This window comes from Cariama cristata, unplaced genomic scaffold (assembly GCF_000690535.1).
Source record: "Cariama cristata isolate BGI_N322 unplaced genomic scaffold, ASM69053v1 scaffold17482, whole genome shotgun sequence".
Lineage (NCBI taxonomy): Eukaryota > Metazoa > Chordata > Aves > Cariamiformes > Cariamidae > Cariama > Cariama cristata.
This window is the reverse complement of record NW_009602356.1, coordinates 1-62,683: the sequence shown is the minus strand read 5'-3', so window position 1 is coordinate 62,683 and position 62,683 is coordinate 1. Positions and strand designations below refer to the sequence as shown.

At 37.4% G+C, this 62,683-nt stretch overlaps 2 protein-coding genes across 2 annotated transcripts in view; one reads left to right on the top strand and one right to left on the bottom strand.

Annotated features, from left to right (window-relative positions):
• The window catches only part of CACNG1 (calcium channel, voltage-dependent, gamma subunit 1), a 9,706-nt gene extending 5,696 nt beyond the window's left edge, over window positions 1-4,010 (top strand). The window contains exons 2-4 of the mRNA XM_009694741.1: window positions 559-633; window positions 2,753-2,890; window positions 3,650-4,010. Of these exons, the coding sequence (XP_009693043.1) occupies window positions 559-633; window positions 2,753-2,890; window positions 3,650-3,876 (440 nt within the window). The 3' untranslated portion in view covers window positions 3,877-4,010. The remainder of the gene's footprint in view (window positions 1-558; window positions 634-2,752; window positions 2,891-3,649) is intronic.
• Window positions 4,011-13,404: 9,394 nt separating this feature from the next.
• Window positions 13,405-58,067, bottom strand: LOC104157425 (probable helicase with zinc finger domain; the record flags this gene model as incomplete). Its single annotated transcript, XM_009694742.1, is given in 20 exon segments — window positions 13,405-14,082; window positions 17,202-17,454; window positions 20,457-20,970; window positions 22,135-22,375; window positions 22,745-22,755; window positions 22,757-23,304; window positions 23,451-23,527; window positions 23,947-24,157; window positions 26,530-26,723; window positions 27,563-27,614; window positions 31,671-31,875; window positions 35,940-36,168; window positions 37,137-37,320; window positions 40,253-40,400; window positions 42,864-43,009; window positions 44,826-44,944; window positions 47,135-47,313; window positions 54,253-54,354; window positions 54,885-55,064; window positions 57,875-58,067. Coding segments are annotated over 20 exon segments (4,118 nt in total), but the record flags the coding sequence as incomplete, so codon positions are not given.
• Between the last annotated feature and the right edge of the window lie 4,616 nt (window positions 58,068-62,683).

Here is a 62,683-nt window from a genome sequence, read left to right as displayed (position 1 = left end):
CCCCCCCCCCACCCACCCGCTGCCACACCGGGGTCTCCGGGCTGGAGGAGGGAAGAGCCAGGAGGCAGAAGGTGGGTGAGGACATTCCATCCTCCTGTTTTGGAGTCCAGGAGTGGTGACCCTCGTATGGCCGGTGGGGTGATGCCACTATGGAGTGGGTTGGCAGTGGGAAGGGGAGGTGAGCTGAGATGCCAGCACAGCTGTGGGCACAGCAGGTCTCATCACCAGGAAATACAGCTACACAGAGAGGCAGAAACGTGTCATGGCCAAAGACAAAATGAGAAAAATTATCTGTAATTCATATTTTAAATAGATGAGCAATCAGCGTGCAAAGCTCTTGGAGGGAGTAGTCCACAAAAGGTATCAGAGGGGGCTTCAGCCTTGTGGCCACTCCTCTGCTCCCAAAAAAACCAGATCCAACTCCAGTTTCTCGGGATCAGCAAGGGTAGAGAACCTTAAAAACATTGCAAGTTTGATACATCAATAAAAAGTTCAGTTTTACCACATTTTATCAGAGATTTCCAAGCACACAAAATTAAATTTGCTTTTCCCTTTCAGAACAGAACTGCTCCTACTTCAAGCACTTCACACCAGGACAGAGCTCGGAGATATTTGAAGTAACCACCCAAAAAGGTAAGAATGATCCTGAAAAATATTTTCCTAACTGAGATGCACACAAGATCTAAGGTAAAGGGGTCCCCAGAATGAGGGTTCAATCCTGGTTCCACTGAAAGCAGCAGAGGAATTTCTATCAGATACCACCGGCTAGGAAAAACGTGAAAGAAATGCTTTGAACAAGGTCAAATGCCAACTTCCTGGAAAGAATAATTTTTATATATGATCACACTCATAAGTGTGATTTTACTCAAAGTTGTCCCACAAATATATAACAATGTCAATACACAGGAAAACTGCAAAAAGTCTTTTCAGCGTCAAAATGACTTTACAACATCGGCACTATCTGTGACACTCTGAGCCTTTGCCATCGAAGGAAGACGACATTAATAAAATCTAAATGAATAAATGATACCCCAAGCAGAGTCTTGACCCTGAAAAGAAGTACAGAGACTCTGTGAAGACCATTAGGAATTTTATGCTTGATACTGATTTTATATGAAAGTCATGTAAAAACCAGAGCGGTCAATGGAAGGAAGGAACAGAGATCCTGCAGAGACACGCACAGTCAGTGCTTACAGAGCATCGCTTTGGACAACAGTCCTTCACAGACAAATTTCACATTTCTGATAAGTCCCTGATAAAGCCAAACATTTTTAGCACTCATCTAAGGTGCTCCTCTCTCTTTCTCGCCCTCTCATTAAGGACAAATTCTTCCTAGTTTCCCACACAACATATTTCACTGTGGAGTAAAGAGCTGATGATTACATTACACATATTAAACAATTTGCTTTGCTTCCAGTGGAAGTGATAATGGTGGAAAACCCTGCAAACAGGTTTTTGAAAAAACCACAGTTTCCTAAGAGAGGAAAGACTGGGAATTTTAAGTGGACAGAAGAGCATATACCTGAGCTACCTGCTTTTGTTCATTTATATACTACCAGATCCAGCTGTCTGATCTTAAAAATGCACCCAATGCCTTTTTAGTCATTTCAGAAAAAATCAGGAAGAACTTAATTTCTTTGAAGCAAAAGAAAAAGCTTAAGTTTGAACAAAAGATTTTACATCAAAATGAAAACTTTCAGGCAGTTCCAGCACATAGTAAAGAGAAACATTAAGGAAATTATAATAAAACAGTGGTATGAAAAGTAATGAGAACAAAGAGTGATCTGCTGTTCCCTTTCACAGAAATAACTACATTTTGATGGTAGCTAATTAGTAACAGGCAAAAAAATTCTTCATGACTTTGCCTGGGAGATATTTTTTTTTTAATGGCTTGAAAGGCAAATATCATCATGCACTATGATGTTCACGCATGGCTACATGTGTTAAATATTAAACTAATCTGAAAATGAATGCAATATGTAAATGAAAGCCTGAATTATTCAATTAGCAATTCTTCCTCTCCACTCAGGCACTGAAGTGTGCTTCAGCTGGGGGAAGTGTCCAGCGCACATCTTAGCTGCCTTAGCAAAAACCAGGACATTTTGTGGAGGGTTTAATCCTATGTCTTCAAAAGGCTGGGTTTTCACAGAGCTGGAAATCATTGTCTTAAAGGAAAAAAAAAAAAAAAAAAAAAAAAAAAAAAAAGGTGCTATGCAAACACTTCACCTCTGGCCTCCTGCGTGCTTTGCCTGCGCAGATTTTGAGCCCTGCGGAGCATCCAGCTGTCTTTCTGCATCGCTACAACATCGGCACCATGCACGGGGGCCTCTGCAATACAGGGATGGAATAAAAATAGCGTAGAGCTGTCTATTTACTCTGAGAGCAGAGGGTGGAGTGATGGAAGAATTGAGAGCTTGGAGCCCAGTAAGGCTTCAACAATAACATCTATGCAGCAGAGTCCAGCCCAGAGCTCCATCGGACCAATACAGGTGCCATCTGCTCTTTCAGTGTTCAGAAAGTGTTTCTCCCTCCTGCTCTGTTTTTATACCCTTTGCATTCAAAAAATACACGGCTAATACTTGCCCCTGCTTTTATTTGAGGGAAATACTCAACTTACCAGAGCCATCTCTCCATAGCAGCAGGAGTATGCGTATTTCTTGGAGGGACCTACTGCAAAGTCACCACAGCTGATGGGAACATGCTCAAAATTTGCATACATTTGCATTTCGGGGTGTTTGTTTTCCTTTGGCAGAATACAGCATTTCAGCTGCAGCCATTGCCATCTTCAGCGTTGGCTTTGCAATCATCGGAACGATCTGCGTCCTCTTATCCTTCGGGAAGAAGAGGGAGTATCTGCTGAAGCCAGCATCCATGTTCTACACCTTCGCAGGTAGGAGGCTTGGTGCTCACATACTTGTACTCAGTTCACAGGACAACACAGAGAAACTTAGATAGATCCTGGGAGGATGGAGACACTTCTAAAAATGCCCTGAAAGTGGCATTTTCTTCCTAGCCACAGTCAGACTACAAGTCCATACGTGGTGCTCCAGCTGAAGAGCTCTGAAAATGTCCTGCTCAGCAAGTATTACCCAGCAGCCCGTCTGTATTTTCTCCAACTACCTTTAAAAGGGACATTTCTAGCACACTCAGTGCTGACCCCAGTCTAAGCCAGGGATATACACTATTTTATCTCATTTATTAAGACTGAAACCAAAGAAACAGCTGATCCAGGCCCAAAATACACAGCTGTCTCCCAAAACCATGAAGACTGCATTTCTACATGAGCTAGTAATACCTTGACATGCCACAATGACCAAAAGACAGAGGTGCAAATTGTCACCTCAATAAAACTCTTACTCAACCTTTGGAAAAGCTCCCCAGGGAATGCAATTACTCCTCCACCACTTTGAATCTCCCATCCAAGCCTGCCTAAGAGATCACACTCAACAAGCCACGGCTGACTTGGACGGCCTGAGTTACAGCAGAGCTCTCAGCAGTGGCGAGCGTTGGTTCCTTCAAACATTGAATTCAATGACTCACCTGTGAATCTCACTGCCATTCCTGTATGCAAAAAGACAGATGAGGTGGTTAATTAAGGATGAAAAATTGACAGCTGGTTACTCAACCCACTACTCCTATCTTCCTTCAGGTCTCTGCATCATCATCTCTGTTGAAGTCATGAGACAATCTGTGAAGAGGATGATCGACAGCAAGGAGACAGTCTGGATTGAGTACAGCTACTCCTGGTCCTTTGCCTGTGCCTGCGCCTCCTTCGTCCTGCTCTTCATCTGCGGCATCACCCTCCTCCTGATCGCGCTGCCTCGCTTCCCCCAGAACCCCTGGGAGACCTGCATGGATGCAGAACCAGAGCACTGATGTTCCCAGCACCCGTGAAAAAAAATCCAGAAAGTGTTTTGAAAATATTTGTATTTTTTAAAATGTCTGGGTCTCACTATACAATGTGCACCCCATTAACTAAGTCATTACTGAACCGAGGCATGTTCAATTATAATTATTGCTTTCTTTCTTTTCTTTTTTTTTCTTTTTTCTTTTTTTTAAGAAAGCAGGAGCATTCAGCACCAGCGTGGGTTGTGGGTGAATGGCACTGCTCTGTGCCAATCTGGCTGATGCAGTTGAGGGAAAAATCTGCGTGTGAGACAGCTCATGCCACAGAGAAGACAGCTTTCTTAGGGAGAAGACGTTTGGTGTAGTTAGGCTTAAAGAGCAGATCCAGGAGGGATATCGAGCTTTTACACCTCACTTGGTCAGAAAGAGATAGGGAGAAATTCTAGGTCCGTGGGGAGTCCGTTTCCCCATTCATGCCATACTCCTCTGCCTCCCCAAGCAGGGTTAGCTCACTGCTCTGAAGTAAGTTGGAGATCTTTATGCTATTCTATTAAACTGTTAACATTTGGGGGGAAAAAAAAAAAAAGTACTTTGCCTAGCATTGGGATAAAAATTTCTCCTACAAATTTACACCCTGCAGTTCCATTCTTTTGGATTAAGCACAAAAAACCCACAAGATACAGTTTTTGTTCTGCTTAAACTTTGATGGCAAAGCCAAGAAGTACTGAACATTAAGAGTGACATTTTCCTTTAATAAAAAGCATAATCTTCCAGTAGCATGATTTTCTGGAAAATTATTTTGATGGATGAATCACTTGGCCCATCAAATTCTGCTAGGTCCAGAATGACAGTGTAATTCTGGATGGTATTTACTGTACGGAGCTCTCATTTGTTTGTCATGAATGGACTTTTTAAGAATACCGTTCTTTGCGCACTGCATACATACATAAAACCACATTTTAGCAAAAATCCTTCAAGGTAGCTGCCAAGAAGGAAAGGATTTAGGCTGAAACACCCAGGAGAGTCAGTCCCAAAAATACTACAAAAGCGCATTGCTGTTTATGCGTGCTTGAAGAAACGTACACCCGCGGCATCGCTGACGGGGGAGGCTGCGGAGGCTGGCTGCCTTGCGGACCCCCGCGCTGCTCTGCCACGGCTGCCTGCAGCACTGGGGGGGACCGGGGGTCCCCCAGCCCCATGCGCTCACCCAGTCCCTCTGCACCATCAAAGCCCCCCAGCACCAAGAGGTGGGTGTCTTTTTTTTTTTTTACAGTTCGAGTTTCAGAACCTGCTCAGCATTCTCCCCCCAGGTAGGAAAAAGGACGTGTTTTACAGTGCAGTTTTTTCACCCGATAATTTAAAAAGCAGGAGAAAAGGAAACTGAAGTGTCCTTCCCTCCACGCTTAGTTGTCCACAATTCTAAAGAAAAATGGAATTCGGAACAGCAAATTTCTGATCAGTTTGAAGAGATCTGAAATCATGACACGCTCAAACATTTCCAGAAGTTACCCAGCAATTCTGTGCTGGTACGGGGGGCTGCCCATGGCCCTGCTGCCGGCCAGACCCCATCCGGGCACGCTGAGCCCCAGCATCCCCCGGCAGACTCAGGCACGTCTCCATTTTCCCATCAGTAGAGTGGCAGCGAGAACAGAAGCCTTTTGTGAAGTCACATTAATATTTTTCAAGCTCTTTGAAGTTGAAAAGCACTACAAATAACATGTATATTATAAAGTTTGGGGATAAAGCATTCATTGGTGCTCAGATCTGAGTATGAGCTGGGGAACTCTGCCTGTCTGTCATCATGAGACAACTGCAAGTCTTCAAGTTGTCACTGAACCCCTGTGAAATGCTAGATGGTTTTGAAATCTTATTTTTGGGTACAGAGCTGACATTCTTAATTTGCATTTTCATTGTTCAGGAAAACAGAGGTTAGTTTCTAGGGAGATCCTTTACATGTGACAACAGAAAGGAAAGGAGTTGGTGTGATCCGTGGGGTGGCTGACCCCAGGTTGGGATATCCAAACATAGGCAACACAGATTAATCTAAGCAAAGCAGCTGGCAGGCACAAAGGCATTCCCAGCACAGCCATCGTCATCAAAATGACCTCACTTTGGACATGCAATGGGTTCTGATAAGTGAAGTTTGGGGATGCGGGTCTTAATTTCATCACCCCACACGGACCGGTGGCATGTCCTCTGCCCGCGGGAAGCCCTTCATCCACACCATCCCTCTCCTGCAATGCTTCTTCTAGGACAAAGTAATTTCTAGGTGGCTTCTTATCCTGATGGGCCAACTTGTTGCCCAGCCAAGGAGCTGCTTACTCCTCTTCGTGATATTCAAGAGCAAGATGTACACATTTCAGATAAACACATCCTGGGAGGTCTCACTCCCCTCATGCATGCTCCCACTTCTCTCAGGGCTGAACCACTTTGTCCAAGGCCCAGTGAGGGCAATGGAAAGACCTCCAGCGAGTGCTGGGGTTTGGCCTGGATCCAGAGGTTTTACAGCCTCTCTGGGCTCACTTTACTCATGAGGCAGAGAAAAAACACAGCTCACAGCAGCGAGGTCCTACACCCACAGACAGCAACTCCGGCAGCTGAGCTAGATGCCTCCCAAAGCTCTTGCTGAGCTTTATTCTTCATCTGCTCTAAGTTGAGGCTTTTTGATCATTCACTACTTCGTACGGTCCCTGCAAGACTGAGAAGCATGCGGATGACTTCATTTTCTTTTTCTAGATATTAAGAAATGCTGATGAGGGACTCATCCATTAAATTGGTCATTGGCATTCACAGTGGGAAAGGCACTGCTCCTACAGCAGGTTTGCTCTGCCATATCTAAATCTGCCAGGGAGCTGATAATGGGTTTTGAGAGAGTTAATAAAAGTAACTGGCCTTCATAAAGGAGAAAGAAGAACATAATGTTGGGGGGGGAGTTGTAACCAGTTTCAGTTTTCATTCTCTCAGCTGAGCAAATAGCAGGCAGCAGCCACCAAAACTTCAGAAATGTAGCATGAAAATGTGACAGAAACGTCCTCGTTAGCAGGGAGTCGTCAAGCGAAAGAGGGATGGGAACCCTGCCCCTACACAACCACCAGCAGCACACATGGGTTTGGGGACATGGCCAGAGAACCGAGTGGGAAACACGCACCAGAGAGGAAGAGGCAAATTAATTCACAGAATAAGTAACTACGACCAGCCACCATGAAATCCCGAGTGTTGGTCCTGCCACTGCCAGACCTATGGACACCTTCAGTCACGGGTCCCTTGGGCACGTGCCATTTGCCACTCCATAAACCAACATCACTGACCGTCCCCTCCCCAGGGCACCCACAGCGAGGTGCCCCGGGGCATCGCGCATGACACGGTATTGTGAGATTTCGGTTGCTAAAGTCTGCCCACCGCACTGCAAAGCCCAAGCGTGAAATCACAGAGTCAATGCAACAGAAGATGTGAAGTTTTTTGTTTATGTAAGAGTAAAATTTGCTGTTAGGCACAAGGCGTGGATCAAATCTGCTTCCCTGATTTTTAAATGCTGCGTTGTGTGAATTTAATGTGCAGAAAAGGTGCCAGACTGACAACCCTGAAGAACAAACTCGCCTGTTTAGCAAGCAGCTCGCTGAGCTCTGGGAACAGCGTTTATCTGCAAAGGGGCACCGCAGCAGCGACAACCCAGCCCCAGCCAGGCGGGGACGAAGAGCTCGCAGGTCAGCCCGGTTTATAGCACACAGATGGGTGCATGCACCGAGGGTTTCATTCGCAAATCTTGGTACCAAATCCTACTCTTCCCTTAGTTGTGCCTGAAAAGGGCCAGCATATGCACGCTGCTTGGCTGTTTGACCACCCTGGCATGCAGTTTAGAAAGGCACAGGTAAACTAACTTACTTCTTTTTTTTCACTGATCCCTTTCCACTCCGTCACTTCCTTGTGGCCATCACCTCTTTTCTTCCTCCTTAGCTGTGGAAATGATTTCCAGAAAGTCCCAAAGATCTGAGAATTTCTCCCCTGCCCCCCCCGCCCAATGAGACCCTTGGCCCCACTGCAAAGGGGCACTTTCTCTCCTAAGTTTGATGGCTCTTGAGGAACATACCCAATACAAGAGGTCATCAATGCCAAGAGACAGCTGTTTGCAGCACTACATCCTGCCAGCCCCAGGGAGGGCCCTGGAGACCAGCACTGAGCCCTTGGGCTCCATCCAGTATGCTACAGGCTGACACCAGCATGCCAGGAAACTGTTTATACAATAAACCTCAGTTTAAACTTCATTTAAAATAAGCTTCCACTTTCCATAGCGGGACAGTTCCGCTTTGAAAGTTGTATTACTTTTGTAACGTCAATAGAATCATAGAACAGTTTGGTTGGAAGGGATCTTGAAGATCATCTAGTACTGGAATGTTTAGGCTGCTCTGTACCATAAGCTACACACACAACAATAGGACTTGCTTTAAGTGCATCCTTTTAAATTATTTCCCCTTTCCATTATCACCAAGGGGCAAGAAAAGAGCGTCACGTCTTTGTTTTGACTGAAGTAGAGGATGAGATTGTTCTTGCTTTGTCATACTTGATTGATGTTCTGGCTCCAGTGAAGCTACGGAACATAAATTCAAGCCATGCAGACATCCCATATGCAGACTCTGCATCTAGACAGACAGTGAGCTGCTTTTCTGTTTTCTACAAAGAAATGCAAAGAAGGGAATAAACTCTGATTTCTGGCCTACTTTCTGTTTAACAGAACCAGCGGCACAAGTCTCTTTTGGCAGGGCTGTATCCCAGGGCTCTGGTTCGGTTTTGTGCCCACAATCACCGTCTCGCTGGGAGCCCCATGATGGCTTTACAGCTGGTCTTGTGAACAAGTATTTGCCCTTCAGGAGGGAGCAAGTCTTAAGGAAAACGGATTGACAAGATCTTCTGACTAGTCTTGGACAATGCAGATCACAGAGCATTTTCTGTAATTTATCAGAAGCATCTATTAATCCTTAAGGAGGTAAAAACTTTTCAACATTTCTCAGCTAAAACTAAAGTTGCCAAAAACCCCACACCAAACTGATATTTCCATCACATTGCTGTAAATGCTTTTACTTTTCTTGAATGAAAGAAAAAAAAAAATTTAGAATGATTCAATCCTTGCTCCCTGACACAACTAACAAAAAGATACTGGCGCAAGTATTGCTATACCAACAGAAATAGCCCATATTTCATGTCAAGAAATATGATGTGCAAATTTTTATAGGCACCATAGCTCATCACCATCTGTCTTGACAAGTTAATTGTCTGAGGTTTTTCTAGGAAAACTAGAAACTTAAAAAGCTAACAAAACAAATGAAATGAGTTGAACAATATGGGCAGAGCATGAAGCATCATGGGCTTATTGCTCTGGAAATGTGCAGATTCTGATATGCTTGAGTTTTCTCTAAAAAGAAACTTTAGAGTGGTCAAACACACTGCTCTCAGTGCTACTGAGAGAGCAGAGATACTACATACATAGCAAAAGAATTGCTTATAGAGCATGATCTCTGGAAAAAAAAGAAAAAAAAAAACACAACACAAAAACACAATACAAAACCACCAGCTGAATTTGACAAATCTGGGAACAAAACATTAATTAATCAAAGTAGGGAATAGCACTCAGTATTTGTAAAGTCAATGGCAGTATTCACATACTGCTAAGGGTCAGTAATGCCAGAGCCCATACAATTGAGTAAAACAGTACAAGCTCTACTAGATGACAACTTCCAGGAGAAAATATGGATGCAAAGGCTTTGGTTCTAACTAGCCAGCTTTTATGCATAACAGCTATTTATTAGCTGTATTGTGGAAGCACTTAAGGCCGCCATTTGAATAGCAGCTAAGCATTATAAAGGGTGAAGATTTATGCTAGACAGAACGGAGAGCAGAATTGTCCCTACGACACGCTCTTGGTTACGAGGAGCTTGACACTGCGGGCAGACCCGAGACCGTATCCCCAGGTGGAACCACTTGCTTAAGTGTCCGGCACAGCAGGGAGAGCGGCACACCACAGAAGAGCCCACGGCCACCAGAGAACTAACACACGGAGACAGGGATGCACCACGAAAGCTCTGCCCGAGACCTTGGCTGCAGTGAAGCTCTTTTCAGAAACAGGCTGATGACCGCAGGCAGGGAAGGCAGCTGTGGACAAGCACGTTCATATTCCAACGCCATAACAAAGTTTACCCAGGACACCAAAGGAAAGAACATTTACACCTTTTGAGGGTATAGTAATTTCAGAAACTATCTCCAAGTTACCTCTGTGCTCACGGAAGACAGCAGCATCTCCTCCAGTTTCTTCTTCTGACTTAAGAAGGCCAAGTTTGAAGCTTGCAGTTTCATAAGAATTCTACACAGGGAAACCCAGCAGCTGCATTCACTAAGGAGTTTTTTTAAAGAGTATGAGCTCTATTTGAAATGCAAAAAAACCTTTAATTTTTTAGAGTCCAAATAATTTTTTTTTTTTAAAAAAAAAATCTTTCTCTCAATTCTTTATTAGCTCTTAACACCACACTGACAACGTCCCATGAGACATCCAGATTTTTCTCATGAAAAACTGGAATTCAATAAACCCAGAATTTATTATTGATACTAAATGCAAGCTTTCCAAATTCAGATCTGGATGACCTTTTAATTTAAGTTTTCCACAGACAACAATGGGGGGGTTATTCCTGGACAAGGAGCATGGGATTTGGCACTAATTGTACTTTTAAGTATTCAAAAAGCCAAGGAGCCGGATACTCCATTGGTGTATATGCCCAAGCCTCCATTCATTTCCTCTGAGTTGAGACAATTTATACAAACCAAACTCATAATTTTGAATTTTCACTGTAACTGCAATAGCTCCATATTTACAGTGCAGTCTGAGCCAGTGGCCCACTGGAGCCATCTGTAAGGCTTAATTTGATTTTAATAACAGTTTGATTAAAGTCCTAGAAGAGTTTACAATACAGTTTTGGGGGTGTTTTTAAACAGCTATGGCTTCAATAAACATTGGATGATTTGCTCTAAAAACAAAAGATCCCACTCAGGGCTATATACATGACATATAATGCCTAGACAAGACATTTAAAAATAAATAATCTTTTGGAAAAAAATTAACTCTAAGAAATGCAACTGATTCATGCTAAGCATTTCCAAAGCTGATAGAAGATCTCTACCATGCCATCCTCAGACTCCTGGGTGAGAGCACTTAATGAAAATTTAGAACCCAAACCAGCGGGGATTTTCATAAAGTTATAGAACTGAAACTTTAAGTCAGAAAGAAAATGCTCCTTAATCCACAACATTTTCAGTGTAGATAAAATGGCAGTGTAAAACAGAACAAAATGTGGCGAGATGCGACCATCGCCCCCTTAACTAATTGACAGATAGCAGTAAATTAACAAGTGATGTTTATTAGTTTAATATTGAAATACGGTGAACAGAATCAAAAGACTGCTCCATATAAATGAGTGATTTTGAAACCCCTGAAATTACAATGCCAACTCGGCGAAGTGAAGTGCATTTGAACCCTACCTCTCCTCTGTCATAGTCTTGCACACCTCATCAAGAACTCTTCACAGACTACAACGTTCAGGCACACAAATTCTTCTTCTCTCAGACCAGTGCCAGGCGCTCCGTTGAGGAGAACTGGCACAGTTCCGCTGAAATAAAAAGACTGAGGCTAACTTACACTGAGCACACGCCTGGCCCTTGCAAATGAATTTCCCATGGACCTATTTCTGCAGCCGTCAGCTCAGCAAAAACCCATTTAACAGTAGTTTTGCTTGATTCAAGGTTACAGAATTTGGCCTCTACTCATTTTTGGGTCCTCTTGATTTGATGCCATATGCTGAAGTGCTAAGCATAATTTGGCAGGTGCTTTCCCCTCCCCCAGCATCTTTTGTTTGGTATAGACATTAGGAATAAATTAACGAGTTATGCGTGCTTTTCTTTACAGCAAAAAGAAGGAAAAAGGTTTTCAGGTAAGTTTCTGATTCATAAACCAGCAAAGATTTACAATAAAAAATTCATATGCAAACCTCCGCAGTGTACTGAGTTTAAATCAACCCCATTACATAAAGACCCTTGCCTTAAAACATGAAGTCAAATGCCAAAAAAAAAAAAACACCAAACCAAAACCTGATTGTAACCAGAGCAAAAATCTGATTGAATACAGCAGCGACCACTGCTCATTAGTAAGGTGTCCCACGGACAGCTGTAAAAATCTGAAATCACCCCCACACAGCTCTAAAATTTTAATTCTTATATGTAATAAGTGGAGGAATACTGCAACTACACTCAAGCTCAGTCCCTGTAAAATATTTCCCAGATTTAAAGTTATTTCAAGTGTAAAAGGAGGACTACTTATCTGGAGAAACTATACAAACAGCCCTCTCTATCTCCCAAGCTGCAAAAGTATGAACAGTGTGTAAGACCAGAAATCTTTATGGACAAAGTTTATCTTCTGAGTTTTCATTCACACTTGTTTCTTTAATTTTTAAATATCCCATAATTTATTTTTTTTTCAGTTTGTATTCCTAAAGGGCCAGGTTTGAGGAGAATTTAGCAGAACTCATATAGATAAATAACCTGGTAATCATTCTTATCCCCGAAAGATTTAGATTAATTTGGATACAGCTTTGACAAACATTAAATCTCTTCTTTAATGATGTTCCTCAAATAAAACAGTTAGCAAAATATCTGAATTTCCTTGTATAATGTCACATTTTAATGTAAACATCAAATAATGTACCAAAAGTTTTACCGGAAAAAAAAAAATTAAAGCGGCACAATTCTTTATACCACTGGAGAAGGGGGGAGGAAAAAGCCAGATTACAAACATTTACACATGCATAGTGGAAAAAAATTAAACAAACAAACAAAAAAGTATTTTACTAAATTCACGCTTTTTTTTTAAAATAGTTATTAAATCTACTAAGCACCAACATACCTAAAAATTTATTTTCAGCTTCATGATTCATTTAAAAAACCTATCAAATTAACTTTTCAAACAAGCTTATATTACTAGCTTGTCCAAAAATAAAATGTAGAGTTTTTGTTTTTGTTGGGTTTTTTGTTGTGGTTTTTTTTTCTTTTTTTTTTTTCTTTTTTTTTCTTTTTTTTTTTTTTTTTTTTTTTCTTTTTTTTTCTTTTTTTTTTTTTTTTAAAGTATACCAATACTTTTAATCTGAATGTTTCCAAACAATGGCATAGGTGTCTGCAAAGAATGCCTTTACTTTACCCTACAGTGGATGGAAAATACAATACCACATCATACAGAATCTAAAACTATAAAAGTCTGAGAATGCAGCATCCCTTCACAAAAAAGCTGATAAAACTGAAAGTATTTAGAAGATGCTGCACCTTTATTAAAAAAAAAAATTAAATGAATTTAAGCAGAAATAACATACATTTTTACATTAACTGGCCATTTCTGGTACAGAAACCCAGCGTAGTATGCTAATGTTATTGAATAAATGTAAATGCTACTTACAATCTTCTTAAATACAATTTAGACAAACTTTTTTTTTCCTTTTGTTCTTTTTTCTTTTTTTTTTTTTTTTTTTTTTTTTTTTAAAGTTGTTTTTTTTTTTTTTTTTTTTCTTTTTTAAAGTTGTACAGGTAACCTCTCAGCTGCTAGTTTAATGCAACATATCATTAACATTACACAAATTAAAAAATAACATGTGTGTTTTCCTACAGAAAAGCTTCCAAAAAACCGACCCACATCAAAAAATGCAAAATAATGGAATATAATTAAAAAAATTAGTTGCAAGTCTAGCAGCAAAGCAATTAAGTGAGGATATATTTACTAATATAAACAAAGGGAATATTTGCAACTACAGGTGAAGCCCCAACTATCTCAGATCTACTGACACAAATAAAAATTAAATTCTCTCTAAAAAAAATAATCTGATTATTTAAAATAGGAGTAAAAGCCATTGCTACCTGATGAACTACCTAGGCTAAGTTCCTGAAACAAAGACAAAGGGTCGCTATTCTTTTTTGTCTGCTCAGGAGGAGGTTTGGGCTTTGGCGGAGCCCGCAGAGCACTTGCGTAGGACATGACAGGCTTGCTCCCACCAGCGTTCTGCTGGCTGTTGCTGTTCGACTCGACGATCTGCTTGTTGGGCATGAGAGGCGGGAACTGGCCAAGATGTTGTAGCACGCTGTAGTTGAAGGAATTGGATAGTTGTATGTTCTCGGCCTTCAGGTGTTCCTCTGGGGGCTTGACCGTCTTCGGTGGAGCTGTGAAAGAAGCATCCAGAGTTTGTCTAAATGAACAGCTCTGACTTAGGAAATCTATCTATAGTAACCCCAAAGCAAGTACTGAAACTACTGCTCCTGATAACCTTCCCCCCTCGCCTCAGTTTTCTGTGTTTAGTCACTCTGGGTCCTGGGAAATTTCTTATTATTAAGTCACCTAGCTTCATTTCCAACTATTGCATCTTGTATTATCCTTGTCAGCAATGCCAAGACGACTGACATTATTAAACGTATTCTCTCCATGTGTGTGTACCTGCAATTCTGCACAGGCAGATTTAGCAGATGCACTGAAAGTAAGTTGCTTTAGAATGGGATATACTCTAATTTAAACACTTTACCCACTGAGACAGCACAAAAAGTATTTTATTCTTCTTGCTTTATAGCTTAATAGGCTAAAATTAAAATTTACAGCACCATATATATTCAATTCTCAAACATCAATTCAGACTCCTGAACGCCAACCAACTAATTATTGATATTTTAGTCTGAATGCATTCCTTTTCTAATTGATACGTTCTTGCTCCACATTTAACAACTCCTGTAACTATCAGAAAAAATGATGCTTTAAACCATAGGTATAACTGCTTTCAAGTGAATTTCCTGAATCCTAATGAGGTATCTACTTTTGTCTAGAGAATTCTGCTATCTTACATAGCTAGAGAAACCCCACACTGAAATGCAGGTATACGTCCTATCTAAAATAGCCCAGGAGTTGGCCAACAGATATATTCTGTAATTATTTCAACCTTTAAATGTATAATGTTATTTTTAAAGAGCACATACAAAAATGTACCATCAAATGAGTACAAAAGTAGAAAACCATAAAGCATACAGTTAAGTTTCTCACTTTAAAAAAATCCAGCTCGTAGAAGAATGAATATGGAAAGAACATGAGCAAACAGTTTTGCTAGGGTTGCTATGATTCAAAAAAAAAAAAAACAAAAAAACAACCCAGAACACAAGTGAAAAAAGTTCCCCAAAATAACCATAGCACTCAAGAGAAGACAAGTAATGACAAGCAGGACCAGAGGTGAAAGCTATGTGTGGTAGAGGTGTCTAACAGAAGAAAAAATATGAAACAAACATCTTGAGTAAGAACTTAAATAATTTTCTTTCTATCAACAGAAAAAGCAATGCAAATCAAGCTCTCAAATTGCAATTTTGGAAAGTCCCTGCATATAACAACATCGAGCAATTCACAGCAGCTCTCCTTGCACTCCATAAATCCACGCTGATATAACTGAATACTTGTGCCGCAGCCATTTCTGATGTGCAGGAAATAAAAGCCCTTGAACGGTCTGGTGTCATGATTGCTCATTGAAGCAATGAATACAGGCACAGGACTAGTTCATAGCACCTCATACTCATGGGGTTTTATTTCATGGATAAAAATCAATAGCAACCAGAAACCCTGAAGTTACTGGTCATTAACCCTTAGCACTATAAGATACATTTGGGCTTTAACTATGACCACCATAGGCAGTGAGCTTTAAATGCAGAAAAGCAGAGCAGCCATAAAAATGAAGATTTGTTTGCATGAACTATTAGATACAGGGCAATATTGCATATACATTTATTTACCAAACAGGAATCATGCTTAACTACAATAAAAATATTTTTGTAGCAAATGTAGATACTAGTCAAAACTTGCCCCTTTCATTCAGGATTTATTATTTGACAGCAAACATACAGATATGGTACTTTTTACATACAGATATTTCCTCTGAGGATTTTACTCACAAACATGTTCTCAATCTTTATGTTAAAGCAAGGAAACATGGTATCAGTTGACCCCAACATAATCTTCCTAGGGTTCCTGAGCTCCTATTACATTACCACAGAGTCTAGAGAGCAACTTCAGAGACAAATGCCATTCTTAATGACACAAATATCATGCATTCAGCTCCTTGATTTTCAGTAAAAATATAAATAGACTGAAGGAAGTGCCCAAGTTGAACCTGAAGCTTTGAACTTAGCACAAAAGATGCTACCATAAATACGGTTTTGTAAAATAACATTTTTATACTTTGGAAATGAAAATGCACATTAGGAACTTAACTCTGGAGTGCTGTCACTGATATAAACGGCTTTTTTTCATTCAGTCTACAATGCATGTTTCTACTTCACAATTACTCCACTATGAAATTAGAAGATGTTTTAGGTTTATAAAATTTGACCAAAAGCAATTAGATCTTTTAAAGGCAATAAAGCCAGCTTATAAATAATTTTTCACATTATTAAGTGTTTTTAATATTCACACTGGAAGATTTTGTTTTGGTTTGGTTTTAATTATCACTGAAGATCCTTAAAGCAAAATTATGGAGAAGAAACTGTACTATTCTGGTAATTTTGTTTTTTCACAAACATTAAAAATATGGAGAACAGAAGAATCGCTGCACTGCTCCAACTCTCTACTTGCAGCTTTTTTTTAATAACTGAAAAGTTAATTTAGTTTACCTCTGCTAAATCAATCAGCATTGCTACTACCATCAGGGAAGCCAGGTTCCAGCATGACTCTTGCATGGTGAGAGTTTAAACTTCATCATTACTTTGATGAAGTACCAGAATTTACTAGGAAATAACACTGAGATTACTAATTCAGTTCATGTTTTTTCTCCCTCAGACCATAGTATCAACAAGAAATATCATTGATTCTGGAAACAAATAATTTATCTTGCAAATAAATCTCACCTTACCTCCTTTTAGCAAAAACTCAGTTGCACTTGAAACCACTGTAAGATAACATGTGGGTTTACTAGAACTTTTGTGAGAAGACTAAGAAGCAGTATTGCTTTTTGTAGACGAAGAATAATCAATAGTATTCTTCTTTAGACATCAGCAATATACCAGAATGCTAACAAGAGAGCAACTGAAAATAGGATTACTCTAAGCAAATCTTTAACTACTAAAACAATGAATACTTCAAAAATCTTTCCTTAAATTAGTTTTGGGATTTGAAGAGATGGCAGAAAACATTTTGTGAAAAGACAAAAAACCACAAAACCAAAACAACCAACCCTTTCATTTAGACTTGCTCACTCCAGTCTAAATAGTCTACTTAATGGAGCAGAGAGAGAAGCAAAGATTAAGTGCGTACCTACCTAACAACTCCCGGGGTGGAACTGCTCTGTTGGCTCCATTGCATGGAATGTTTGGGTATGGGGCAGATGAAGAGGAGTTTACCCACAACTCAGGTGATGAATAGTTGAAAGACGACTGGTTATTGTGGTCCTGAAGCTCTTTACACTGACCAAGACTGTCTTGAGGAGTGCTTAATTCTTCAGAACAAGCCTGGACTGAACTAGAGGAAATTCTTCTTTGGTACAACGGCCTGCCTGGTCCTCTTGGTTCATACTGTGAACAAAAAAAACAAAACAAGGCCTTTTGCTCCTTTTATTCAACTGCATGTATCAAATATCATTTTTCCATCCCATTTTTTTCCCTGCAATGGCTTAGCAAAAAAACAAAACCAGAAAGTCCTTTTCATTTAGGAAAAAAACCAAACCTAATACATTTCAAGTTGTATGTTGTATATTGGAGTCACCGATAATGTATTTTAACCACACAAAACAGACACAGAATTTTAAAGGAAGTGCAAAGAGTTTCAACTGAGATTCCCTAACTCTTATCAACCTTTACATCTCACACTCCTACATGGGAGATGTATCACACAGTGAGGAGGAAGACACCCAGCATTTACAAATGAAGCAAAGGAAGCACAGAAACATACAAGAGCAAAAGAAAATGTTCAAATACAATGTGGAGAGGGAAAAAAAAAGGCTTTTAGTTTCCGAAGGACAAATTAGTGACCTGTATACAGGATTTCAGGAAGCATGATACATCTGTATACTGGATTTTGTGTAGGTACAAAATGTTCAGGTTGGATGGGGCTTTGAGCAACCTGGTCTGGTGGAAGGTGTCCCTGCCCACGGCAGGGGAGTTGGAACTTAGATGGTCTTTAAGGTCCCTTCCAACCAAACCATTCTATGATTCTATGAAAACAAATGGTCTGGAGAAGTGTGTGCCTTCAGCAGAAATAATGCAGAAAATTTTACCTGAAACCACAGAAATTACTTGCTTCTGTAAACCCTGTAGATCATGTAGATGAAAATGGTAGAAGCTCCATTAATTAACCTGCTGGCTTAAAGAGTTCAGATTTAAGAACTCTCTAAACCTTCTCAAGATTCAAACAAGTCTCTTGTATTACGGTCTATTTTTTTAAAATAAACACAGTATTTGCTCCCTTCTGCACTGTACTGACAAGAGCACAAATAACAGAAAAGTCACAGAAGTAAATCTATACTCGGTAAAGAAAAAAAAAAAACATCCTAATGAAATGCCATAAAAAATTAGCTAAATAAACATAAAATAACTTGCTTGCAATGCCTCAATATTGTTATTATACCATCCACAAAAAAGACAGCGATAAAAGAGACCATGAAAGAAAACTGTAATCTCTCATTATAGCTGCCACACTATTATGATATATCAAGGGAAGAGCACTTAGATATCCTGTCACTCTACTCTCTTGAGGGTATTCTTCAACAACAAAAACACAAAATTCAGAAGTTACTGCCTGAATCACACTCAAAAAGTATACTTTTTATTGAGTTTAATGGGCAATTTTGGTAAGCAATCAGGAAGTTATCAAAGTTCCGGACACTTAAAAGTACAGGACTAGACAGAATAACTTATGCAGTTCAAATCTGGTTTGATTAAACACATGCAAAAACTTTCAAGTATCAAGTCAATGAACAGTTTTGTAAGTAGTGATTGAGAAAACAGTTTAGTAAGGATACCAAAAGTCATGACATCTTCCCTGACACCTGCCTTACATGAGGGATCTCTGTTAAAAATTCACCTAAAACTGCATTTTGATTTCTTTGTGTATTCAGTCCTACCTACCAGCTGAACTAGCAGTCCTAGAAACTTTACAAGCAAGTCTCTGTCTTGTAACACTTTTACTGCATTTGGCATTTCTGTCACATATTTTGAAAGGAAGAAGAAATAAGAACTAAAACGAGTTTGCACTAATTACATAAAGGCTCACTCTATTTGTCTTCAGATAGCAGGAGCTGTCACAAACTCTATGGGAATATTTATTAGTTTATTACTGCTGAAAAGCCATTGTTCCTATGTCCTGCTGTACTGACAGCATAAACTGTTGTCACAAAGTATTAGATTTTGATACAAGGTGGTACGGCTTAATGGACCGAGACATAGAATTTCTAAATGTCTATAAAACCAAACCTTACTACAGCTCTGGCTGGGCCTGAGGACTCCATTAACCTCTCCAGATCTGTATACGACAAATTTGTAAAATGCACTGGAATTCAATTTTCATTGTTTTGAGCAGGCACATAAACTAAATATTTTCAGAAGTCGAATGACAATTAAATATGTATTATGTGGGACAGTGATGAGCAGGGATAGCCCCACAGCTTCTGTAAAAACACTGACAGAAATGCATCACAGAGCAAGCCACTTAGCTTTACGTACAAATATTAGATTACATGCAGTCAAGTGCAAGATTATCTGAGAATATTAATTGAGACATTCCTGGAATACAACCTGGCTCCAGCATACTCCATGTCTACATATCATACACTCTTTAGCACTCCGGATTCCAATAGGGATTAAAAACTCCTGTTCAAAACGTGACCTGTCCGAGTTGTATGTCCTTGCATAGTCTGCATCCCATAACACACACCCCTGGAGTGCAGAACAAAAAGAGATCAAGAGGGATAGAGCCAGCCCTGCTGTGGCAGTGTTTCTGCTGGACCCAGATTCATGCAGCACAGCTGGATATCTCTGCACTGATTTCCAACACTCTGAGTCCCCAAAATACACAGGATGGCTTTACACAGAATTAGCTCAGACCAGGTGGGATTTATTAAATCAAATTTTGTACCATGTTGAAACAACTGTACTGCTCTGGTCTCAAGTTCATACGAAAAGTAACCCAACTATATTCACATTTTAATACTGAGCCCACTGGCTGGCTTATTCAAGCTGACTTTCCAGAGAGTCGTTTCATGAGTTTTTACCTGGGGTATGGTTAATTTGCACTCCAGATAAATGACATGCAGATAATAGAGTAATGATTGCAAGAAAACTCTGAGGAACATTGAAAAAGTCAAGACATCCCATATAGCAGAGAAAATGTTATACCTGCAGTGATGATAATCATGAATATGCACAGGATGAAGAGAGAATATGTAGAGAAAACTTTTACCTCACAGAAATTCCCAATGTGAGCCTTTAATATGCGAGGTATTTTGCATTCATGACCACTTCAAAATATAATTTGATATTAAAACAACACGATAATTGCATACGCAGACAAAAATGCCTACCTCTTCTAAGCTGTGGAGCGAAGAAGCAGATACTGCTCGAGATGCGAGTGGATGAAATGGCTCCTGACCAACTGCGTGCTGATGATTCTGTATTTGTATAAAAGGGCTTTGTTGTGACCTGTGGGGCAATGGAGGTATACCATAATGAAAGCCCTGCCCCATAAGGTGATTCTGCTGTAGGTTAGCATAAGTCCACGATCCATCAGGTTGCAGGTATTTCAAGGGAGAAGGGGTTATATGTTCAGATGGCATTGAGAAAGGAGGATTGTATATTTGGGGTAAATGTTGCTGAAATGCTGGGTTACTGGGTATTTCAATGTCTCTGTTGTTTTCAGTGAAGTTAGGGAAGTGACCACTGTGGTTAGAGTTGCAGGAAGGAGATGGGAGTGCTGGTGGGCTTCTGGGCTGAACTTGTCTATATTGCAACAGTCTTGACTGAGGGGGTGGCATTTCAGCTAAGTCCCGACTTTCACTTTGATCACGGTGTGACAGTTCTCTGAGCAAATCCTGGAATCTGTATTGACAGAATAAGTGTATCAAAAAAAAAAAAAAAAAGAAAAAAGAAAAAGTGTTTTGCTGAAATCCCACTCTTTTTGAGGTGGAGAAAACTCAAAGCACAAAACACTGAATTTAAATATACTTATCTTTGCGCTTATTGACCCTAACTTCAAAGGATATGACTATGAGCAATCAGAAATTAGGCACAAGAGGATTAATTGGATGAAATACCTACCTGAATCATCTCAAAGTTTTAATAACTCTTGAGATTTCCTTTTCAGTCAGAAGAATCAATTTTTTGTTATTGCTTAAGAGACAACTAAGGCAAGGATTTCCTGCTTTATTATACAAAGTAAAAAACTTCACATAGTTAAAGAACATTTTAACCCCTTATAAGGCAAAACCTAAAACAATCAGGGATTCCCCTCACTTGCACAATATACTTCCAAACTTCTTCAAAAGGTCAAAAATACTCGATTCAGCACTTCACAGAGTAGATAAGACAGCATTTAGATGCTTTACCATGGCTATAATAAACCAGATGGAAAATAAAGCATAGTGGGAGATGACAGTAAACAGAGGCAATTTAAAAATCCAGCCTTTACAATATATGTGATTAAAGCGGATGACCACTGGAACCATTTTTCTGTTTATGTTCAACAGCTTCCTTTCTTGCCCCCTAATGCTCCATGTCAAATATAAGCATTTTTTTTATCTGCTTTTAAAAGCAAAGGCTTTTTGAAAAAGAAAAAAAGTTTAGGTTTTATTGGGGAGCAGTGTTTGGGGAGGGGTTGGTTTGTTTCTTTTCAAGCACATTAATCTGAGACTGCTCATTCAATTTGAAAAATTTACAACTCAAATAGGCCTTCACTACACTCAGACACCTCTTTTATACACAGAAGGTTGTTACTCTCTATCCATTCCTTATTCCATAAACACAGAACTGAAAAGCTCCATAAAAGTATTTTTTCCACTACAGCTTTACTATCCAATATACTAACAGAATAAAGCATAACACACAATAAAAGCAGTTCTAAGTCAGCCTGCCAACTATTTTAACCTTCATAGTAACAGCAGCAAAAAGCAATACCTTTAAGTGTCTTGCACTTGATCACAGTGTTACAGATAGGTGCCCACTGCTCAATTTTATACAAGCTCTGATGACTCAGTAAACAAATACCTTGAATATGTTGCCTCTGTTTCATCTTCTGTATTACTGGCAAGTTTCCAGTTTGCCCTAACTTGCTGCTGTTGATGCAATCCAATTGGTTGCTGAGGAAGATGTGGTAGATGAGGATGGTGATGGTGTTGATATGGAATAGTGCCTTGACTGAGATAGGCATTATGTTCATTCCATTGCTGTAACCTGGCTTGTTGTTGCTGCCTTATTGTTTCCAAAGCTACATTTCCATGCATACGATCTATAAAAATAGTTTTAAAAAAAAAATTTATCTAATGCCCCTTTTTAAAGATCTTTATGTCAGAAAAAAAAGAATACTATTTTATACAGTATATTCCAGGGCCTATTATATACTAACTGCATTGCAGTGTATAACCTTGTAATTTAAATCATATGGAAAATCATATAAACATGAATCTTCTAATAAAGTGCTGAATATTCAAACATGCCTCAAGCAGCAAATTATGCTCAATGACATTACTTATGGAAACTAACCCAACAATGACCCAATTCAGAGCAATATGCCTGAAAAGGTAAATACCTCCTTCATTTTCACTTCAGTGTAGTTATAATTGCACACTCTGAATTTAAATAAAGAAAAGTCACCTACCTAAAGTGTCCCTTTCCTGATGGATTCTCTTCAATGAAGTTGTTCAAGTGGGTTGGCAGAAGAGGGTTGTGCTGTGCAATAGGCCTCAAAGGATTACTGACTTCTTGTAACATAGGTGGGGGGGGGTGTTCTGAAATCACAGCATCTACAGCAGGAGAATGTGGTCGGTGGGGAATTGGATTATTAAAAAAGGATTGGCTGGGGCCTGCCTGGTAAGCAGGGGAAAGCTGCGAAGGTTGTGGAGGCTGCTGATTCAAATGATTATGCTGCTGAACTACCTGGCTTTGCTGGGGTGGCATTTGGTTTTGTTGCTCAGGCAAATGATTTTGTTGTTGACTTAAAAGGTTTTGCTGCTGTTGCAGAGGATAAGGCTGCCTTGGTATCTGTGGCAGGTGCTGGAAGTGGCGATTGGGAACTGCATACTGTGAGTGGGGTGGGGTTAGATGTAGATTCAGCTGCCTGGGGTTAAGATTATCTTTGCGATGAAATTTTGCATTAGGATAACCAACACTGGAACGTGATTCTGGGCTTCTATTCTGAGAATTCACTTCTAAGTCAACCTAAAAAAAGAGAATTTAAAACTTTGAAAATTCACATTAAAAAAAAAGGAAACAAAAACATGTCAGTAATGAATAAATTCACTGAAAGATAGAATATTAAAAACCAAAACCAAACCAAACCACAAACCCAAACAAGACAAACCCACCTGCTTGGATTCCAGAGGTTTCTTCTCAGGTGTTCGAATTTTACTAATTTCAGGTCCAGCACTGTTTTCATTTTTACCTAAAAACATTTAAGAAATTCATTAGCTTCAATGGAAAAGTGATTATTTATTTAATATAATTTACCCAAATAACACTTTTCCTTTAATCTCTGCACTTTCTTCATCAATCATCACTACATAGTTCTTCCAACTCAATTGCAAATAACTTCAGCAGTAGTTACCTCTGGACTGCAGAAGAGAGACAGACCAATTACACCCTCAACACTCCCCCCCAACTTTGATTATTTCCTCCTCCGAATCTCACAATATCTTAGTTATTTGATTTGTAATAGCAAATCACAAGTTATTTCCCCAACTCTGTAGATCCCGCGACCTCACTTAAGAGAAAGAAAGAAAAAAATCCTTTCCACAATACCCTATTTAAAGTACTAACTCCCTCAAAACAAAACTAATTTGCAATGCAATTCCAACAACTAACCGTTTCTACTTTGTTCATGTTGCTCCTTGTCTTGATGCTGAAGCTGCTGCTGTTGTCCTATGCCAACTGGTGAATGATGTCCTAGGCCATAAGGTATAGGAGACCCACGCCCATGTGCCTGTAACAGGTTCATATTATATGCCATAGCTGCTTGATGAGTAATGATTCGAGGGTCAACTGCAAACCTACCCTGATACCCCGTCCATGGTACCTACATAATTAAAAAAAAAAAAAAAGGCAATCTGTTAAGTTACATTAAAGGAAGTAAAGTAACAAGCCTGCTGATACTAGGTCAGTAACAAGCAGTTTTCCATGCACCAGATGACCTGACACACCAACACACCACTACAGGTGGGGCTAGAAAGGGAGAGCAATAAGGGAAGGTCTAGCAGCAAGAGGCAAAGAGCAGAGATTTTGGAGGACTACCCTGGGCAAAAAAATTTGTATCAAAACCTGTTCTTGTTTCACTGGTTTCAAAATTCAGAGATAAAAGACTGATGGGCAAATTGTATTTTAATAAACTTTGTATTAGTATCTTCTCTAAACAAATAGAAGTGGATGAAGTTCAAGGAAATAAAAAGCCCTTTCTCCTGGTAGTTAAAACAGACATGAAGCTATGTCTCAGGGGGGAAACACAGAGAGAAGCCTCTAACCTGAGGAATTCTTTATGGTCCTTTTACCACCCAGTGTTGTAATCTTGTAACACAGAATGAGCAGGCATACCATACCTCTGCACCCACTACACTACTATCGGTAGAATCAAGAGACTATCTGTATTGTAAGAATGACAGGGCCACTCCAAAGTGTCTATGCTACATGACACATGTATTGCAGATCATCTTCCTAAATATCTGAAGTAAAATCCACCTCCTGAAAGCATGTAAAAAAGTCAGGAATTTTTACAACATTTTAAAGTTTATTCCTAAAAGGAACGCAAAGGAAGACAGCTCTGGATCAAATTAGTTCAATCTCACCCCTCTAGGGAATTTATTAAAAGGAGGAAAATGTATGAATAAGAGGAGAGTGCAGGGAAAGTAATCAACTCTCAGGCTGACAAAGCATCCTTTAATGATGACAGCAGACAACCTCCTCATGTTTTTACCTCGGATATGGAAACTGCCTTAAACAAAGCAAAGACACCATTTTATCTTACATGAATGTAAACACATTTTACTTCACTCCCTACTTGTTTGAAGAGTAAAAACTTCCATGCAATTTTTTTTTAAATCAGTATTTGCCCTTGAAATGTGCACTTTGAACTTTAGCTTTAGGCTACTATTGCATCTGTACAATCTCAAATCATCTCCAACAAGCTTCTTTTTAAAAGTAGCTGTCTCATTATTACCTCAGTCTTCCCACTTGATTATTTAAAAATCCATCCTCAGGGAAGGTGAGTTCAAAATACTTATTTTTAATATATTTCTTTTGATTGGAAATACATAAAAATATATTAACCTTGGAACAATAAGACAGAACTTTTAATTACCTTGGTTTGATATTAATATAATGTGAGTAAGCATGACAAAGATACAGCTGCTGGCCTTCTCACTGCATTTAAATTTATCCATCAAATGCAGATTCCTAGTAAGCTAGGAAAAAAGAAAATTCCTTGGCCTAGCAAAGAAAGCCAATGTATAGCTGTCAGGTGATTTAAGACATACAACTGAAACTAGAGTTCCTACCACAAGTCCCCTATACAGCATCCATAACATAAATTACAATAGAGGACTCATAATTACTAAAAACCAAATTAACTGTATGCCAACATTTAGATTATGAATGGAATTAAACACATCTGCATGTGTGGGTTCCATGTCCTTCCCACAGCCTTCAGGAGTTGTGTACATCACCTACAACATCACTTCCGCAGCCTTTGTTCTTTCCTCCCCATTTTCCTCCTGGAATATGTGACTATGAAGGTTAGATATAAAGCAGAGACTCCTCCTTTAATTTGTGTAAATATTGGTATAGTTTTATTTCTAATGCAAAATTCCATACATAAATATAGCCTAAAAGACCTGATTAGGGATCTTCATTGTATTCTCAAATGCCATTAAGGAAAGGGATTGGAGAGGAAACTGGTTCACTATGAGGTTCCAGAAGGGGAAAATGTCCCATTATGCTTATTCTTCTTATCACTTCACTTCAGACACCTTGCACTGCAGACATCCAAAGCTGGTACTTTAAACTGTATGAAGCCAATAAAAAGAAACAAGCTCCATCTGAACCACCTATGTCTCTCCAATGATTAAGAACTGAATTAGGCAATTAGTTCAGATGCAGGTATCTCAAGTCAGATGACACAGATTCCACTGGTGTGCCTAAACCTAGAGCTGTGAAAATATACCAAATTACATGAACAGGAAATTGCTTTTAGGCTGCCTGGAGTTATTTGTGGAAGCAATGCTTTTAAGTCCTCCTTTCCGGTGGTCCTCCACACAGCCACTCCTAAAGCCAGCTAAGCCCACATATTTGAAGTAAAGTGCTGAAAAAACGTGCAAAATATTCACTAACTGATTTGCCATTCTTTTTTGTACATACAATAATTGAGAAGGGAAAATAAAACAGAAAATTAATTCTTACAGGCAAAGGCACAGACATGACCATATTTCCTCCATAGACAGCAGGTACATATAGAATACTTGTCCCAGTGTGTGGATCTATCCTTTGAACAGGACTTGGAGACTTCCCCAGATTGGGATGAGGTCCCAGAGGAGGAGGGGGAGGAGTATATGCTCGGATAGGATTTCCAATTAGAACAGAAGGATTGGGCTGAACTGAAAAAAAGAGGGAAAAAAAAATATATCCACATACAAAAAAAGAAGATATATACACAAAAGAATATGAAGACTAACTCTTTTTTTTTTTTTAAATCCTAATAGCATCTGCCTTTATAAAGCATGTGTGCAACTCTCTAACAGCATAGGTCTGATACACCAAGAGAAAGCATTAATCGAATCCTGTATCCCATTTCAAAAATTTGAAGAGGCAGAAAATACAAGTTGCAATATAGAGAAACAGGTAGCTGGTAACTGCATTAATGAAAGAATGTCCCAAACCAATTAAATACGCTGACAGCCAGAGCAGCTGTTAAACAGTGCATGAAAAACTAGAATCATCCTCCTTTCTTTAGCAGGGAAGACAAGCTTTAAATTAATGCTTTTCCAAATTCATAACAAAATTATTATGCTGTTGCATGCTACCTTGCAAAAGTAAGATCAGTAATACCTGGATATATAACAGCACAATTTAAGTTTGAAGTACATCATAAAACAGTGCATGCAATGTAATGTCTTAACTCTTTTAGTGCAAATACACTGGTACAGTATTTTACACTATGAATTTCAAACACAGCCATTTTTAAGAGGCCAACAACTATGCTGTGTTGAGGCTCTAAAGTCAGCGTGCACAACACCTATAAAGGGATAGCCTTGGAAATACCTAATGTCCACTTAACAGTCTACAATATGTTTCCCAAATGCACACAAGAAGTAAATGGCTTTTCAAATAGAGAAGAAACCAGATACTCAATATACGTCAAATTACTATCAACTTCACTGAAGCCAAATCAGTGTCAGCTCAGAGAAATTCCTTCAGTAACAGCAGAGATACTTACCAATTCCATCAGGTGGGAAATGGTCATTCTGGTTATGATGATGCACCTTGCCCTTTAAAGGAAAAAACAATAATAGTAATGCTTTGCATTCTTACATAAATCAAAGCTTTTTATTTCAAGTGAACATCATAATTCAATACAAAATAAAGCTTGAAAGAAGTTAGCCCAACATTTTAATCTTACACATTCAACTGTCCAGTTCCATCACCTGACTATGAATTCATGAAGCTGGACATTAAATACCACTAGTTCAATTAACCAGTGGATCACTACCAGTCCCTCTGGGGATACTCTCTCCCAAGGTCTGTTTTCAGATGACAGGAGAGTTACAACAAGCTACTTTGAGTTTCCTTTCTCACCATTTTATTTCCCGCTGTCTCACTTCTTTTACAAGCAGCACACAGTACTAACGTAACCCTCAGTACTCCTCTTCTGTGGCAGCACGATCAATTTTCTTCTCCAGGTTTCAGCTCAAGAACCTTGGAGACAAAGTAGCTGCCACCGGTTTCACTCAACTGCTCACTCAGCTTCATTAGACATTGCCTCCCTACTCCATCTCATGTATCTGCTTGTGAACTTTGGCCCCTTTGAGACTGCTCCCCCAAAAGTACAATACAGCAGAGTCAAGAAACAGAATACTCCGGGGAAACTGTTTTTTCCCTGGTGAACTGTACATTAGAAAGGGATGTTAACAGAACTGAGTTATCCCTCCTACATGCTTAAGAGTTTACAGCATCAACTAGTTAATATTCATGAATTGTGAGAACATACTCAAATGCCGGTATGCTCTTAAGTCTTTTGCAGGATAGGAATATCTAACTTAATCTGGACCTAAGTACATTCACAAATTTAAAATAAATCTAAAACCCCTTTGATGCTGCAAAACTTCTGTTGCCCAGGAAATAAGTCTAGGCAGTTTTCCAGCAGTCTGAGCAAATTACTCAGGGTATAAAGACAGGTTGTTTGACAATGTTGACTCATGCATAAACCAGATTAAAGAACTGGTCTCTGAATTTTCCCCTCATTTTAAAAATGAATTATTAAAAAATAAAATAATAATTGCTTTTCATTGCAGTACTTAAAAGAAACCTGTTTATTCACTAAAGAGAGCAAAATTCAACCTAAAAATGTAGAGGAGCTACATGCCTTAATCACTCATGGTTAGTACAAGGCATTTCTGTATTTGTTACGCTGTCAGTGTCAAGCTGTATGTGCAGAAGTCTAACAAGTCTCTGTTCTACCTACCATACTTGTATTTTATAGGTGCAATATTTTTAAAACTGAAATAGCAAATAATTACATAAATTTGTAAGAATAGCTGTCCTGTTGAAAAGGAGCTTCAGCTAACAGTATCAGATTGGTAAATATAAGTCAACTGGGGCCGTTTGTAAGCTGGGGAAGGGAGGTTCTGGCTTTCTTTTGTCTTTTCCTTTTAATAGTTTTGATGGCTTAATGATTTTATAACAGTCTATTATTAACTTAACCATTATTGTTTCTCAAAGATTTCCACATCAAGGTTCATTTCCCTTCATATCTACAAAATACCTAAACCTACACTTTAACTGCTGGCAATTGAGAGCACTCCAGCACAGATACACTCAATTTCTTCCAAAAACTTGCTCCACCTTCACAGTTTAAAAATCCACATTACATAGAGGACTAGGACCAAGACTTAGTTGACTTCAGGCAGGCATCAGCCTCGTCACTCCTAGGATCCTCCTTTAGTCAAGAGACAGGAGAAGAGAGTATTCTCCAGAGCCTTAATCAGACCTGTGGTCCTTACTGACTGTTTAAAATGTCTAGGACAATGACGCATCCCGATTAAGTGCCTGAATCCAGGTCGAAAAGCTGGAGCACTGGCAGTGAGTGGAAGGTAGGCAGAGTTGTAAAATTCAGCGCCTAATTTACTGTACACTAACTACCCTGCGGGAAGCTCCAAGTTCTGAAAACTTTCCATTTCCACATCATCACCTTTAATAAAGGCTGTGCCTATCCAACTCTGCTGTTCCTTCCACAATTCCACCGTCCCCAGCCAAGCCACACAAACGCAGGTGAAGACAGATGCCCTCACAGACAGGGCTGCCACGAAGAGCAGCAGCCCACAGGTAGCCAGTTCTGTATTAGTTGTTTGCTTCTCAGACAGACAGGACTGAAACTTTTTTTCTTCTTTAGAAAATAAACAGCAAACAGGTTTTGAATGTCCTTACATAAATCCAAGAGCAATTCTGCTGAATAAGAAGGTGCCGTTTTTACAAAATCACTTTTCACTGCATGTGAAAAACAAGCCCTGAACTGTGTGACTGTCCATAAACTCACCACAAAACACTGTATTGGAGGCTGTTCTCATTTTTCACTACAAAATACACCAGCACTAGGTTTTTAATCTTTCATCTTTTAATGTTAAATATTGTATTTAGGAGGTCTAAAATAAGCAAAGTTAACCATCTGCTTTTAAAACTTGAGTAAAAGGAAATGTATCATTTATCACAGCCATTTTCTCTGTGTGTTATCTGCTCACTTTACTTCTGTTCTGCACATGCTAGCTGTCAATTGTATTCAGAGGGAAGAGATTTTATTATAATTATGATACAGGTGGTTTAAAGACTTCAGATCCTAAGCTGAAAATACAGTGCTGGCAGTTCGGAAGTGTTTCTTCTGATTTCTACAGCACAAGCGCTTCGTTTACTAACAAACTGGAAGGAAGAAAAATAAATAAACAGCACTCTATTCACAAGACTCTCACTTCCTCCAACCCTTCCCCCCCTTGTTTTTTTTTTAAATGTACTACACCTGCATTTTGAAATACTTTACTTTTATTTTAGGAAACAAACAAACAAAAAAATTAATAGTAATGTTCTATTATCAAAGAAAACGCATTCAATGCTGAAGGACTCATGAAAAATGAAAGTGCAGCAATGACTTTTTAAAGATAATAATTTTTTAATTTACAGTTTTCTGTAAGCCTGGTGTTTTGACTCATGACTAGACGCTTTAGAAATCTGGTGTTTGTTTCAGAAAGTAATACATCCTGATGAACAAACCAAACATTCTCACTTACAAACTCTCTTTTGGGAAGGACTGCCAAAGGGAAGGCTTTCTTTTTTGTACTGTTAAAAGTCAAAAAAACTGTCATAAAAGTTTCATTTAAATGATACAGCCTGCAACAAAAATGCAAAGCTATGGAAAATACGTATGTTTCTTCCTTCCTGTACAACAGAATTCATCACAAAACTGACAACCTGCATCTTAGTTGCACCTCTAAACACAATTTAATTAAATTATAACTCAAATGATTTTGAAATAAACTACAAAGAACTATTCAAATAGAATTAATTACTAATATATAATCTCCCCCAAAAAAGCTCTAAAATTTATTCTTTATCATCCTAAGGAAGCTATGTATTTTCATAGCTTCTTTACCTGTTTTTATAAAAACAGCTGATAAAATTACTGCTGAGTGGTAATTTCATCTCTCTGCCCTCTTGATGCTAATGAAATTTGGTCTTCTGAAGGATGTTATCAGCGAGTTAATCTAGGCAACATACTGTTTTACAACATACTTTTAGTTAAATCAAACAATTATCTTACATAAGTCCCTGAATTTTAAATGTGATTTTTAGAGCAAACCAAATCACTTTTGGTTTTTAGTTTATTGTTTCCTTGTACTCCTTGCAACTGTCTATTTCACCATGCTGTTTCTTGGGGTACAGTCAGAGCACAAGGTGCTTGGGATAGGGATTGTCTCTTGTTCAGAGGGTTTAATTTGGCTTATCTAAATACTGAGGCCAAGATCCACGGTTGAAGTTCATCAGGGTCATTGCAACACAGTCAATGAACGCAACAGAGTGACCCAAGGGATGCATTTTAGTAAGGAAATAAGGCTTGGACATCCCCAAGCTATATTGCTAAATACTGTATTATAATACAAACGTAGAGCTTTCACTTGAAAATGATGAGGATCCCTCTGGAATTTGCATTCATATCTGATTGCATTGATGGGATTTTAAAACAAACAGCTTGTTCCTTAAACATTTTATATCATTTCTCAAAAGGCATTTCTACATTCACTTTCAGTTTCTGACAAAATTCATCATCAGTAAAACTTTACCTTTGGTGGTGACTGCTGTTGTTTGGTGGTATTTGCTGAATGTTGATGCCGAAGAGCTCGGGGGATAAACTCAGGAGCCAGTGGGTTCAACACATAAGTTTTCTTTAACTCCAAAGCTTCCAATTGAGCTTTGATCTGTTCAAATGTGATACCGTGGAGACTTTCATTCTCGTGACATAGGGCAATAAACCTTTCCCAAAATTTCCTACGGAAACAATTTTTAGAAACAATAAGAAGGAGTAAGACTCGATGGCTGTTATCAAAATTAAAACAGATTTAATATAACTGTGTGACATTTTTATTTTTTTGTGTATGCTCATTTTACACACCAAGCCATCCATCCTGTAATCTGATCGACGCATCTGAACCCCACAGCATAATGCAAAGCTCCCCAGTCATTTAAAATGGACATACAAGTCTGTCCATGCATATCAGATCACAGCACTGGCTGTGTATCACATTTAACATTAAGGTCACGGACAGGTCTAACTTGGAATTTTTTCCTAGAAAACCAAACACAGTGAACACAATCCTTAAAATTCTGGAAAGCATGTGATTTATGGAATTTATTAAAGGTCAAAGAGTCACAGGGATTATATAGATTCTCAGCCCCAAAAGATGCCAAAAAGATTCCATGAATTTAGGCAGATCATTCAATTCCAGCGTCACAAATACCAAAGTTGCGATATACCCTAAAAACTACTCTTGTGAAACACTTCAGAGTCACGTGGAGATTAACATGTCAGGAATATCTAGAGGGCCTTTGAGATCCTCTGGTGGAAAACAAATAAAACCATAAATTTTATTGTGTGTCAGATATTTCTGTAACATATAGAAGAAATTTCAAGCCAGAAAGACAACCATCAGATGACAGGTGACTTTATGTAAATTCTGTACCTAGCTTTTTGGAGGGTGGAAGGGTTATTTAAACCATGTAAAATAAAAGAACACTCTAAGTGTCTTCTGCTTCTCATGACATGTCTTTCTATTGCTTATTTAAAAAGTCTTTACATTTTTAACATACACAGCAGGATTACACAAAAAATTTACAAATTTTTTTTTTTTAAACCTCAAAGGAACTTTTTGAGTCAAGATACTTAAGTTTAAAAGATATTTAAATCAGGCCTGAAGATGTCACTTTAAAAGAGAAAACAAAACAAAACAAAAACAATTGAGCTGTTCTCTTTCAAAAAAATCAAGAGTAATGAAAGTTATTGAAAAAGAGTATTAAAAAGACAATGATCTTAAAGGTGTGCTTGACTATAAGTCACTCTAGTTCTCCCTTCAGTAATAAGGTCTGGCCTATATGCAAGCATTGTTATTTCCCCAAAACCTGTAAAGTGAGACATTACTGAACACTAATTTTAACAGCAGTGTCACATTTTGCTGAGTAGCTGGCTTTGTGGAAAAGAATAAATGTCTTCCTTGGAAGAATACTTTAAATTTACTGATGTATTTAAGAATTCAAAATAGTTTCCTCTAAAAGCCCATCTTCTGTTGTGATTTTTACAGAGTCGAGAAATGATCTTTTCAAATTCAGGATGCAAGATGGCCCTTTTTCTGCATTTCACTGTAAGGCAAATATTTCTTGCAAGGTTTTAAGTGAGGATTATAATCCAAAATTAAATAATTCACTGGGATGCTCTAATGATAGAACTCCCTCTGATTAATCAATTCAGTCACCAAACCTACTGCCAAGTACCTCAAATCCACTGAGTCCCATCTACTTTTGCTTAAAATGCCCCAAGCAGTCTCGCTACACATGGAACACTTGTACTGGGGTGTAAGAACAGAGAATAAAATACTGCTGTCTCGGTCTTACAGTGTGCTCTGGAGTTTAAAGGGAGTGTCTGCCAAAACAGCCCTGTCTAGTCTGATACTAACACACAGAAATGTAATGATTACCCCGGGCATACTTCACAAAGCTCTCTACAACTATCGTTACAGAGTCTTGACTCATTTTGACAGGTATTAGAATATTTATAAAATTCAAGTACTCTCTAAACTTTTTTTGAGGTCTGTTTTTCCTAACGAAATGTCACTTTTCAGACTTCTATACTCCTGTTGTACTAAAAAAGAACCATCTTTCAAGCAGCATGCCTGAGCCCCTCCAGCATTATTTTCAAAGAGTGAATGTTCAATTATTCAGTGAAACAAGACAATGGTGTATTAAAGGGAAAGGCTTGAGATACATCTCAATAAAGCTCCTGTGCTCCTTGTTTCTTAATTATCTTTTTGTTTTATAATTTTGAACAGCTATACATATATAAACAGCTGCTGGTCTTCAAAAGACAAACGCATTCCTTAACTGCCAAGACTGTAACTTATGTACCATGCTCATAGCCTATACTTTTATTTTAGTTAAGTTTTTGCATGCTCTATTTCAGATATTTTGAAGGAGCCATACTTGGAGAAACTGCTGAGTCCCCCCGTTTGAAAACCGGGTCCCCTTTGGGTATCGTAATTTAAAACCTCAACACTCAGGCTTATGTGAAAATTCAACAGATGATCTTTCTCACTGGAATTTAGAGAGAATAAGACACATGGTCATTCTCCAACAAAAGCTGTATTTAGACAGATGGTTAGAGAACCGATAATGGTCCTAGGTGCTAGCTAGGCTAACTAGGGATTAACCAACTCTGACTTACGTAACACTGCACATCCTGGACCCCAATTTAGGGAAGACGAAGCAAAATTTATCAAATAAGAGTAATTTCTGAACAAACGGCAAGAGAAATCTCAGTCAGCATAGCATGGCAGCCTCTGCAGCTAAGTATCTCTGCAGCCTAAGTTGATGAACTAGAGACTGCACGAGCAGACTGTTAGAGACACTCATCATTTGTGGATCAAGTGCTCAGGAGGCACAGAGTGCTCTCATCAATTAGTTTCATAAACCAGACCATGTCTAAAAAATACCAAGCAGGTAATGGGAAAAGTGAAATAAACCCACAACCATTATTTCTCTTTTAATAAGATGTTATTAGCAGTTTAGAGCAGATCACTGTATTAGTGTACAGACACTCTTGACGGGTAGCCAGCAGATAAGTGGTTAAATTCAGGTTATATTTTGTAATGCAGTAAACAAAGGTTTGGTTTCCATTTGGGGTTTTCAATTCTAATCTTTGAAAACCACATCCATCTTCAATACAGTAGAAGAATACTGCTCAGGAAAGTAGAACACAACACAGATGTAACAACTGACTAATACGTATTTTTAGCTTTATTTTAATAATGTAGTCAGTGCACTGTTTCCTCTCTTCGAGAAATAAGCCTCAGGGTTTCTCTCTGATCATCTCAAAATTTCAGCTCTTCCATCGAAAAAGAAATTTTTGAAGAACAAGAACTCAGTATCCTTAAAATCAGTGTTTACATCTCTCAGCTTTTTTCTCATTTCTTCATTTAGGTCTATAAAAAGTAAATTCACTCAAATCTTAACAAGTTTTTTCCTAGTGTCATGAAGACATATAAAAACATAAATAATGGTTTTCAAGTCTTCTACCTTCATAAGACTGCCTTAATATTCAACTTTAAAATACTACATTACATCACAATTTTTAACTCCAAATTATATATTATTTTTATTTACGTGTAAAATTATAAGGTATACCAAAAAACCCCCACTAGAAAATAAAATTAAGCATCTTCAATTGTTACTGTCAAGTAAAAATTAGAGCAACTATAAATACATTTAAAAAGTTTATCAATGACCAGGTGGTAGATGTCTCACTTTTTCTCTGTAGGCTGTTATACATGATGACACCATGACACTGGATAAGAAGGCAAAATCAGAACAAAACAAAAAAACTAACAAAAAAGCCAGACTTCTTCACTCATAGAGGATATTAAAATGCTCTCCCTCTCATCTGTAGTGGTTTTCTTCACTAGCATTGGGGGAAAAGAAGGGGGGGGAAAAAAAAAAAAGGGTCCCCTGTTCCCTGTCAGCAAGCCTTACTAACCAGGGGACAGAGCAGCCCTTGCACAGCTGCATGCTTCCAGCTCCACAGGAGCTTTGGTAGATGGCATCATAGCAGATTCAAGCCTCAGCAAGAGCTCAGAACACAACTAATGCTTTACCATCTTTTTGGTATTTCTACGCATACACACGAAGAATTTCAATTTCATTATACCATTATTTTAAGCGTTTAAATCTATTGTGTCTTATTTGGCACCTAAAAGAACATCCATCATTTTACAAAACCCATCAGTCACAGATAAATACGTTTTCTAGTATCCTTAGCCCTGATTGACTAAGGAACATACACGAAGTACCTGCATCTTCCAATGGAACATAAAGCAATAGGATCTCCCACCACAGCTACCAAGGATTGTGCTCTTGTAATGGCAGTGTTGAGAAGTTTGTAATTAGACAGAAAACCATAATCCAAGTCTTCTGTTGAATCCTCCAGTAACTGCTCTTTCCTTTTAATTGGTGTTTGCTTATGTTTGCATGTATGCCGTGTTCGTACTGTGCTCAGAAACAAAACTCTAAACTGTTTTCCTAAAATGAAACAAAAAACAAATGTCTGAGATAATTGTAGCTATTTCTGCTAGTAACACAATCAGACCACTGTACTTGCCAGCCAGATTTCACACCTAGATATTCTGAAGAACTGATAGCTACCCTTCACACGAAGAGCTTTATGCAAGAATAATAAGATTTAAAATTTTTAAAAGATGCACTATAAATAGCATATCCTATTACAAGAATATTTCCTCTGTAAAAAACTTATTTTTCATCCTGATATGAATCACTCCAGAACTTTCTAAAATGCTAATTATCTTTACAATGTTGCCAATCAGCCAATAACATATCTTAGATTTATTTATTCTACCTTAAAAAAAAGTAGTTCTGGACTTTCTTGTTTCAGATTTAAAAATCTCTCAAATATACGAATATCTACCATGAAAAACCAGAACACACCACTCACTGTCACTCAGTTACTTTATTATCTTCCTTTGTTCATTACTGACTGAAAGTGCAACCTAGCAACAGTCTATGCCTACACAAAATTCTTGTTATCAATGTGATTCCAGGAACAAATACCTAAAATTTGTGGACCCCTTTTTACAGTCTATTCAACAAATAAAAATAAAAATAAAAAAATCAGTAAAACATTGAGGCTAAAGCCTTGTTACATTTTTATTTCAACTGTTTTTCCCCTTAAGATGAAAATCCATCCGTTTTCACATTTTTCACTGAATCAATTCATTTTTTAAGTAAGTTTGAACTCAATTTTGAAAGAAGATAAATCTCACATCCATGAGTTTATTGCATTGGTATTCAATGTTGGAATAACATCTAATCAGCAGCATATTTGCTAGCTTCATTTTGGTTTTTATGGGCTGTATCACAGCTCTCCTTTTGTTATGACCATTTTAAGATTATTTTAGTAAGTCTTACGTAACTTCACCAGTCACATTTTTCACTTCCTTAGCATATCTTTGAGACATGTAACTATTACTTACCCTGAACATTTAGCACTCTCTCTACACTGACATCAGACAGTCTTTTCTTCCGAAGCTCAGCCCGAATTCTAAACACTTGATCCGCATAAGGTGTTACGACACCTATACTGCCATCATCCAATTTGCCCCAGGCAACAGGCCATTTTCTTCTTAATTCTTCAACACGCTCTACTACTTCAAACACCTTAAAAGAAAGTCAGAATTCTTAAAAGTATGCTCCACTGAAGATCATTCTCTGATATGGAAAGAGAGTTTGAATTTTAAAGCTCTAAAACACTTACACGACACAGTATTATATAGCCTTACTGAACAAGCAATACTACTATTGCATTCTACAGTAATATTCTAAAATATCATGTATTAAAACATTGTATTTACTATAAAGTACCTTTTTTTAATCTGGAAATAAAAGCTTGCCCACAAAAACGTCACCTTTAAAGTACAAGCTTGGAAGTTATGTTAATAATTTTAATTTTCATGCTTATGTTCTTACAGAAATGTCAAGTGCAGTAGGACCTTTCTTATCGTACTTTATCTAATTTGCAAAAGTAAATATATTGCCTAAATAGGGATTATTTTATTTTTATTCAGGATTTTACATACGTCATATTAGAGTTTGATAACTCTAGAAAGAGAATATGTATACCAGAGCACAATCACTTCCCATTCCAAAGGATATCATCAGGAGTTTCAGATTATTCATCAACAGCTAGTTCATCTCTATGAAATACTATTAAGTGGGCTACCTGAGAAAAGTAATGAGTAATAAAAACTGAAAACCTCCTCCTGTGATGAGATAGGCTCAAAGTGACCTCCTGTAAAAATCACCAGGCATAGCAGCTTCTGTTTCAACACACTGAACAGAGAAACTGCACTATAGAAGGTATTTCCGAACAACTTTATGGAAGGTTTGTGGTTCCCCTGCCCCTTTTTTTTTTTTTTTTTTTTAACATTTACATTCAATACGTCATTCAAAAAATGCCAGTATGTCATTCAATAAATATTTATCCAGCTATTTAAAGCATGATAACTGATGAATGCAGTTTTCCCATAGCATCACAAATGCAAGCTCAGCCTCGTAATGGAAGCTAGGCAGATAGTCTTTCCTACATGAACCTTAAGTATTCTTAACTTTTTTCTCTTCCCTATTCATCCAGTTATCTTTGGCTGTGGGAAAGGGGTGTTAAAAATAAACTTAATGCTCTTAAGCTTTTATATTATCTCTTCTTCAAACTGGTAAGTGGGAATTCTAGGGACTTCTATGGACATTTCAGGAATGTGAAAAGTGGTACAAATCACAATGGGTATGTAAAATAGTATAAACCATAGTAGTTTCTAACTGCTAAAAGTATGTTGTTTCATGCTGAGTTTTTAGCATAAGCAGATCTTAGATATGACACACGTTCTCATTTAAGTATTTATTTTTAAAAAATAAATCTAAACCGAACAGTTTATTGAAAAACTCAGGAATTTAAAAAAAAATCAGGAGGAAACTAATACAGCAAAAAAAGATCTATTAAGCCTCAAAAAGTCACAAATCGTTTATTTTTGATAACTTCAAATTTTCAGAGACCAGTGAATATATGTGGTTGGTTTTGAACAAGTCCTGAATATAACTTTTTGCAACATAAATTCTTGCATTTAAGAACTAGTTCTACTAACAAAGGATATTAGAATAAACTTTGATATCTATAAAAAACATAGCACAAATACAACGATCTTTTGCAGATTCTCTGGTAAGCTTCTCTGAAAGCATATAGCTTCAGGATATGTATTTAGAATTAACACCATATAGAGAGATTTTAGAATTAAGACCAAAAAGAGAAAGTATATTTTCCAGGTTAATAGTTAATACAGGCACCAATGAACCATAAGATGTCTCAATGCAAATGTCCATTAAGGGTCAAACAGCAAAAAATCTCCCTCGTCATCTGAATTTCAGTCTTTAATGTTGGTGTTTAAGCAGCCGTTGTCCTTCATTTCTGCCTGTAGCTACTAATGACTCACAATTTTCAGAGAGTTACTTGGCCACTGAAGATATTTTTAGGTTTTTTACAACTTTCTTTAAATGGCAAAGCAATCCAAGTAGATTAATGAAAGTAGTCAGGTGCCTTCAGTTTTTTTTCAGTGATGTGTCCAGAACTCATTGGAGCTTCTTATTTAATTAGATATTTTAATACATCAAAGAATGCATAACAAGTGCAACATAATAACAACAAAAAGGTTAGAAATTGTGCATCAGATGAACTGCACCATGATCAACAAGGGGAAACACAGACAGCTCTGCAGTGCTTCATAACAAACACTGCTGCTAAACCGCCACCTAACTTCTGTTAAAATTCCTCATAAGTTTAAGAAAATTAGTGATCTTTCTTCGTTTTTCTTTAAATGTCAGGGACATTTCTTATGACATATTTTTAGTGGGGAAAAAAAAAAGGAGTTGGGTCAACCCTCCCTTAACTTGAAGTGATTGGAAAGAGGCATCTTCCACTACAAAAAGTATTACAAAGTCGAGGGGGTGAGGTGGTGTGTGTGTTTGTTTTTTGTTTGGTTTTGTGAGTTTTGTTTATTTTTTTTTTAATTCAAGGGAAGGAACAAGAATGAAAGTAATTTTTGAAGAATACCAATAAATCTGTGTGAAACAAGCATATTGAGAGTAAGTTCTCACCTAAAAAAAAAATCTCATCTGCACATGATCAGTTAGACACTGATCCTAAACATATTAAAGCAAGTATGAAATGCTACTCCAGAGGACTGAGTGGGAACATTTCTACAACAGTCAAAGAAATCTCAGGTTTACTTCAAATTGCAGTTACTCTCAGTTGCTAAGATACATCCATCAGAATGTCACAAGAATTATCAGGAAAGACATCCTGAAGAATGAGCCTGAGAGAACTATATGCAGCTTGCAATTTGCAAAGAGAAAAAGAAGATAAATTTGTGGAAACGTTTACTACAATTGCAGTGTTCACTACTTCATGTTTAGCAAACTCCATGTTCCCCTCTCCAAGTAGAGGACAATTTATGTCTTCTACCTACCCTGAGCATAAACCAATAAATTTGGGGGGAGTAGAGCTTTAAGAAAACAATCAAGAACAAAGCCAAAGAAGAGTTACCTCTGCATTATTGTAAAAAGCTGTACTATTTTTTTCTTGTACATCTTCTCCACGTGCTGTGAAGAAAGTCAAAGGGTAGAAATCTTTGTGTGCTGGCTGCTTTCCACTTGCCATCAATTTGCCTTCATAGAAAAGTTCTGATGTATAACTGTAACAAGGCAAAACAGAATAAAATGTGGAGTCTACATATGAGCTCACTGATAAAATATGCAACTCTCATTGATAAAATATGCAATCACAAAATACTTCACAAGGAAAACAGAACCGCTGATTACTACTCTGCATCTTCAAGTGACTTCTCTGAACTGATATTTCCACACTACAGATGGAGCAGAGGGCACTAAAAATATGCTCTTCCAACACTTTTTCCTACAAAGGCAGTATTTTCTTCTATCTAAAGCTTGACAAAGTCACGAACATTCTCACTAATGTTTCACTCGAAAGTTGTGGCAGCTTGAAACTGGGCAAAAGGAACACTTGCTGTCTGGCACTGGTTATTCCCCAGGCTGGCAGGACAATGAGCCTGCTTGTATCAGTTAAGAGTTGTTGAACTTGGAAGATAAATTTACTAAAGATTCCATGCATACTGAGCACAATGCAGGACAAGCGTTCAGCTTTCAGGCAAGCTTTTCCTCTGTGACTTCTAGTCTATCTATGCTGCTAGTCATCAGAAACACAACCAGAACATACTTCCTCTGCTGGCAGCAGCCATTACAGAAGCTGGCTGACTGAAAAAGAAATGAGGCAAGAACTACTTTCATAGTGAAAAGTAGGAGGGAAGGCAGCAAACTGAGTGCAACAAGACAAAAAGCCAGCAAGAAGCGACTGCAGATTACTATCGGTAGCATTCTAAGTACTGTATACTATTGCATGCACAATAGAGCTAAGCTAATCTACTAGCATTCATTAATTAGTGAATTCTGGTATAATCTAACTTCTGAATGCTCAAAAGCAGGGGCCTGTGCAGTCAGCGGGCCCCTGGAGTTCTTGCAGGCTTCCAACTATCGCAGCTTAAGATGCAAATAGCTGGTCACAGAAAAGCTAAAGAACCTAGTCTGCTACCAAATCATCGTCAAACAACTGTGGTCCACTACTGACCAGAACTGGCTTACACTGCACAATCCTGAAGAACATGCCACTCTTCTGCTGATTGAGTTGCAGCAGTCTACTGCTGCCAATGAGCAAATTAATTTCTTTAATTAATTAATTTCTTCTGCAAATTAATTCTTAGCAATGAGTTCTCATTAAACAATAAAACACCTTTTCTACAAGGACTGTTTTTTTCAATTAGAGCTCCAAAGTCAGGCTGAACTAATGGCTTGCTCTTAATTTCTTTTGGTCTCTTTTCTTGAGTTAGATAGGTATGATTAATGAGCCCACCATGAACCATCTTCCTACACTTATTTCTGTCTTAAGTGCCATGGTCCCATTTGTCAGGAGAAATTCTGCATTTTAAAAAAAAAGTAGCCTTGATACAATCTCCTAAACAGACCACCAGAGTATTTAGCAGTTTTCATTTCACACAGCAATACTTCCTATTGGAGTTAGGCACACTGGACTTTCACTAGACAGCCAACTAGCCCCAGTAGTACTTCTGCAATCCTTACCTCCATGTTCAACACAGTGGATCTTTCCAGGAACTCCCTGTCTCAACTCCAACTGCTGAAGTGTATTTTCATGATCTGAGACAAATTTCATGGAAGTGATCTCTAACCAAAAGCTGAAACGATCACTTCCTTTTCAGATTCTCTCTCATTTTGAACTTATAATTTCAAGAAATGTGTAAGAATTTTAGCATCACTCAGTCTAGAATTATAAAGTCCATAAAATGAAGACAGATCAAGCTGTGTAACAAAATATGTTACAGTCTCACTTTTGATTCCCCAGAACGCTTAAATACTACTGTTTTTGCTTTGAACACAGCGATAACCTGATTAGTATGACTGGATACTAACATAATATTCCTCAGTACATATTTGAGCCAGGATTTAAACTTTAGCATTTTTCCCCATGATTGCACTTATTCTTTCTAGTACAGCTCATGGATGAGCTCATTACACTTGCAGCCATTAGTTTATCATAGCATAAAAATGCAAGCCCACTGATTAATGTGCTTGAAAGAAATAACAAAAGAAGACGACAGGAAAGAAACATGGCCAAAATTCGACTTATTTTTTCTCTTCATATTTGTATATCCATATGTTCCTTACATTGCACACAGATTACCATTCCACGATAATCCATCTCAGCAATTCTAAAATTCTGAAACAGTTCAAAGAAACACAGATCCTATATAATATATTGCATAACATTTAAAAATGGAAAGTTAGCTCTTCTTTGGCTTAGTGTGCAAGCTTTGCAGCCAAAGCATCCCCACGTGAATGAGGGGCCTGTAATACAACTAACCGAACCCCTGGCATCTGTTCCAGGAGATTGTATTTCAACCTAGTAACAACAAATTACTCTACTAATTAACTTTGAAACAACTAAGATTTCATTACAGAAACACCGTAATACATCTCTTCATTCAGCTGTGCTTGGCTCAAGAGTTGTTTTGTTCACTCACACCAGTCAAAGAAACACATGATACAGTGAAAAAGTTCACACCTACTTGATGATAGCTTCATGGGAGCGATAGTTCTCACACAGCAAGATCCTGCATGGAAATTCTGCCGGGTAGTGCTCATAGAGCCGATCAAGCAATGAAACATGAAGGTTTCTTTCCCTGGCAAATTCACTGTAGACAAAAGGACTGAGCTGTAATAGACACACACACACAAAGAAAATGTAACTAAATATGTGGACTTGGAATTTCATGCTCCCAACATACGTATTTTGCATCAAAAATGAAACCTTACTTTTACTGTACATTCATAGTTGGAACACATATACCATGGCTATTCCATAGAAATGCCCATCGTACTGTAAAAGTGACAGAAGACCAGCATGCTCTTAAAGGAACAATAAAACATTCAATAACCATGTAAAGAGAAGAACCTTTATATCCAAGTTTTCTTCTTTGTGGCTTGCAGAGATGAGTAACTCAAAGCACAGAGCTGTTATTTCAAACAAAACAAAACACACCCAAACAAAACCAAACCAAACTCACCAAAACAAAACTGTGTTTTGAAATACATTACAATGTTACCCTGACAATCACTTTAGAGTTAAGTTACTACCACAAATAGTACAGATCAGAAAACACAGAACTTTGCAACACAATTTTAAAAAGTTAAATAGAAAGTCGTTGGAAAAACTAAAACCCAAACGGCCTAGTTACTATTACACTAAACTACTACTGGGCTTGTTTAACAATAAAATCACCATCTATTACACCAGGAAAAATAGAACCAAAGATGATGAAAAAAGATTTTTAAAATAAAATTTTAAAATGTAGAAATTAAACCAATCTATTTTTTCATTATGAATACATACAATTCGGATTCGGAGTTTCACTTCAGATAAATATTAGTTTTAGAAATTTAAATACTGGATACCTCAGAGTAGCTTCTGGAAGAAGCTGAGCTATAGAACAGCTCTTTACGCACGTAGTCTGAGACACACAAGCCAAGTCAAGTCTCTAGCCATCCAGCTGGGCTGGCTGATGTGATCTAGCTTGAAGTGGTAAGAATTCCAACCTCTTAAAAAGCACTTTTGAGATCTGTATTTAAAAAAGCACTACCCCAATGCTTGGGATTACTATTATCGTGACTTGAAATGACCTAGTAACATGAAATCACTGGTGGCAACACTACTCTAAGTTTACTACTATACCAAAGGAAAAATCTACTCTATTGCTATTGTGAAATGTCAAGAGAATTAAAGGCAAATCTATAAAAACAAATAATCTGACCTAAATCAACAAAGCAAGTAAAGCTGACTTTCTCAAGTATGCTTTCTCATGCCTACAGGCTGCAAAATGACATGCATAATCTGAGTTTTAAACTCTTCCGAACTCTTTAAACAAAGCAATTCCTAGGCACATCACAGTAAGATAAAGGCACTGATTAGTTTCAGTTTCCCATTTCTTACTTGTTCAAATCCTTACCAGATTATGATGCCTCTAATAAGAAAAAAAGTTGTCTAAATTATAATACACATTCTCTATATTCTTCAATTCTTCCAAAAATCAACAGGGAATACCAATCATAAAAAGTAGAAGAAAATCCTACCATGACTGTAATAATAACTATCCCCATATCTTATGCAAATAATACCCCTTGAATTTTCCTTGGCTTCCCCATCTACTATATGGCTGGTAAAAATTATGCATCTCCCTCTTTAAAATGAAATTTTCCTTGCATATAGTTCAGCGGCTGAGCAGGCCCAAGTCTGTTCTATCCCAGATTTCCTATGTAACCTTGGACAACTCACATGCTTTTTGCCTCAATTCCCTTAGTGTAAAATGGAGACAACAGCATATTCTCACTTAGCAGAAATACTGTGAGTCTACGTTAGAGATTATGAGGTATTCGCATACCACAGAAATTTGGAGCAGATAAGTAACTTAAATATATAAATACAAATATTATATATACACACACTTTACATTCAAATATTCTATAGCTCTTACCTGCATATGGTCTCCAGCCAAGACAATTCTTGTGTTTTTATTAGCTAATGCTAGAGGCATAATAGTTTCGCACTCCATAGCTTGCGCAGCTTCATCTAACAGAATGTGTGTAAAAAAACCTGTAAAACAGGTATCAGCAAATAAATGAAACTTGAAATATGATACAATAAACAGTGATAACAATACAAGAAAATGTACTGAAAGTTCTGTATTCTGATAGTAACAAAAACTATAAAAAATTCAGTATGGCTTATACAAATTAATTTCTAGCAACTACCAGAAACCACACAATTTTCAAATCCATCAAATGACCAGTGGTCAACTGATTGCCAGTGACATTAGCAGCAGCCCACAGATCTGCCTCTTTCTTCTGATATACATGAAGTTAAACAAGCGTTTTCCCTAAAGTCCATCTAGTTCCAACCCCCCTGCCAGGGGCAGGGACACCTTCCACCAGACCACCTTGCTCAAAGCCCCATCCAGCGTGGTCTTGAACACTTCCAGGGATGGGGCATCCACAGCTTCTCTGGGCAACCTGTTCCAGTGCCTCACCACCCTCATCATGAAGAATTTCTTGCCTATATCTAATCTAAATCTTCCAGTTTAAAGCCATTGCCCCTTGTCCTATCACTCCATGCCCTTGTCAAATGTCCCTCCCCAGCTTTCTTGTAGGTCCCCATTAGGTACTGGAAGGATGCTCTAACATCTCCCTGGAGCCTTCTCTTCTCCAGGCTGAACAACCCGAACCCTCTCAGCCTGTCTTCATAGGAGAGGTACTCCAGCCCTCGGATCATCTTCGTGGCCTCCTCTGGACTCGTTCCAATAGGTCCATGTCCTCCTTGTGCTGAGGACCCCAGAGCTGAAGGCAGTACTGCCGAAGGGGGTCTCACCAGAGCGGAGTAGAGGGGGAGAATCCCCTCCCTCGACCTGCTGGTTCACACTGCTTTGGATGCAGCCCAGGATGCAGTTGGCTTTCTGGGCTGCAAGCGTGCATTGCCAGGTCATGTTGAGCTTCTTGAGCTCTATCTGAGCTCTCCGTATCAAGAGGAAATGTCTCTTGGCAGACCTCCCTCAGTAGGTTTCTCAAATCTGAAAATCTTTTCATCATCATGAGGCTTGAAGAGCTTTGGACAATGACAATGAAAAGGACTTCCTCATGTACTTGAGTCCTATTAACTATTTTTATATACTAAATTTCCCATTAAAATTGCACACATACCTGAGCACTTTGCTGGTTATGGGCTTTAAGGAATGTCAGGGGGAAAAAAGTAACAGAAGTTGAAAGGAAATTTAAATTCAGTCTTCTGATAACACTGGACCAAAAGGTTTGTTGGGTGGATGGGAATTTATGCACTGGATAACATGCACTTGAAAAAAAACCTGAGCCACAGTAGACTTCCATTTTATGAAATGTAAATTAAGGACAGGTACAGAAGAGAAGTGGCTTCATACAATGATATATATTAAGGTTTAAAATAAAGTATTAGAGGACTTAGTGTACCATCCAATTAAGATTATATGCATAAAAATGTAGTGATTTTCTCTGGAAGACATGAATTTCATACAGTTGCACATACATTACTATGGCATGACTGTACACAGTTCATTGCCAAACAAAGCAGTAACTTCCATGTAAAGACCTGAAAATATTCACCATAAATTCCATATTAGTTTTCTCTATTGCAACTAATGCCTAAATGTAGACATAAAAAACTAATCATAAAAACTTCTATAAGGAAATTTCATGTTCTCCAAAAAGCAGATGGATTTCATTTGGAGATCAAGAAAACAGTAAACCCTAAGCAGGCTCTGCCCCCAAAAAAATCAGTCTAATACATTCCAGTTTAGAAAACAACCCTAGAAGTATTGCGTTAACAAAGCATGGGCTTGTATGTGTGGGAGTTGTTTGCAAAGCTGAACAATTCACAAAACAAGGAAAAAAGCTCTCTGTGTGTATTTATGCTTACACGCTTCACTGAGTAATGACCTTAATGAACATAATATTCAAAGACAGAATCTCAAACAGACTTTTCCCTCTTCGATCTCAGAAACATCAGATCATAGATAGTATTGCTTCTTTAATTTTTTTCAGTAAAGAAAAAAACCAGAATAAGCAAAAGGTTAATTTGAATGCTAGCAGTTTATAGCTTCGCAATAAATATTTATTCATAAAAAAAGAGAAGACCATTTTAAGATGATTATTGTTTACTTTATTTTATAACAGTTCAAAGAATTGGGTAAGGAACAAACACTGGTAAGAGGAAGAAAATTCTCAAGGATGGACACTTCTTGTTTAGAAATTATCTTACCTGGTTCAAGATCCAGTTGACATAGATACTGTGACGTATTTAAAGTAACAACTACTACTCGTTGCTTAAGAATGTCTTCTTTCTGGGGCATCTGAAAGGTGGAATGTGTGCTTGAAATCAAACAGTACTGATGCACAACTGGGTGGACAGTCTTTACCCAGCGGTTTCTGAAATATACCCTAGAAAAGAAAAAGGGGGCTTATTTTTTATACAGTCTGAACACAGTGACAGCCTAATATTTCAAATGCTAGTATTTTGTTTTCTGGTAAATAAATGTAATCTTCAGGAAGCAAAACATCACAACTATGCAGAATTACATGCTAAAATATGCTAAAATGTCTTGGATTGACCTTCCATTATTTGCTGCAGTGCAGTACTACATACCTGAACAGTTAGCAAGGATTAATTCACATACAGAAATCTGTAAATTCTTCATACATGTAAGTTCTGTGACCCTCACATCAATGTGTATTTCATTTTAAACTATCAGTGAATTCGTTTTAAAAGAAATATTTCCTCAGCTGAAGTATAAATATAGTCCATAGTCTTGGAACCGACAGAGCTGCTGCAGTGGTCTGCACATTTCATCAACTGCAGCCATAGGTTCTTTAAAAAAAAATGTCAAAAGACATTAACAAAATCTTGTACTTCCTTGTACACATACTATATGTCTTCTGAGTTCTAAGAACCAAACAGGAAGTATATTCATCTTTTTATCATGCAGGGCCATAATTATGACACAGTGTATAAAAGAATTAGAAAACAGTGCCAGAAAGGACAGCTAGAGTCTAAAATATCAGGACATTGTCAGCAAAGCACTGGACTTCCAATATCTTTCCATGACACACAAGATAATTTTAATCACCGTATCATGAGATTAATGATGAATTTTTCTTTAAAAGTGATGAAATGTCACAGCCAGTCTAGCTAAATGGGAGAGGAACAGGGAAGACAAAAAGACTATGCCCCAGAAAACAGAGTACAAAAACCTCCACAGAGGTATACAGAAATATACCAAAGCAAACCAGCTGAGGATCGGGATAAAGACGTCTAAGGGCTTCTCTATGGGGTGTTCCTCAAAAATACAACCTCTATCAAGTAAGAATTGTGAATCTAAAGTGGAACCTTTAAACTATAGGAAACTATTGTACAGATACTAATATTTAGAATTGAAGTTATTTTAATTTATTTCCAAAGCAAATTAAGATGAAATGATTTAAACTGATTTCAGTTCTAAAAATGGGATTTAACACTGCTTGGTTTGTTTATTCATTATTGACTTTCTCCTGCACCCATATCACAAATCCCAAATCATTAACAAAGTATCTGGAAAAGTGTAATTATGCACCTAAGTGCAAAACATGATTGTACTGGCTGGACTTTGGATATCGCATGTCCACCCATATTTGTAAGTTACAGCCCAGTTCCATATAATATGAGAGAAACAATTATTAGGATTATAATAAATTTAGTTTGAGGAAATACAATGTCCATTTTGGACAATAAGCACAAAATGAAATGCAAAGAGGTGCAGAGGCACTGCAGTATTCTGAATGGCTTTTTGATTTGACAACACAACCGACAAAAACTGACACTTCGTGACGAAAAGTAACTCCAGTTAACACTGGGTTCAGTGGAGGAGCAAACCTCCTCCTGAGTCATCCTCAGAACAAGAACCTTCTAATGTTACCCAATACACTTCTTTCTTATCAACCATCGAACTGATAAGCTTTATTTGATAAACTGTTGTTACATCAGCGTAACAAGATGAGTCATGGCCTAATAGCTAGAAGGTGGTAGTAGGAGCAAGATAATCCCTGTTCTATTTATCCCAGCCATTCAGTCAGCTTTCATATGATTCCGTTTCTCAATCTTAACTGAAGGTAATACTTACCTACCATCTCACAGGAGTACTGTGAGGATTAATGAGTTTATTATGAGTTTATGTTTGTAAAGCACTTTGAGATTCTTGGATGAAAGGTGCTATTGAAATGCAAAACATTACAGTTATTAGACGTTATTATACCATGCACTGTCTTTTATTACAAAAATTCAACTACGTGTGACACAGATTGGCTGACAGCATTTCAAACTGCATTGCTGCTTACCTATTAATTTCTGTTATTTTGATGTGAGATCAAAAAGGTATCCCAGAGCTATTATTCACCACTGGCATAAAAAACACCTGACAGACGTGACTACTTCGAAAATGTTGTGATATAAGTAAGCCACACTGAACAAGGGATTTCTTTCTCAGGTGTAATTTAGGCTAAGAAAAACTCCCGTAACTTCATTATTAGGTTTTTTTTGGTTCTTAGAGAAACCCCTTACAAAAATGGGTTTTATCAGCTTAACACAAATTATAACATTTCACCCTGCAACATACCCTTAAATTCTGATTAAACAAGTGACTAACCTTCTAATCTTAATACCTGCATAAGCAAAGTACCTGAATGTCAGCAGAGTTGGGCAGTTACTAATCAAAACATTCATTAGTACCTGCAACACATTCTATTAGTGTGCAGCTGTAAGTACAAAGATGAGCGAAAACTGCAGCTACAAAACCAAAACCCAGCCACAGCTCATGTGAGAGTATGTTTTCTCACATCATGTGCCTCACACCAAGACTTTAATTCTGGAGAAATTAAAACCTTGAAGGCTAAGGTTTACCCAAATCACAGGCAGTGAAATTACTAGCAAATACATAGAGAACCACATTGAAATGGAAATCCCAGAACATTATAGATTAGGGACTCAATCTTCTGCAAACAAAAGCACTGAATACATCCACTGTACTTACTAACGCTTGGTTAACATGCACAGAATCTGCATTTCATGTGGAAATTCATAGCACCTTCATTTCCAAATATGGCATCTGGATATCTACAACAAGAATCTTCATTCTGTGGACCTCTAGCCAATGAGCCAAAGAATGGAACAAATTGTCAGCTAACCCGTCCATGTTTCCATCAACTTTCCAGCCATTATGTCAAAAAAGAAATTTGCTCAAATATTTCTATTAAATGTTAGTCAAATTGAGTATTTCCTAATCTTTCATGTTTTGCTTCCACTGATTAAGTTCCATCAAAGTATCAATTTGTACAATAGACTCTTTGCAAAAGTAGTGAATTTATATCAGTAATTAAGATTCACAATCATTTCCTTGTTCATGTTTCAGGCTGTGTTTGCTCCTAAATCACTTAAAAGATACTTCTAAAAGTTAATAAAGAGGGAGCCTAGGGTCAGAACCTAGAGGAAGGCTGGAGTTTCATTTGCACTCCTGTCCTACAAAAGCAACTTCTACTTCTCATGACTCCTTACAACAGAGTGAATGGGGACTAAATTTAAGTTCTTCAAAACTTCTTTTCCCTATTCTGAACTGGAAAACACTAATTCCTCCCAGTTCTTGATAAAAAGGTCAGAATTCTCCCTTCAGGCTGTGTGCCAAAGAACACTTCTTGGATAAACTCCAACCCCAGTTCCTCAGATTTTGTGCAGTTATTTCTCACCTGAAATCCCTCAAGCAAAAAGAACACAGAAGCCTAGAGGAAAAAGAATTTGGTGGTCTAATTTCATGCCTCTGTTAAAAGACCATTAAAAGAAAAAAAAAAAAAAATCTAAGTAGTCCCAAGAAGCCTAAAGAAAACTTTAAAAGCACTTGATTTCCCTCTTCCATTTCTTTTGATCCACCTCCAAAAGACAGGCTTATTCTCATGAACAAGTATATTCCTTGGGATGCAGAAAATGTGTGAAGAACCTGTCGTATTACCTGAAAGTTAACTTTTTTAATCAATCTTCCTCTGAGTATAGCATAAGATAGAAGTTAGAGTTTCAAGAAAAAAAAAGTAATTGCCTAAAGAGGCATTTATTTTACAAACTAACATTTGCTAAGAGAAATACCATTTTCAGTACAAGAACTTTACTCCAGGCAATTTGGAAAAAAGGGCAACTGTCCTTTAAAACCTGTTGGGTTTGTGTTTGGCTTTTTTTTTTTTTTTTAAATTCGAACTCTGGTTTGCTCCAACTGATTAATTTTTATAGTCTGGGTATCTCCTGAAGCTAGGAGCCACATACTAAAGCCACCTGGTTTCAGGCTACATGCAGTACTTACACATGTACGTTATGATCAAAGTATCTAAAAAATGAACTGGAGAGGTTTCAGCTGAGGTATTTTAAACAGAATCAACTTATTTTCTGATATTGCTGAACTGATAGTTAGCAATAATATGTTTACGAATAAATAAAAATACTAAAAATGCAGATAAAAGCAGTATCAACCTCTTTCCTTTTCCCCTAGTATTACATACAGAACCAGTGTATGGATACAACTAAATTTGAAAATATGCAAGTAAAATAATAGTAATAAACAGTAGATAACTCAACCAGTGTATGCCCAGAAACATACAGAGAAACTGCTGCTATCTGTTTCCTAGGTCTTGACTGGAGTTTTAGGAGGCGGTGATAATCTGAAGTTACCGTGCCTACACCTCAGCAGCCTACCTCCGGAAGACTCTAGCAGTTGATGGAGAGAGACAAGCATATCCACAGAGTAAAAGGGTATACACAAATTGGGAGCCAATTACTACCTCTTACAGCTTGACTCACCATCTAAAGGTGCCTGCTTCTGCATACTTAAAATCAGGTGTCTAAGCACCAAACAGAAGCACTTAATCAAAGGCTCTTTCCTCCTAACTGTAGGTTAGGGTTGGTTTGTTTTCTTCTTTCAGAAACACTTCTGCAATAATTTACCTAAGTATAACAAAATTGTTGCAGTGTCAAGTTTCTTCAGTAGAAGTCAAGTTTTGCAGTGTGCCCCTAATACCGTTCAATCATCTAATCAAACCCAGCGGCATTTTTTTTTTTCTGGATACAAATTTGTTTATGGGCAGCAGGACTATGAGAATTTGGCCTTCAGGTTTCATTGGTATTTTACTTAGGTGCATAACTTAGACTCAACATAAATTCTCAGTGTTCATTCTGACTTTGCATTTTACAAAGGGCACAGAAAGTTATGCTGCTAGGAAAAAATATGAATTTATAACATGATATTTAAACAAAAAACCTCAACTCTAGGCTTCAAACTTTTATGTCACATCATTGACAGGATAATTTATTTAGTGTACATCTTACCCACAGAAATATTTACACAGTTCTCAGTACTCAGTCAATGTTAAATAATTCAGCTTTCCTTCTTTAAAAACAACATAAATATTATGGCGCTCCCCACTAAGCTCATTTTTAGCAAGGATACTATTCAGCCAACTCATCACTTGTACAGTAAATAAGGAAAAAAATCTAAAGCAAACTGTTCAGCCATTCAGAAAAACATTAAACTCTGTAAGTAGCACATCCAGCTTTGATAATTAACTGCTTCCACACCACTTGATGTTTTTTTAAAAATATTTCAAGAGGCTCAGAGCACCCTGTTTCTTTTAATTTGAAAATATAACTTGACAACAGTTAATAAGAAAGATAAGAGATACATGGTTAATTTTTTGCTAGGAGACTCACATAGCTCTAGCTTTCAATTCAGCTAAATTGACCCTTTAACTCCCACCAGTTCAGGTCGACATGCAGTTAGCTTTCAAATAACATATGCTGCTCAATTATATATAATATTTTTTATTTGAAAGCATACATACTTGTGGATCCATAAATATATATACACAATTCCAGAGGTGCCTCCATTTTCTAAAACTTTAACTTTTTATAGTCATATCATGACTATTTCAACAATATCATACAATCTACAGCAGCATTTTCTGAAGGCTTTATAACAAATACTATGACAATTATACTTAAATTCAAACATTCAGTGACTTTTAAACTATGTGCTGTAATTTTCTTGGCAAACATGGATATATATTTTAACCATAAGAAAAATACCACTTCTGTTTATGAGTGTTTTTCATAACTATTTCTGAGACTGGACTACACAGTTGAATAGAGTACATAAAAGAAGGTAGCAAAAGCCTGGCAACCACAACAAAACTGTACTTAACTCCTTGTTCTGTTAAATCACACTTCAATATTCCCGAAAGTGTCAATTACACACATTTTTTCTCCACCACAAAATTAAGACACCATAATGCTTTTTATCACAAAGTGCTTTACAAATCACCTTATGACAATCTATGTTAAAATACAACCAGATCAAAGGTAACTTTTCAAAAACAAGCTGCCTTCTTTTCCTTGGCCAGATCCTCAGTGTCTGTAAAATGTCACATGGCAACTAAAGCCAGCAAACTCAAGAGAATTTACACCTGTTGTAAATCTAGCCCTTTCACATAACTTCACCGGCTTTACTGACATTCCATAAAAATGTAAGTCCAAGATGGCTTTCCATAGCTAACAAGTAAACATACAGAGTCATTTTCTTAGTAATAAACTCACACATTGGTAGTCAGAAAATGATGCTCATAATTTCTAATATATATACACTAAGCTAGCAGTATATCAGTATATATTGTGATTACTGTGCAAAATATTCCCACGAGCTAAGTTTCTGCCCATAAATAAATCCTCCTTAACTATTTCTATGTAAGTTTACCCTCTTTGCTCTTAAAAGTTCCCACCTCTTCTTCATTTTTTTTCCTTAACTAATTTTCCCCAAATACCCACAATAAGTACGTTTAACCATATATACAATGACTTCAAACTGACTTATCAGAAGAGGCCAAACTACTTTCACATGGTTCTCTAAATACGTAGCTCCTATGACACCAAAATTTTTCTTCAAAAAGCCAAATGGGTAGCCCCAGTTTCCAAATTATCGTTGTAAGTGTAAGTCAAAATTTTCTGGAAGTAAAATACAATTAAAGTTCATTTTATTTTATCATAGTAGCTTTTAGAAGAGCATATCAAAAGTTTGCTCATTAGGAAAGACACATTTATCAATAGAATAATAAAAGCTTAAAAAAGGATGTCTTTATTTTTATTTAACAAATAACCCAAAATTACATTGACAATGTTTCATGTTCCTTTTAGTTTATGTTTTTAAAAGCACTGCTGGTAATGCCAATATGCTTTTATGTTTTAAAAGTTCTTTAACCTTTTTTATAGACACCTTTTCTTAAGAATAGTATTTTATAGATACATAATAAGCCTTAAAAAAATACCTGAGAGGTCTTGCCTGGGGATTGCCTGCTTCTACATATGGATGTAAATAATCCTTTATGTAGAGATCAGCAGCACTATTAGAATGGGTGCAAATGAGAATCCTGCTGGAATAAATGGTGCAAATAAAAAAGCAATGAAGAAACAGAAAACAATTCAAAGCAGTAGAATACAAAAAAAAAGAAACAGTGGCCATCTCATCTTCCTGCACATTTATCTTAATGAAATAGTCACTAACCTACCATAGTTCGCATGATTCAGCCCTTTACCTCCAATTCTTCAGTTATGAAAAGATTTAAAGTTCAAACAGTTTTTCAGTAATTATTGTGTGATTATTAATCTAGACTTTAAGTAAGGAACAGCTTTTATTATCTAGCATACTGCAAAACTTTCCATGTCAAGTAAATCACAGTCATTCTACATATTGTCAATTTTAATTAGTTTTGTTCTAAATGGAAAATACAGGCTAAGACTATAAAATTACTTTATCATTCAAAACAGTGACGGATGGCTTGGGGTTTGTTTGGTTTTAAGCTGGATGGAAATTCTCTATTTCTACCTTTCACTTGAATTTAAGTAAAAAATTACATCTCTGCTAATCAAGTATCGCTCTATATTTAGTGCTCCATCTCACCTAGTATCCTGTTGTTGGAGTATGTGCTTGACTGCCTGAGCCAGAGTGAACGTTTTTCCTGTCCCATAGGGACCGATGATAAGAACAGGAGGCAGTTGTATTGAAAGTGGAGTAGTGATAGCCAGAACAGCCTCTTTCTGCTTAGCATTTAGTCGTGGGTCCAACTGCTCATCCCATTGTCTGCACAAAAGGAGGCAACAGAGTTTAAAAACAGAAGCTATGATAATCCACTGTCAGTCAGAAATAAGGTAAGATTTCAAAAGCTTTAAAAGAAACTAAAGAGCCTATATGCTACTGCATTGACTGTGACATTCTGAGGCACCCTGAAACAAAACAACAAATCCAGGAAAACCATCACATGCTTTAATCACAAAAAATTCATAGTATTTGCAATAAATCAGCTTTCGGGGGTGTTTTTTTGTTTGGTTGGGTTTTTTGTTTTCTTTTTTGTTTGTTTGTTTGGGGTTTTTTTGTTTGGTTGGGGTTTTTTGTTTCTTTCCCCAAAAGCTTACATTATCTCACCTAACAAGAATCAACCTGCATAGTACACATTTTAGAAAAAGTATATGCTGCACCATCACCTGATCACAAAAGCAAGTAGACATACGATGATTTTCTACTATTACTATGCAAAATGTAACATTAGTTATGTTTCTGCCCTGTAGTATTTACGTTGTCATCTTTAAAAGTCAACAGTTATACTAGGGCTTGGTAAAAGTTACCTGCAATGAAATTAAAAAACTATTAAGAAACTAATGGCTACCAATTAACTAAAAACTTCTCTTTTTTATTTTTCTTTTTTTTATAAAATCATTAATACACATACCTCTAATGGGAAAGCAGTCTAAAAAAAGGATTTCTGCTGTAACCAGCTACTGATACCAGCATTAAGAGGAAGATGCTTTCAGAAAACTCCAATGACCAGAAGAGGTTAAAGATTTGTAGTCACAGTTTTTAATATTTCCACTGACAGATTTAAAAGTAGACATGCATAGTAAAAAACACCTGTCACTGCTGCACATATGGCCATACTTTAGTAACATGATCTGCTGTGGTACAAGCACTATGCTTCCTACAGACTGGGAAAGTTTCTATCCAGTAGTAGTTAGCAACAGGGAGTAAAATCAAGAAGCAATTGACTGAATTCCTAACTTTCAAGACATCTATGAACAACAAGCTGGCAGGAGTCTCTCAGAAATACTGGAAAGTAATAGGAATATAAAACAAAAATAGAAGAAAAACAGAGCGAAAGGCAGTTTTGAGTCAGTCAGCAGTACTGATTCTCAAGGTAGGGCAAACCAAGCCACCAGATGGAAAAAAACATGCTTATTACACTGACTTAAAACTGAACTACAACCACTACATATACCATTTATGTATATTAAAAAAATATAAAACATTATACAAATTATATCAACTACAACCAATATGTAAATTTCTGTAAATATAAATTTCCATAAATATACATTTCCTGACATAAAACAGAGAAGATAAAGTTCTAGCTTACTTGACTTACCTTCTTTTTATTGAAATCACTGCTTACTTCCAAACTAATCTTAAGCACTACTTCCTTGTAAGGTTCACTCAAAACTTAATTCAGCGAACAGACTGTCACTGACCTCCATTAGCTTTGTAGTATAACTCTATGCAAAACCTATTCCCTTCTTTCTGCCCGTACTGTCAAAGCTTTGATGCATGCTGCAATCATCCTCACCCGGAACACTGCTCCCACCTCTTTATCATGTCTGCTATTCCTACATCTCCAAAGACAAACTCAAATTTTTCTAGTAATTTTTGTCTTGCATTATCTCGCTGTCTGAGGTTTCTGGCCAGATCACTTTCCTTTTAATCCCTGAGCTATCTTCTGATTTGTACTGCATCACAATCACACTCTTAGTTCTCACTGTCAAGACACCCCACGAGTCCTTGCATGCTGTACTGGCTATCAGTTCCACATACCTCTCATTTCCCTGGTTTCTAAGTACAGAAACCTCATGCCTCTCTTATCCTTCCCTATGCAGTAAGAATACTGACCGTATTCCCTGAGCAACACAGCCTCACATTTCTCTTTTCTAAGTATCCTCTTTGAGATAAACTATTTTCACTGTGTCAGCTTTAAGTTTCCTTAAAAGTATTTATATAACATAGGGGTTTATAATTTAATAAAGGAAACTAAGATACATATAAAAAGAATCGAAGGACTGCTGGCAAGTGCAATGCTGGTCCTTCCAAGACTCATTCCCATACCTTTCTTAGTCATCCCCCTCAGCGGTATGTCCAAATTTGGGCTTATTGCATCGAACTCAAAAAGTACTAATTGACAGGATGACAGGACAACGGGTAATGCTTTCAAACTAAAGGAAGGCAGATTCAAACTAGATATAAGCAAGAAATTTTTCACAATGAGGGTGGTGAAACACTGGCACAGGTTGCCCAGAGAGGTGGCAGATGCCCCACCCTCAGAAACATTCAAGGACAGGCTGAGCAGGGCTCTAAGCAACCTGATCCGGTTGAAGATGTCTTTGCTCATAGCAGGGGGGTTGGATTAGATGACCTTTAAAGGTCCCTTCCAACCCAAACCATTCTATAATTCTATGATTGCTCCTTGCGCATAGGAGTCTGCATGCTCAAGATTCTGCACAACAAATTCCTAACTGGCGTTTACATTCCTCTCAAGTATCATGCATATTTTCAGTAAGAACAGCAGAACAGCAAATAAAAATAGATTTCTACACCTACAGTACAAATGCAATGCCTATAAAACCACAGCTCAACCAGAGGGAAAACCAATCAACAGATTCTAGTCCTCAGAGGATCACTTTTCTTGTTTTATTTAGAACAGTTTCACTCCCTTCTCTGAACCATCCTCACCATTAATGAAGAGCAAGGCATGTTTCTTGTTCTAGGGCAGATTTCAGCCATCTGTTATGAGAAATTCAGTACTGCATTACCATACAATCTTTGATATTAAAGTGTGCGTATTCTTGTACCTGTTGGGACTCCAGGGTATGGTGGGAGTCATGCTGACATCTGGAAACAAAATACTGTTGTCCTTAATCCTGTCCAAGGCATAATGCATTTCACAGAGGGGTAAGCGATTTAACTGAAACTGAAGTTCAACCTGCAGCACAAAATGAATAAATAAATGAAGAGGTGAACCAAAAGTGATTAATTTAGAAAACACTTGTTAGACTTTGTATATGATACATTTTTATCTTCCTGCAAATTACTGACTCTCAGAAGAAAACAGCAAACATCATTCAATAAAAAGATTTGCAACAAAATTAACTCACTCTTTTTGTAATTGTTGTTTTGAAGCAAAGATAATATAGCATTTTCTCTAATGTAATTCTGTTGTTTGACTTCTAAGATCAGATTCCACTGTACTTTCAGAAAAAAAATTAAAGGCAAAACATTCTTGCAATTATTTTTTGAATACAAAAAATACTCCTGGAAAATACTATTATCCAAAACCACTGTTTTTACAAATACAAGTTTCCATCCCTTACTGTAAGAACAACCTTGAAAAAGTGATAGACCAGAAATTTTTACAGATCAACAGATGACATAACTCAGATGTGTGACCAGCAGAGATAAACACCAAATATTATTTATTTCTAGTCAAACATTCTGGAATAATATAACTTGTCATTTATGTTCAATTATTAGGACTCCCGAAAAGCTAATTTCTAACAATTAGTTGCTTATCAATACATTCATTTTTTTGTTCTCTCAATTACTTACATTTTAATGCTAGTAAATAAAAGATAATGCCAACAAAATTCTGGTACAAAGTCAGAAACAACATGCAGAGCATGTTAACATCCCTGATTAGATTCAGAACTGAACAACTGATAATGAAATTAGTTTATACATCCATATACTAAAAGAGCAAAGAGAAAAATACATTCTAAGTTTGAACATGGGATAAAAGCTTCCTTTTAATCCTGGGCAATTCATAAAAACAGTTCACTCAGATTATTATTCACACATATTTAAATTTGCAATTCTTAATCTCTCCAAAAACAAATGAATCTGATCAGAGCAGTATGCCAAAGAACTACATGTTAACAACTAACACAGAAGCCTTTATACAAAATTTGACACAGATTCGCACTAATATAGAAGAGCATAAAAGCACCCAAAGCTGCTGAAGAACTTCAAATGACTGACACACATTTTTAGATTTTTTTTCCAAAGCATTGCTATCTATCACTAAATATTTATGGCATTACTGTGCTACAACTCTAATGATTAAATAAGAGTTGTGATTAAATAAGAGTAAATAAGTACCTTTCTGAGATTTACAATGAACTGTGAGCACACTTACAATCAGCCAGCCAAATTACTGCAACCTACCTGGAAAAGTACCCCTCATTTACCTGGAAAGCATACCAGTAATACTTGAAATTTCTAGGGTCATCTTTACAGACAGCTTTCACAACCACCTTACAGAAGCTGGTTCTGTATTATCAACTAACAGACGAGAAAAACAGAAACCGAATAAAGATGAGCTGAAGCTGGTACATTAGCATCATCACACCACTGAAGAGACAAGACAAAGCTGCGGTCGAGCACTCCATGTCACTGCAGAGAAATGCCACAGAGGCGACACAGTCATTCTAAATGTACCCTCATGCCCAAAGCAAAAATCTCGTCTCAGATCTATTAATTTTCTCCTCCAGCACTCACTGATTCTCTATTACTCAGTCTGTTATTACTTAATCACACTTTAATCTCATGATAATTATCGCTACCAACCAGAACATTCAACAAACACAAAGCAATACTAGAATATACTTTTGCAATTATCTTTTCTGACAACTTATATAAAGACTTTAAAAAGTCCTTGTCAGCTAAAATAAGTTTTCCTTATATACTACAAACAAAAACCAATTTGTTGTACTAAAAATCCTCGTGGTTATCAAAATAAGACAGCAAACTTGGGGAAAAAAAGAAAAAGGAAAAACTAAAAAAAGAGAAAAGCAGGCAATCACTTCTCTAAACACAACAGGCCTCATTGAAAGCCACATAAACTTCTCTCATGAACCTTCTCCTATGGAGGAGAATTCCTCCTATGGAGGAATAATTTAGCCTTCTACATTTAACTACTTGTTGGACCTGACGCTCCTTTATCTGCTCAAAAAGTCACTTCCTACCATAGGGATCATACCCGTAAAAACCCTCTCGTGCACCAGTAATGTTGACTACTTGAAGATCATCTTCAAAAGGATTTGCAAAACACAGCTCTTCGTATTTTCTTTTTTCTAGCACATTTAAATATTGCACTGTTCATATTACTATGTAGAACGTAAAATCAACATTAGCTTTGCTGTAAATAAACAATGTTTGCTTGTATCAGTGCAGAATGTAGCCATTAACTTTCAGTCTCTGGCAGATACGAAGACATTAAATATTCATCCTGACTATCACATTTTACAGCAAGATGTATAACCGTAACTCTGAAGAAAAGGGCAGTAACAAATCTGTACAACATTAAGCATGGAGTTCACTAAAGTGATTGTAACTGCTAGGAAAACTTTTTTTAAATACACATGAACATTTGAGAAATTTTTTTCCCTGCTGTTCCACCATGTGGTTTATGCCTATCCACTACCTTAGCAAATACTCCAATCATCAAAGCAGCGTGGTTTAGAACTCATCAAGAATGACAGTGCCAGCTCATCCTGCCCAAGGGGGACCTTGAGCTCCCTTCCAAAGCTCTGTCCTACCCATCTCTACCCAGTGCCCATGTGTCCGCCCAACAACGTCCCACAGATGTTTGAAAGACTTCCACACAAACGGCAATGGTCCCAACCTCACAGTTTGAGCTATACAGGACAAATATCTTTCCTCAGACAGATCCAAGGCTAACAAAAGATCACCTGATAACAATAATTTAAATGCAGAAAAACTGGGATGCTCATCTAAGCCACACTTTATTAACGCCTCCAAGCAAGGTGCCTAGCATTAAATACCTCTTATTATCTACCTGCATTCACCACTTTCTTTAACAGCTTGTGATTTGTTTTGTTTTGAATCCAGTTTGGATTGAATCAAGTAGTTATATTTGCTGTTGCAGAGTACTGAATGAGGCCATCTGTGACGGAGGGGCATGTAACCTGCTTTAATATATATTCCACAATAAGAAAACAGTGGGAAAGGAAGTTAATCCATTGCCAGTTTCACAGAAGAGGACAAAGAACAGAGTTACCACTCCAAAAATAAAACAGTCGCATGTTAGTTTGGTCACCAAAAAGAGGAGCTAGCCAAGGGGGTTTAAAGCACCAGTTCATTCCACGCCACCTTCATGAACAGTGTACTTGACAAGAGCAGAATTGTGTATTTATTATAGGTAAGCCAGTACAACAGGCAAACAAGTGATCAGGATGTTTCTGAGTTGAATTATTAGAAGAGGAAAGGAAGCAAACCACTTAACTTATCCAAAACTTACAGAAATAAAAGTCATTTTGTTAATGTTTTAGAAACACATTGGGAATACTAACTGTACTGAAGACAAGAAGAAAATTTCTAGCGTCTTTAATAAAAATGCTATATATCCAAATTATAATATCCTCAGTTCTAACCTGAGGATGTCTTTCCAAATTTTCAGTTAATACGTAATCAGAAAAAACTTCCTCATAATTAGAATTCATTAAAATACAGGTAACACTTTAAGGATCTGACCACCAGTTCACTGATATATGTATGAAGTACTAAATGATTTTACAAATAACTTTAGGACCCAATTTTTAATGCACAATAGATTTGCTGCCTCAGGCTAAGTTTTATAAGACACTCAAAGAAAAATAAACCAGTTACTGAAGCCCCAGCTCATTTTGCATTCCAGTGGAGTTTCTGATAGAATCAATTAGTAAGTTTAATTATTGTTTTAAGAAAACAAACGCAAAGCCAAGAGCCCAGAACAATGTAAGTCTTCCAGACCAATTATCCATGTTAAATTAAGACATTAGGATTCTTGCATATGTTTCCCCCAAACAAAATGAATGGGAGGAGATAGTCATTTAGTGAAAATGCATTGATTTCAAGCAATTCCAGTGACCTTAATCTGAGGTTATTTGTTTGGTAACAAAATCAATCACGAGGTCTAGAGCATACATACACTGGGGATGGGTGAGGAGTTTAGGTATTTAACTTCACTAGAGCTTTGTCTTCCCTTACATGCATCTACATCTAATGCACTATCTTGTTTGCAAGCTATACAATAGGTTGGTTGGTTTGGTTGGTTTTTAAAAAAGTATCCTCACCCATTTCATGTTAACTGCAAAGTAAACAAAAGTCTGATCTTACTGCCAACACAATTTTCTCTCGCAAAAGTATTATAACTCCTCATTTTGTGACTGAATGTCTCCAAGACAGGTAAATACCTGTCTCAGATACAAGTGTCAGCAGAGTGAGAGCCATGGAAGCAAGTATTATCATTCTGAAACACAGGATATATATAATAGAAGTATTTATTCACCTTCCTCATGCCTCCATCTACCAACCCTCATCATCATCATCAAGGAAACACTGTAAGTTGAAGACTTCTCCACTAAGGACAACACTCCTTTTCTTCTGATATGGGCACGCAGAAAGCAGCACAATGCCCATTCATAACCTCAACAGACCTTATTAAAAATTAATCTCACCTCAGGCCTGGGAACAAATAGTGGAATCCACAATGACACAAACAAAAAGAATGAGAAGATACAAAATAAAAAGTCCAAGATGCAAGTTATCAAAGACTTGAGTTCCAGCTGGCTATGGCAAGAGCAGCAGAGAAATTTTATTTTTTT